The 71,121-nt window shown below is 43.8% G+C and overlaps 4 protein-coding genes and 1 long non-coding RNA gene across 6 annotated transcripts in view; 1 reads left to right on the top strand and 4 right to left on the bottom strand.

The window, feature by feature from the left end:
- tmod4 (tropomodulin 4 (muscle)) overlaps nt 1-7,762 on the bottom strand; it is a 14,457-nt gene extending 6,695 nt beyond the window's left edge. Inside the window, exons 1-3 of one of the 2 annotated variants that reach the window (XM_053432157.1) lie at nt 7,520-7,762; nt 717-877; nt 380-536 (exon numbers count right to left, since the gene is read on the bottom strand). In XM_053432157.1, coding sequence (XP_053288132.1) covers nt 380-536; nt 717-818 — 259 coding nt within the window. In that variant the 5' untranslated portion in view covers nt 819-877; nt 7,520-7,762. Of the gene's footprint in view, nt 1-379; nt 537-716; nt 878-1,875; nt 1,998-7,519 lie in introns of those variants that run through there. The other variant, XM_053432158.1, reaches the window with a different exon arrangement.
- Nucleotides 7,763-20,734: 12,972 nt separating this feature from the next.
- On the bottom strand, nt 20,735-26,589 carry LOC128449196 (uncharacterized). The gene is made up of 3 exons (XR_008339851.1): nt 24,860-26,589; nt 22,215-22,542; nt 20,735-21,973 (listed from the first exon to the last, which is right to left on the bottom strand). It is a non-coding gene; the product is annotated as an uncharacterized LOC128449196 (long non-coding RNA).
- A 19,779-nt stretch (nt 26,590-46,368) lies between these two features.
- On the bottom strand, nt 46,369-48,557 carry mcl1b (MCL1 apoptosis regulator, BCL2 family member b). Its single transcript, XM_053432253.1, has 3 exons — nt 47,949-48,557; nt 47,440-47,693; nt 46,369-47,298 (listed from the first exon to the last, which is right to left on the bottom strand). The coding sequence occupies exons 1-3, from the start codon at nt 48,409-48,411 to the stop codon at nt 47,185-47,187; spliced, it is 831 nt and encodes a 276-aa protein (XP_053288228.1). The 5' UTR covers nt 48,412-48,557; the 3' UTR covers nt 46,369-47,184.
- Nucleotides 48,558-50,075: 1,518 nt separating this feature from the next.
- ensab (endosulfine alpha b) lies at nt 50,076-58,925 on the bottom strand. The gene is made up of 3 exons (XM_053432423.1): nt 58,743-58,925; nt 54,910-55,032; nt 50,076-53,581 (listed from the first exon to the last, which is right to left on the bottom strand). The coding sequence occupies exons 1-3, from the start codon at nt 58,797-58,799 to the stop codon at nt 53,414-53,416; spliced, it is 348 nt and encodes a 115-aa protein (XP_053288398.1). The 5' UTR covers nt 58,800-58,925; the 3' UTR covers nt 50,076-53,413.
- A 90-nt stretch (nt 58,926-59,015) lies between these two features.
- On the top strand, nt 59,016-67,041 carry hormad1 (HORMA domain containing 1). The gene is made up of 15 exons (XM_053432424.1): nt 59,016-59,826; nt 60,678-60,822; nt 60,920-60,983; nt 61,429-61,465; nt 61,599-61,619; nt 61,848-61,874; nt 61,963-62,030; nt 62,454-62,617; nt 63,047-63,204; nt 63,397-63,465; nt 64,577-64,637; nt 65,093-65,145; nt 65,790-65,873; nt 66,434-66,484; nt 66,864-67,041. Exons 1-15 carry the CDS (start codon nt 59,794-59,796, stop codon nt 66,957-66,959), a joined length of 1,131 nt encoding a protein of 376 aa, XP_053288399.1. The 5' UTR covers nt 59,016-59,793; the 3' UTR covers nt 66,960-67,041.
- Nucleotides 67,042-71,121: the final 4,080 nt, after the last annotated feature.

Here is a 71,121-nt window from a genome sequence, read left to right as displayed (position 1 = left end):
AGATTATGTTAAATCAAGATCATAAATGATTCCCTTGGAAATCGGTGAAATCGTAAAAAAATGTTTTAAACTCTTACAATGTTAAAGAACATTTAATAATAGAACAGTTAAAAGTAAAATATCCAGATTCTACTGTTTAAGAAACTTCACTCAACAGCGACACTAAATGTTAAATTAAATTAAACTAAAAGGATAATTAGATCTTAGGTTGCTATTGTTTTTTAAACTGGAGATGAAAATGAGGCAGTTGAGTGAAGTCTGGCTCATTTACAGTCAATGTGCTGTTGATTAATGAGAAAGATCACTGTCAACTTATACATAATTATAATATTTGCATTAATAAGCAACTAAATGATGAATAAAATGAAATGGGTTCCACCTTTCTTCTCCCCCGTGAAGGGCACCAGGTCGTCTCGGCCCTCGTGCTCCAGCGCCTCCTTCTCCAGGTGCTGCATCAGAGCGTCACGGTCATACGTCCCCGTCGAGTTCTTCTTCGTCTGGTCACGCTGCCGGAAGCCAGCTGGCAGCATGGCATTCTGGGAGAACGGGGGGGTCAGAGGTTATGTTGATGTAGCGGTGAGGCTAAAGCACAGGGGCTGGATGGAGATAATGAGGGACTGGTTCCTGTAAGTCTCAGAGATGACCAGTTAAGTGCCAGTTAAACATGGACATAAGTAGCAATGGTTCATTTCTCTAAGAGAATCATCCCCCCCCACCTCGGGGTCCATCTCCTGCAGGTCATACTCCAGCTGATCCAGCTCCGCGGCGCTGAGGCCCTTGAGGAGGGCGTCCTCATCGATGTCCCTCGGGTCCGACATGGCTGCTGGGGCTCGGTCTCACACACACACTCCCTCACTCATACACACCGCTGCACCCCCTGAGAGAGAGAGGGAGAGAGAGAGAGAGAGAGAGAGAGAGAGAGAGAGAGAGAGAGAGAGAGAGAGAGAGAGGGAGGAGAGAGAGAGAGAGAGAGGAGGCAAAATGAGTTTCTGACAATCCATTGTAATTTACATCTGCACCGAAAAACTCTGTTTATTCTCCTTCAGCAAAAAGTTTTGTTCAAACAAAGTTGCCATAACCTTAACTGAAATATTTGTTACATTATTACATTAGTGTTACAAATAATGTATATTTTTATATGATACTTTTCAATCAAATTATAAAATGACACAACTTGCTTGTACTTTTATAAATTGTGTATATTGTACAATATTTTATACAGTTTTTTAAATCTCATTTTTATTCCCTCACATTTCTATACTTTTGTATTTATAATTTGTATATATCTCCGTGTGTATGTTGTTCTTAATTGTTCTAATGATTTTTATGTTTTTTCTTTATGTTGTTGTGTAAACAAATGCAGTTATGAATCTACAGAATTGAATCGTTTCACATTAAACTGTAAATTGCTTCGTTCTCTTTAACTAAACCAGTAAATAATAACTTTCCCGCTCTCAGCCTCACACTCTGTGAACCACGTCCTCGCTGGACAATGATCTTCATCGAGCTCATCGACTGCCCTCTGCAGAGCTTCCATAATGTGACCGCGATAATAATAGACACATTTCCAATAATACATGTGCGATACTCCGGAGGGTGGAGTCCCCCCCCCCCCCCCCCCCGAGCTGGAGCAGCGTCCAGGTCCCGTTCGTCTTCACCTCAAAACACACGAGAGGTGAACGTCCACCTCAACTGACGCCCAGCGACCGGACAGACGAGGTGGAAGAGGAAGAGGAAGAGCGAGGGGGGGAAGTGGAGAGAGTGAAAAGTAGAGCGAGAGAGCGAGAACAAGGTCTTTGTAACTCTAAACCCTGAGATCAGCACACTAAGAATAGCAGGATGGAGAGAGAGAGAGGAGGGGGGGGAAAGTGCAACCTCTTGTTTATCGTTGACGGACACTCGCTCGTACAGTAGTGGACCCGCCCGAAACATATAGAGTGTTTGTGCCCCCCCGATGGAGCGACGACCATAGAGCGGCTCATCCACAGAGCGGCTCGTCCACAGAGCGGCTCGTCCACAGGCCTCAAACTGGGAACCAGCACAGGGGTAACACACACAGCTCTGGGTCACAGAGTGAGTCATGCAGATATCAGGTTTGTGAAGTCCGGTGTTTTCTCGTTTTCGGTCCAAATCTCATCCCAACTTGGCCACAGAAGAAAAACCAGCTCCCAGTCCAGGTCCCAGAATGTGCTCTGGTTCAGCCTGTGTGTCAGATCGAGCGTCTGTGACGGTTACTCATGAGCAAAGAGCAAATATGAGTTGATACCAATAAACTGAAGATACTGGGCTGCACAGTTTAACTGGGTTTCTATACATTTAATCTGGAACCTAATCCCAGTTCCAAAGAATGTTGACGGGCTGTTAACTGTCCTTTGAAGATTACATGTTAAATCAGGGCAATAAAACAATATCAATAAGTTTCTCATGATAATTAACGGTTTAGACTGATATGAACATTTTATCTTGATATAACCTTTGACCTCATGTCCTCATGGTGTTTTTCTTGTCTTGCTGCAGCTGTCACACGAGACAAATTTAAAACGTGTCTGACAATAACACATCTATAAGTGATGACATCAGCGTCTCAGCAACTTGTGCACCAGAATATTCACTGACTCTCAGAGTTGTTGCTCCGACTTGAGGTTGTGTTGATGGGAATTTTCACCCAGTGTGTTCACCTGCACTTCCCAGTCTGTAACTCATTTTTCAGATTAATGCGACACCTCATGATTGAGACCTGTCTGACAGCAGGAGCACCGGACATGAATCTTACAGAATTTACTTTATGATATTCCAGTGATTCTGTCAATCTATCGGACAATCTGTCTATTCTATTCTATTCAATTCTATTCTATTCTGTGTAACCTAATTGCTTCCCTCCAGTGACAAACCCACAATGACCTTGTTACTTCAAGGTGACACCTGTTCAGTTTGGAGTCACTTTAACTTTCGCTCCTGCACGTTAATAAAATAAAACATAATTTCTACGTGTTTGAGCCTCAGAAACATTTTCACCTTTCATAGACACAAAGTTTTATCCTGGAACAAGTTGAAAATCTTGTTAATTTCTCTATGGTGCATTTATTTTGTGCAGAAATGTTGAGACAATTATTGGTATTTTGATAATGATAAATAACATTTACACTACTAGAATTCAACAAATACACAAAAAAGTACATAAAATAATAAAATGTGCAGAAAAGGAAAATGTTGCTCAAATCATTCAGCAAAATTTGATCGAGTAGATTTGAGCCAATGCATAAATCAAAGATATTAATTCAAAGCTGAGACTCTATCTCCACTACAGCCTCACACACACACACACACACACTTGAAGCTCTGCAGGACGTTAACACAAAGAGCCGGAAGCTGCAGACGTCTTCAGTCCGACAGTGAGAAGCACCTGTCCTGTGTGTGTCTGCTCCTCACTGAAGCTCTAATGTGTAAATCCACCGACACAAACACCGGATCACAGCCGAGTGCAAGACGAGGCCGGAGATTTAAAGATTGAAGGGGAAGGAGGCCATGGTTCAGAGGCTCAGGTGGAGGAGGAATCATATAAACTCACTTTCTAATCAGGGGGATGAAAGGTTTCACTCTAATTTATCAGCTTCAGACCAAAAACAACACAACAGCAAATACAACATGAAACAAGAGGATGGGAAAATACTGTTTACACCCAAAAGTTTGAGGACAAGTGAATCCTGTCAGAAGATTTGCAGTTGAAGCAACAACGAAGCCAAATATCAATTAATCTCACATTTCAGTCTGTTTTGTTATGTCATCAAATAACTAATTAAAACAGGACTACTTGAAATAAGCCACTAGGGGGCGATCTCTGTGATCTGGCTTCACTTTTTGCAGCCGGCATGTCGTCCATCTTTATTTTCAGTTATTGAATCAACAACAAAAAATTGTTTCTTACTCGTCTCCATCTCCTTTTGCAGCCGTTTCATATCATAAATCTCAGATATATTGTCTTTCAAATGTTAAACAAACAGACATAAATAACAGGATATGAGCCGGAATGGTTTAAATCTAATTAGTGACAGATTCTCTCTGTGTGCATGTGACCCCCCAGCTCAGGCTCCTGTCACCCGGCTGCCGCGAAGCCTTTGAGCCGCGCTTATTGTTCAGTTAAACACGAGGCTGATTCCTGACATTTGAGCTACGAGAGGCTCACACGACCACAAACCAGCCGCCTGAAGATCCTAACAGTTTTACACAAACACATCACACTGCCTTTCTCTGTGGGGGGGTCTCATGAAATCACATTTCCTCTTCTCTCACGTGGAATGTTTGTCATCAGGTCTGTCCCTGCAGCTGTTTTCATTTGTTTTGACGTTTTCATTTGGAACTTTCCATGTTCCGGAACGTCTCTGGAAACTCAGAGGGGCAGTTTGTAAATGTGCATCTGTCCCCAGCAGGAACCCAGCAGAGCGGGGGTGCAGCGGGGGTGCAGGAGGTCGTCACCTGCTCCCTCCACACTCCTCTACTCTCCGGTTTATGACCTCGAGCGTCTCCTGCACCTGCAGCTGCCGTCCGATCTGAGCCGGGTCATAAACGTGTGTCGTCTCTATAAGACTCAAACTTCAACTTTAACACAGGCATGAGTCCCCCCCCCCCCCCCCCCCCCCCCCCCCCCCCCCCCCCGCACGTGACCCTGCAGCTCTAATGTGTCAACGCCCATAAAAACAGCTCAGGGAGAGAATCCACGGAGCAAGTTGCACAAAAACCAGATTCAGAGACGTGTCACCTCCGTGTGACTTCAACTTAACAAGTCACGACTGAATTTCTCATCAGAGCCCGACAGTGATGAAGTGTTTTTAATTTCTCTTGAGACAAATGTTCTAATTACAACCTGAAGGCCGCAGGAAGGGAAATGACGTAGAGCTCAGTTCTGTCCTGAAATCCTTCCACCAACATTCAAACAAATCTGTTCAGCAGGTTTTGTGTCGTTTGGATAAATTACAGACAAACAAACGCACATGAAAACACAACATCCTAGACTGAGGTAATTACAACATGTGTCCAAAATGATGCCTTCTTGTGTTGTTGCTTCCCAAAGAGTTAGAGACAGATAAAGTTTCTACTGATCAACCTGGTGGTAATTTAAAAAATCTCCAGATCTGTGATTTTAACACCTGAAGTCTGGATTCACTGCTCTCTACAACATCACCTGCTCAGTGTGTGTGTTACACCAGAGCAGATCTAACACAACAGAACAACACAACAACACTGTGTTAGTTGTGTTTGCAGGACAGATTAACGAGCTGCTGCACTGATCCAAACCACAGGACAGTGGTGGACGCTGCTACTGGGATCACTGGTTGATGATCTGGAGAAACACTGAGAACCAAACACGATGACTTCACGTTCCACATGGTGGACAACACTGGGGAGTGTTTGATTAAACAGAATCTATAAAGTCACAGACTCAGAGTCAGTGAGCACATCCCTGTGGACGAGGCTGAACCACGGTGACCTCTGACCTCTGAGTCAATGGAGCTCGACTCAAAACAGGAAACACATGCTTCAATGTGTCCGTCACTCAGACTTCAACACATCAGCCAATCAACAAGAGGTTTGTGTGATCGATGAAATAATCAATGAGGTCAAAAGACTTAATTTGTAACATAAAGTGCTTCAGTGAATAAAAGTAATAAAAACAATGGATCCACCTCCACACACACACACACAGAGGAGGAGGAGGTGAAGAAACGCTGTCGTTCAATTATTCACTTGATCTTAATCAATATTTCTAGATAAAACAATTGTAAAACTTGTAAAGATGTGGTGACTATTAGCACTGACTTCTTCTATCTATCTATCTATCTAGGTATCTATCTATCGATCTATCTATCTGTCTATCTATCTATCTATCTATCCATCTATCCATCTATCCATCTATCTATCTATCTATCTATCTATCTATCTATCTATCTATCTATCTATCTATCTATCTATCTATCTATCTATCTATCTAACTATCTATCTATCTATCTCTCTCTTTCTCTCTATCTATCCATCACTCTCTCTCTATCTCTCTCTATCTATCTATCAATCTATCTATCATCTATCTATCTATCTATCTATCTATCTATCTATCTATCTATCTATCTATCTATCTATCTATCTATCTATTTATCTATCTATCTATCTTTCTATACAACATGGTAAATAAATACAGATGAAATAAAAAAATGTCAGAATAAAAAAGTAGGTTATTAAAATGAGAAAGTAAATTAATAATTAAATAATTGAATAAATACATAAAACAGAATAAAAGCGCATATCTGTAAATAAGAAGTGAAATTCATCCAAATCCACATCAGACATAGAAATAAAGATCATGAAAAGCAGCTGTTGACCCACACTGACATTCTGTCTATACAACAAATAAAAAGAAAACACAAACTGCAGCTTCTGGATTCAGTTTGTTAAATAACACGATTCACCGTGTTCCTCTCTGGAGGAGCAGCAGGACCTTTAACAGACCTGCAGGAGGTTTTGGATTTCACTGAGACAGACGTGAAACTCTCATAAACTCTCCTGTGTCTCTGAGTTTCGCTGCTTTTCTTCTGTAAAACTTTTTAAAAATGTTTCTTTCCACCAGAAGCCAGGTCGGGGGGGGGGGGGGGTTAGGGGGGGATTCTTATTTAAGTCCCCACCGTCAGCTCAGGAGATTTGTCACCAGCCGCGGGTCAGCGTCTCCACGTCTTACCGCCCGAGTGCAACATTCCAAAATCAGCCCTCAGCTTAATTTTAGCTTCACAAGTCAACCAGCAGCGACCCCCCCCCCCCACCCCCCCACCCCCCCCACCCGGCTCTGGTTGCTCCTTCCAGAAGCCTTTTCCAAAACCCTGGCTGCAGAATCAAACTTTGGAATCGAGCAACAAGTGGAAAAGTTTCTCCTCCAAGACCTCGGCGCCTTTTCCTGATGCTGCAACTGAGCTAAATTTACACTGAGGTCACATCCGAGCAGCGAGCTCCTCTGCTCCTCATCTCTCACCACGAGTAGTCTGAGTGACCCCGAAGGACATTGACCTCGTGAGGGACTCAAGCTGATGGGTCCTCGCTGCAGGGGCCTCCTCCACCCGGGGGCCCCCTGTCTCCAGACCGCACAGGCCCCCTGAGACCACATCCCCACGTCCCCTGTGACAAATCAAACCGCCCGGCGATGGACAGCTATTGGACGGCTTGACCCCGTCCACACTTCACAATGACAGCTTCAGCCGCGTCTCCATTTGCAGCTGTCGACAGTTTCAGCCGGAGATGAAGCAGAATGAAAATCCACCGCACACAAACATCTGACCTCAGGACGACAATTCACCTTTGTGCTGCTCCACACACACAACCAGGAGTGGACTGAAAGTAACGGTGACCCCCCCAACCCCCAACCCCCCCATCCTCCTCCTCCTCCTCCTCCTCTTCCTCCCCGGCCGACAAAGATTTAAGTTGGATTCACCCCCCCCACAAAGAGAAGCAGAGAGCCGGAGGGACACAGCCTCACACCTACCTTCACAGAAGTGCAGTGCTGCTGAAGCCCCTCGGCAAGGCACAGGCTGCAGTTAGAAACCTGCACCCCCCCCACCTACTCCTTTACTCTCTCTCTCTCTCTCTCTCTCTCTCTCTCTCTCTCTCTCTCCGGCCCCCCACCCTCACTCCTCTCTCTCTCTCCCGTGTCAGTGCTGCTCTGCTGAGACAGGCATACTGACGGCACTTTGAGAAGTCAGCATTTTATTATTTTGGCTGCAGAGAGAGGGAGCGAGGGAGGTGTAGAGAGAGAGAGAGAGAGGGGGGTGGGGGAGAGAGAGCGAGAGAGCGAGAGAGAGAGAGAAGTGGGGCATGAACTCATCTGTTCATCAGTCATTCAATTAAAGGGGGATAAAATCTGAAGGAAAGAGAAATGCTGACATCCAGTGGTTTGACTGGAAAATGATCCTGAAATCTAATATTTTTTTACTGTGTGTAAGTTTGTGTGTGTGTGTGTGTGTGTGTGTGTGTGTGTGTGTGTGTGTGTGTGTGTGTGTGTGTGTTTGTTTGTGTTTGTGTGCCAACAAAGCATTTTTTTACCAAACTTAGAGGGATTGGTTGAAGGTCGAACTTGTGTCGGTTCCATAAACGTTCCTGACACTTTTCATCAAGATCAATTACTTCTGTGAAAGTGTCAACATCTCACAGTCTTAAAGAAAGTTATGAAATGATATCAAGCAAAGATCAACAATACTTTGAGGTATCGTCATAAATGAGACAATAGTCACGACCTAAAGCCAAACAATGTCATCATGGCATCACTATGAACTCAGAAGATGATGTCATATAGTGTAGTGATGTATTTAATAACATCAGAAAGAGCTTATACACTCCTGATCAAAATCTTAAGACCAGTTAAAAAATTGCATGAATTTGCATTTTGCACTGTTGAATCTTAGGAAGGTTCTAAGTAGAGCTTCAAAATGCAAAAAGAAGAAATGGGAACAAGAGACCAAAAGTTGAGAGCAGGCAATTTATTGAAAACAACAATTTAGCTCAAACAGGCTGTTCATCAGCTGATCAAAAGTTTAAGACCACAGCCTTTAAAAGCCTAAATCTGTGCAAAAATTTGGATTCCATGTGATTTCCTGTCAAGTAATCACACTGTGAAGATCTCTTGATGGCAAAGGTTAAAAAGCTCACCGTCTTTGAAGGTGGTAGGATTGTTGAACTGCAGAAACAAGGCCTCTCACAACGTGCCATCGCTGCTGAGGCTGGACGCAGTAAGACAGTCATTTTGCATTTCTTAAAAGATCCTGAGGGTTATGGAACAAAAAAATCAAGTGGTAGACCCAAAAAAATCTCACCGGTGCTGAGCCGGAGGATCCGAATGGCTGTCCGTCAAGACACGGGACGATCCTCGTCCCACATTAAGACCATTACTGGTTCTGACTGCAGCCCAATAACCATCAGACGGCATTCGCGAAGGAAGGGCTTCAAAAACAAGAAACATCTTCAAAGGCCACGTCTCCTTCAACGCCCCATTGCCCGTTTAGACTTTGCAAGGGAGCACCAAACATGGGACATTCAAAGGTGGAAGAAAGTTTTATTCTCTGACGAGAAAAAATGTAACCTCGATGGTCCTGATGGCTTCCAACGTTACTGGCATGACAAGGAGATGCCCCCTGAGATGTTTTCTACGCGGCACAGTGGAGGGGGGCCATCATGATCTGGGTGCTTTGTCCTTCAATGGAACAATGGAGCTCCAGGTGGTGCAGGGCGTCAAACAGCAGCTGGCTATGTGGAGATGTTGCATCGGGCATCCCTCAGGACTGAGGGCCCTGGTCTGTGTGGTAACGACTGGGTTCTTCAGCAGGACAACGCTCCAATTCACAAGGCCCGTCTGACCAAGACTTTTTTCCAGGAGAATAACATCACTCTTTTGAACCATCCTGCGTGTTCCCCTGATCTTAATCCAATTGAGAACATTTGGGGATGGATGGCAAGGGAAGTTTACAAAAATGGACTTCAGTTCCAGACAGTGGAGGCCCTTCGTGAAGCCTCTTCACCACTTGGCACAACATTCACACTAGCCTTTTGGAAACACTTGCATCAAGTATGCCAAAACGAATTTTTGAAGTGATCAACAATAATGGTGGAGCTACTCATCACTGAGTCAGTTTTTGACACTTTAATTTCTGTTTTAGGACTTTTTTTTTTTTTTTTTAGCTGTGGTCTTAAACTTTTGATCAGCTGATGAACAGCCTACTTCAGTTAAATTTTTGTTTTCAATAAATTGCCTGCTCACAACTTTTGGTCTCTTGTTCCCATTTCTTCTTTTTGCATTTTGAAACTCTACTTAGAACCTTCCTAAGATTCAACAGTGCAAAATGCAAATTCATGCAATTTTTTAACTGGTCTTAAGATTTTGATCAGGAGTCTATTTATATATAAAGGAATCATTACTCATTGAATAATGAGAACTGATAAATAGCAGCATGATGATGTCACTACCTCAATATCCGGAAATCACATCATTACAACTTAAAGTCAGAATCACCTGATTTGAGTTTTTACAGATCACACAATGATTTTATTATATTTACCTTTATGTAAAATACATCTTGATGTAGTCAATCATCGATTGTCCCATTATCACAATTTATACATTATTAAAAGTTCAACTGTATATTTAAAGCTGACCTAATATACAGATTTCCTTTCTTTTCCCTTTCCGAGGTTTCACGTCTTTTAGTTTCTGTTCAGATTCTCGATCATCGCCCTGGAATCTTTCTTTTCATGTAAAATCCTGAAAGTCAACTTCTCTTTTCCTTTTCCATTCGACTTTTGAATTCAAAAGAATTGTTTTGTTTGATATGAGCATCGACCTGTTTCCACTTTCACAGCAACTCAACGTTAAACTTTTGTTCCTGACTCTACACTTGTCTGGTGTTTTTCCCTTTTCTTTAACTTTGGGAAGCTCTGCAGAAATAGTTGTAAAATGCTGTTGCAGCAGTTTCTCTTCTCATTTACGATAAATTCCTCCTGAAAAGGAAACTGACAAATATTAACAAACCTCAATCGTAATTCCCCTTTTTAAACCCTGACGTGCTTACCTGGAGTTTTCAGGGTTTATTCAGGAACGTGTTTCTTAATTCATTATAATTATTGGTTTTGTGTGAAGCCAGAAATACACACCTGCTCCACAAACCTGCAAAACCAGCTGAAATTAATATCAAATGACAAAGATCCTAGAAGGATAATGAACGCTACATTAGGCAGGTGTGTAGTTCTGTATGTAAAAATAATAATAATAATAATAATGATGATAACTTAATGATTCACAGGAGAATACAAAACATCCAAAGTGAAAATGAAATGAAAGGGACACGTAATATAAGATTTTGTTTTGTTTCGACAGAGATAAGATAAGAGAATATTATTGATTCAACTGTTATGATCCTTTAAAGAGGAAATTCACAAATGACTCAAGGGGGGAGAAAGAGAGATAACATTGAAACGAAGGAGATCAACGAAACTAAACCGTCAAAACCCCAAAAGTTAGAATGACTTTCTGACCTTTGCATTTGGAATCTGAAACCCAGTCTCACGTCTCCATTTCCCAGTCCTGCCCTCCAGCTTCCACTAGAGGGAGGCAGATGGTCACTTTACACACAGGCTCTCTGAAGCTCTCCTGAAATCATCAACTCTGAGCAGAGATGGACCAGAGCCCCCCCCCCCCCCCCCCCCCCAGTGTCCCTCAGGGTCACATGAGGACCAACACGAAGTGCAGGGAGCAGAGTGAGCTCATCGCTGGAGGAATACATCTAAAGACATTTGTTAAAAACTTGATTCCACTGATGATTAAATCACGTGACGCTGGAGTCTCTGCAACAGAATCCCTTCAGCTTGTTCTCAGCTTGTTCACAGCTTGTTCACATAACGGACACCTATTGAATAAAGGCCTTCAGTGCTTATGTGTTTCATGTTCTGCAGATCATTACAAAACACAAGATGCCATTCACCTGGGCAGCATGGCCGAACCCGTCTCACATTCCAGAGTGGAATGACGCCCGACCGCTTTCACGCCCTCGCTGTTCTTAGAGATGAACAGAACAACAAAAGGTGTGTCCTGCATTCAGTCATTTTCGTTTTGCTCATCACACTTAATCCAAGTGTGAAGAGAGAAGCAGCAGAGTTCTCACGCTGCTTGCTCCTTTCCTAATGTTTAACCAACACAGGCCTCCTGTGCTCCTCTGTCTGTTTTTAGCCACTCTGCACTTTCTGCTTCTTCTCAGGGACCTGATAGGATCTGCAGCACCTGCAGCTCCTGGGTGGGAACCGCCTGGTATTTTTGCCAAAGGGGAAACTCAACCAAAACATGAAGAGACAAAGACACAGGGCGGATATTATGACTAAAAGAATGCAGTTTGGTGGCACAGCTCCAAACATCTAAACCTGCACATGTGATTCACATCTGTGCAGTTTGAGTTTCACTCATTAGTTTATTAGAGGAACTGGATCAAATCTGAATTTCCCAAGGGATTAATAAAGTATCCATCTATCTATCTATATCTATCTATCTAATGCACCTTTGTGGTTGGAACTCTTATCTACTGAATTAATGGTGTTAATTTGATCTGTTGACAATGAGATCAGACTGTGTGTGTTGACCTGACCTTTCAAATGATCTATTTCTGGTGAAAGTTTACTAGAGCATCACCTGCATCAGATTCTAAATTTACAAACCACATCACATCGGGGGCATCACCTCAGATTCATCTCTGTGACTCTGAATCTGCACAAACTTTAAAACCTTGAATATAATCAAAAGAAAAGTCCTGTAGTGTGAGTCACTGTCTCGAGTCCGACAGGTTTCAAAAGAAAAACTTTATTAAACTTTTCTCTTTTAAGCTGAAGAATAAATCACATTTTGAAATAAGAGCCCAGAGACTGAATTCAAGTTCTATTACTGTAACAGGTGGCCTTGCTTCAATTTCTACCACCTGTCGTATTTTGTGCTTTATAGATAAATGTATTGTTATTATTACAGTTTTATATTTGTTTCCATGTATTTCAGCTTATTTTGAATGTGTTCAAACTTTGAACCTTGACAACCAGTGAAAACAAGAAGGTTAATGACGTCACTGTCTCTGATCCGACTGGTTTCAGAACAAGACATTTTGTGAGATCTACTGTGTTATTAAAATCCATATTGTTTTACAGCAGCGTTGTAATGATGAAAGAAATGTGATTTTCCCCCTGAAGGTGGAGGCTTCCTGCTCCTCTCACCTTCAGTGTGATTCTAAATTCAATAATGACGACATGTTATTTTTACTTTGGGGTTTAACAATCGATCCAAAATAGATCAGAGCGCAACATTTCCAAAGAAAAAAATCAGACAAATGGAATTTTAACTCACACACTCAAAATTCTTGATAAATGTGTGAGTGTGTGTGAGGGTGTGGGTGTGTGTGTGAATGTGTGGGTGATTCCATTTAATGACACACGCAGCAGGGGGGGGGAATCGAGACAGAGCTTCATGCGTAGAGACAGAAACAGTGAGTGAGATCGAAAAAGAGACAGAGCGAGACCGAGAGCGACAGATGGAAGATGAATCAGATGAGAGGCTCAGCACAGAAGTAACACAATCTGCATACAACCACAGAAACACCCCGGAGGCTGAGAGCGTCTGAGCAGAGTTTAACAAACTTCAGATTCAGAAACAACCGGCGAGAAGCCGATAAACACGAGGAGCCACTGAGATGTGTCAAAGTTTTCTGTTTAAGGCAAACAGGACAATGTGTGGAGGAGACAGAGCAGCACTTCCTGTTTGTAGTTTCTATCTTCTGTTACCAAAAATAAAAGTCACACACAGGAGCTGATTCCAGACCTGCACTGAACTCCGGAGACTCTCCTGACATTCTCCAGAGGGGCTGCATGTGAGGCTGCAGACTTTCTCTGGAGTCGCTCCTTCAAGCCCCCCCCCACCGAGTTAAAACTCCAGAGAATGTCCGAATGAGCAGATGTGTTAACCCAGCAGGAGATCGTGCAGAGGATGCACGAGGAGCGATGATGAAGATCTCATGATGAACAGTCAGAGGCAAACATCCATCCCGTGTTCTTCATGAGCCAAACACAAAGTCCAGATGAAGTCAGGACCTTCTCCTGAGTTCATGTCTGAAAACGTCTCAAGACTTCGAGGAACTGACCGAAAGTAATTAAAATATGAAAGTCAGAACGGTTATGATACTGTTCAGACGTCCTCTGTCTAATCTTTACGTTTGTATTTAGTCTCCCAACGTATTTTATTTCCTTTTCTCTATTTCTTTATATACATTTTGCTTCGATCTTCATTATTCTTTCAAATATTTTGTCTCTATTGTAAAATAAATCTGAACGTGCTAATATGTAAAATGAAATTGTTAAATGTCTCGTGTTTCATTAGCAGAAAATGAATAGTATATTATGTGTATTCTTTCTATTCTGTTACTTTATTTGTACTTTGTACTACTTTGACGACAGTGTTTCTATTTTTAATTGATTAAAGACTTTGACTTTGTGGTATTTCCATGTGCGTTGTTAAGTTGTGCGTCCCACTGAGCGGGGGGGGGGGGGGGACGAGGCGGGGCTCTCCCACGGAAACAGGAAGTCCACGGGGCTCCCCCCTCCTGTTCAAACAAACCTGTGTTCCTTCTCTCCTCTGCTTTTCAAAAAACGATATTAACTGATCACAGGTAATATATCCCCCCCCATCAAGGCCTCGTTTCCCTGACGCCTTCACACCAGAAACCGGAGTGGCACCTGCTTCCTCCTTTACTGAAATGGGGAAACACATGGTTGGAATTTCTTATAAACTCGTCATCGTGGTTTTTTTTCTTTGTTAACCCCTAGAGGTCGATGGAGGAAACGAGAAACCAGAAGACAAAAGGGTTTTGTTTCATTGAGAACACAGGCCGTTTTCCAACTGCGTCCTTTGTGTGCATGTGCGTGCGTATGTGTGTGTGTTTGTGTGTGTGTTTGTGTGTGTGTTTGTATGTGTGTGTGTCTGTGTGTGTGTGTCTGTGATCCCAGCAGGACCTCGGGCCTACATTAGCCTGTGTTGACAGCAAACACAGACCCGGTCGTTCGCTGGCTTCACTCTGCGTTCCTAATGTTCTGGCACCAAACACTGAGCGGATATCAAACAAACCACGGGAACATTCCACCGTTTGACCACAGCGCCCGGCCCCAGCCTGCTCCACGGAGCGTTGCGTGTCCTGCATCACAATCAGGCTTCACTGCTGCACAGTCATCTGTGTAAGGAGGTGAAGGTTGAAGTGTGAGAGTGAGGTGTTCACATGTTCGTCACGTTATAGACGAACACGTTTAAATGATTCCAGCATGTGTCAGCTGATAGTGTATCAGAAGGGGGTGTGGCCCCGGCAGGTCAGAGGTCTATTACAGGTTAGTGACTGGCCCCTTCAGTAAAATGCCAGTTAAATGAGTCTCCCAGTGGAAGACGTGTTCGGACCTTTAAATATTAAAGTGAAAACAGATGTGTTACATGTGTTGTTGACTTGTGTTCTTACCAGATCCAAAATGTGTCCAACAAACCCGGAGTCATCTCTAACCTTATCATTGAAGGTGATGTAAAGTTTCATCTTGATCTTTTTCACCGGAGACTTTGTGCGTCTCTGCTGTGACATTGTTAAACACGTTGCTAGCCAATTAGCCAATTAGCCAATTAGCTGTTTGATCCTCCCACTGATAAAAGGATCTGAATTATTTTATTGCACTTTGCGGCGTAACATGAATCAAACTTGAATGCATGAAGTCATCCAGAGATACGTGAAGTCAATTTTATCGGCATTAGTGTTGACGACAACAACCTTGATTGAGGACCCCTAGTGGCCAAAGATATGTATTGTATGTTTGAATTAAAGCTGCTCCATTCAAAATCTTTACATTGACAATGGATTAAATTATCTTGTGTGGTGTGAGATGGGACACTCGTCGGAAATCATCACGATCAAAAGCAATTTAGCATCTTCAAGCTAATTGTTTTGGTTTTACAGTCCGCAGTAGGGGTGTCACGATGCACCGGGAATGACACTAATCATGATATAAAGAACGTTAACTACAGTTAACTACGTTGATACGTCTCTTAAATAAGTCAGAAGTATTTGGACAAATACAATGATCGAGTATATTCGACTTATATATTAACCAGGAGACTCTACGGGGTTGAGATAGTATAGATAAGTTATATACAAACTCTTAAAGTGACAGTAGACAGAATATATCATGTTCCACATCGTTAGAGTTTTATACTGATTGAGTTTGGAACTGGTGATGAACACGTAAGCAATGTTAAATTGTAAAAGTAGAGCCGATCCCTTCATAACTCACTTCCTGTCCCTTTCTTGGTCATGTGGACATTGGTTCACTCCAATCTACAAAGCCATGGTTTATGCATTTTTTATTATACACAGAGCTGATAAGGTACGTTTATTGTTATATATATCCGCCCTGAACCATGAGATAGAGACGACTCCCTCCGACCGGAACACTGTTTAGTATGAGGGGAAAAAAACTGCAGGGATTTAAATTGATCTTCAAGGTCAGTTTTCATTATCCTAGTTATGAATTTACACCTTTCATATCTTTACAACGTTTTAAACTCCAGATCCACTTACTTTTGTTGACGTTATAAGGAGATTATTTGTTTTTCAATGTTAAATCAGTCAATAGGAAGTGTGCCCTCTTACTATTAATGCTGCAGTACTGAAATTGTCTGTAATTCACCTAGAGGGCGGTAGAGAGGTAGTTCTCGATGAAATAAAGCTAATGGCAGCTAAACGTCAAGAATCTTTATTTACACCTGCTTCTACACAACAAGTCTCAATATTATTTCACTTTCAACAGATTGTGTATTTATTATGAATAGGATTGGCAATGAAAAATACGAAAGGCCTCGTTGTTTTTCTTTCAGGGAGGATTTTGCGTGTATCATGCTAACGTTCTGCTAACGTGCTGATTGGTCGGATGAATGATTGCGATACGACACCTTCCTCAAAAAGTGAAGCTGTGACGGAAAACGTGTGAATTCCTATTTGTCCAACGCCTCTTTGTTGCTGGTGCAGTGCACTGGTACCGAGAGTTGTGGTGTGGGAGGAGATTGTGGTACTTTCCTTTTTAACAAGATACTTGGCAGCGTTAAAATGACACGAGCTCAGGCTGAAGGTCACTTTGATCCAGTGAAATGTCAGAGGACGAAACCATGAAAGGTCATAAAACCACAAAATGTCATAAAAGATCAGGATTCAAAAATAAAAACAAGTTGAACATTGTGTGAAAATCAAACTCTGCATTTTGCCTCCGGGCTGTTTTGAAGTGGAAAACAACGACTGGAGATCAACATGTCGAGTTTCCCGACATGTGTTGATGAGTAAAACATGTTTGTGTTTCTCCAGATCCAGTAAAGTGGGTTCACACATCAGTGGATTCAGGAAAACGGTCGTGAGCCGCAGCCGGTGAGAATCTGATGAGAAGAGTCGTTCAGACAAGTTGAGACCAGACTTCATCCTGTCACCTCGATGATGCTTCACTCTGTCACATCATGGGTTGTGTAACGCAGCTGAGGAGCCTGTTGTTTAAAGCTGAGTCAGCGATGAGTGATGTCACACAGTGAAATAACAAGGCAGAACTTTTATTTTGTTCATCAGCTGTTTTATCAAAGTACAGCTATTAACACAGCAGCTGGTTGGTTGGATCAAACACACGCAGAGGATGTTTAAACAAGCAAAGGAAATCCAAAGTCAACACTGAGCATTATTAAGAGAAGAAAGTACACAGGGACAGTGGTGCACGAACATCCTTTGTGGACCAGGGGCAAATGTTTGTTGTTGGGCCCCTATCCCCCCCCCCCCCCCCCCCCCCACTATACATAGAAGTTGTATTATTTTCCAACACATCCATCAATTACTCTGGAGCGGAAACAATTTATGGATTATAGTTATAGTACATGTATACATTTTGCTGTGAACAGTACACATAACATTTGAGGTTGTTGACTGTCAGTCAAACAATTGTTTAGATGTTTGTCTGGATCTTGCTTTTTCTTTCTAAAATGTTTCTATGTAATTTAAACCAAATTGCCATCATGAGCCATATTCCTGTTTTGGATTGAAGTGACGCGGCAGCAGGTGGTGTGTGTGTGGTGATGCCCGGTTGGCATCAGGTTATTAGAGTTCATGACATCATCAGGTGAGGTTGAGGTTATTGTTTCATTTTGTTTTTTTAAACCTTAAAAAACATAACTGAGCAAATAAATGTCACATAGGAACCATAAGTCATTAGTCAGGTAGCAGAGCAGCATTAGAGGCCTTGAGGTGTCTGACACCTTCAGGGAACATCAACGTGTACCTTTCACTGTTCACTCCCACATTAGACTCATTAATAAATAATTATTAAAGATGATGGTTATGAAACGTGTTGATCACGAAGATAATTCTCGGTTGCAGCCTCAGATCAGGGGCTTGAATGGAACTTGATGGCTTCCTCTATTTTGAATGATCCAGGACTTTGTTCCCTCAGAGGTCGGCACGGACACGACTGAACGCACAACAGACTCAACAACCAAAACCACATTATAGAGAAACACAACATAGAACAAATTCCACAACAAACTCACAAACCACAAGACTGGAGTCTGCTCCATGTGTCTGCCGTCGTGACGATGGGGGCCTGATAAAGTTGAATGGGTGAAAAGCTGAATGGAGCCAGACGTGGGGGGGGGTATGCGAGGCATTCACGGTCACACGGCAGATCGCGTTTCACTTGAACCCCTCGGCCGGCTTTTGTCTGAACGAGGGGAGCCCATTTCCCCTCGGCTTTGATGTCTCCTCCTCCCACGCTTCCACGCCTCCTCTCTGTGCGGCCTAGTCCCCCCCCCCACGCCAACCCCCTCGGCCTCCCACGCAGACACACACACACACACACACTGGGTCTTGCCTTCTCCTTACGGGAAACCTGAGACCAGGCCTCGTCTGGAGGTGAACACATGGCCATGAGCCAGAACACCTCATCAAATGACTGCATGTGGAAAACATTCAGGATAAAAACCAGTGAACGAGTCTGGAGACAAACCGACGAAGCCTTTTGGTTTATGTCCAAAACGAACGGGAGAATAAGTAAAATATATATTAAGTTGACTTTTTGCAGAACGTTACTCATGTTGACTGCTGGTAAAGTAAAGGATCTGTTGAGTGTGATCAGGAACGAGCACCAAGTTGCATTCTGGTCCTGGTTGATCTGAGTTCTGACTAAACTATCTTGAATCATCAAACTCCCAAACTCTCTTTGCCCAAATTTGGAGATGCTGACGTGAGGCCATTTTTGTCCCAAAAGTGAACACAAATAACCTTATGAGGAAAAAGTTCAAGGCAAAATATAAAAACTTAAAAAAGTCTAGTTTAGAATTTATACTCAAAGTACAGAAAAATATGATTCATAGTTTTTTTTACTTGCTCTCTACTCACACACGAGTGGTGTTGGTGTCAGTAGCCCTGCTGCTCCCTGACCTCCGCTCTCAGGTAACCACACTCATGATTAAAACATCAGGTTCCATCGTGTGTGATCTGAATTCTGTTGGAAGTCGGACATTTTAAATTGGAATGTCCGACATCTGAGTTTTCCGTAACGTAGCATTAGCATTGTCACCATGTTAGCCTGTTCTTGTTAGCATTTAGCTCAAAACACTACTAACATTATAACTGCTAAACAACATCATCAAGAGCGATGTTAGCATTTAGCTCAAAGCCCGGGTGCAGCTTTACATAGTAGCTAGCACGGTTGCAGCCTGTTAGCATTGTGTTGGAAATAGAATCTTTGTTTTTATTTATTGAAATTACTGTGTAAATAAAGTATAGATTGAAGTAAACACCACTAATGCTTACAGACTGAATCTTTTTACAAAAATAAATTCACATAAATCTTGATATGAACACACACACACACTCACACATTCACAGAGACACACAACAGTCTGTTCAGTTTGCCTCAGACTCTAAACAAGCCGTCAGTCCTCAGTTGCCGTCACGCTGCATTTTTGCAAACCATAATATTTACATTCAGCATGTGACCTAAATTTCCATATCGCCCTTCAATGTGTGTGTGTGTGTTGTGGGGGGGGGGGGGGGGTAATCCATCTTAACGATAGCTGGGCATCTCAATCTAATTTATACGGCAAAACAACATGTGGTATGTAAAGCATGCCTTTGATTGCATTGTTGTGGGGGCTTCTGCTGTCAGAGGTGGCGTGGGGGCCCCCCCCCACCCGACCCTGGGTCCGCCAGCCAGACTGCTGGGGTCAGAGGGGGGGGGGGGGGGACCTCTTCCCGCACACAGCCGCTTCGCTATCGAGGCCGGCGTCCTTCCTGCAGCCGAGCTGATGTCAGGGCCGAGGAATGTGGAAAACACAGCACACTGGGGGGCCTTGTTCTCCCACACTGAATAGTCCTTGGGCAGGAATCCAAACCACATGCCACACACACAGGGCCGGCGCTCGGGGGGGAGGGAGGACGGAGCGGACAGGGGCAGAAGACGGAGGGGGACACGGATGTGCTTTTAAAGATCTGTAATATGCAAGAGATCAGCGAATAACACCAGGAGAGAGGTCTGGACTCGCAGACACTGTAAAAGTTTATGAACTTGAACTGGACTTGAATGCTTTGCTCAGAGGGAAAAGCAAAAACAACCCCCCCCCCCCTCACCAGTACCTCAGCAATCATTGTGTTTTAGCTTGCATGCAGAAATGACAGTGAAACATAACAACCAGTCATATTGATGGAAGAGGCCGGCTCCAGAGCAGAAACTGCTCAGCCTCGTCCAATCAGGAAGAAGGAGGTAAAAACAACCAGGTGCAATTGAGAGCATAGAAATAGAAATAAGCCACATAGAGCAGATCTCAGGTGCAGCATTGCATATTATTATTTTGAATTCACTCTTCATTATTTCACTTTCTCTTTGACGCTGATCCTCTCGGTAGGTTTATGATTTGCTGCACTCACTGGCCAGCGTCTCTTACTGGTTTCCTTTGTGTCCACCTGCTCGTACCTGTTTGTCGAGGGCAGGACTCTGGAAATCCCTGAACCTGTTTGTGCTCATCAGTCTGGAGCCTCTAATGAAAACATAAAAAACATTTCCCTGCTTCTAACAGGACTTGACGTCTATGGAAATCACAGAGAGATAAAATAAGAATGACCTCTAGATTAAATTAGATTTGATTCAACTTTATTCTCATTGCACAGTACAAGTACATATACAACTAAATGTAGTTTAGAATCTAACCAGAAGTGCAAAAAAAGGCAGTAAAAGTGCAGAATATTGTGCATAGTGGAATATGTAAATAAATAGGAAGTACACTAACTCTAATAAACTATAGGTGGGATAGGTGTGATAATGCAGTAGAAAAAAAATAAGTCTAGGGCAAATGTACACATTTTCAAATGTTCTAATGTGCAAGTGTTCAGTTTCTCTTCAGGAGAACTCTGCATCCTCATAATAGTCATAGTAATCATAACCTTATTGATATTACCTGTCAAAACAGATGTTAAAAAATGCTTCACAGAGAAGACTGATTAAAACCAAAAAGTATTTAATACACATTCTAGAATCAAAGACGGCAGATAAAACAAAGAAAAGGATCAAAATGAATATTTGCTGAACCAAAAGACATGAAAAAGACAATCGGTAAAAGTATGTTTATGAGAGATGATTTAAAAAAAAGAAGTTTAATAATAATAAGTAGCTCATTAACATGAAACAAATTGTTCTTATGGGATTTCTGTTTCTTTAGTTCCCTCCATTTTACAAAATATTAATTACCTGACAACAGAAAGTGAAAATAAAAACTCTGAAAGTCCCGTAGTGGTGACGACATTCTCCTATTTGTAAATTAAATGACTTGTTTATAGTAAATCAAGCGAAAGGTACTTTTTCATAGTAAATTCCAGGGGAGATAAAACATGCTGATAAAGATAAAGAAGGAAAGAGAGAGAGAGCGTGGATTGAACTGAAAATTAAACAATAAAAGAGGCTGGCTAATAATTAAGCAAAAATTAACAACCAGTTCAACGGAAAAAAGTTCTTGGATCAAGTCCAAGTTGTGCAAAGATATCAAAATGTTCAGGAAACTCCAGGAGGCGGAAGTTACATAGAAAAATAATCAAATCCAACTTTACAGACGTGATTGAAAGAAGTTACACAGTCACTGGAGAGTCATAGTGACACCCAGCAACCGTCAAAATAAAAGCACAGCGTCTTTCGACTCAACCAGAGCCTTGTGGGTGTGTCATTGTTTCATCAGCGGATCAAACATCTTTTCATCTTGGACACAATGTCCTCAAGAACTGAATAGCAGTGAGTAACCAGTCCCTCGCCCAGTATGACCAGTCCAGTGACATCCGGAAGAATGAGTCGACAGATACTTCTCTACAGAGGCCGGGGAGGATTTCTGAGGATGACAAAAGGATGGGGGGGAGGGGGGGGGGGGGGTGCATTTTAAATGAAGCATAAACATCTTTCCGTTTTATATTGGATGGATTCAATCTCCATCATGAAAACATCTTTCTCCTGAGGAACGTCAGTTTTTAAATGTACTCAATGTACAAACCAGGAAAATTACAAAACAAAAAGGCCCTGATTCCATCTGCAGTGTAAGTGAAAACAAGCCTGCACACGTTCAGCTGACCTACATGTTGTTTGTCTGTTCTATATGAAGATGCTGCTGCTGCACGTAGCTGTGTTATGTCATCAGTCTGGACATAACACACCTCCTTCCACCTCCTTCCACCTCCTTCCACCTCCCTGTTATTGTGGAGCCCCGTCACGTTGGATGACGTCCAGCCCTTACGACGGGAACAGCATGTCCAGACACGTACCTTTTTTAAAGTTATTTCAGTCCAATGCAGGAATCTGCCGCAGAGCAACATTTCAAAACAAGATGTTCCCGACTCCTGATGCAGCACTTACCAGGAGTGTGAGGCGGCGTCAGAACAAGCTGCACCTCAGCACGTCGCCGCCCTGCAGACACACACAGAGCGATGAAGCGTGAACAACACAGGGCTCTGAAAAACTGCTGCTGTTGAGCTGTGGATGCAGAATTTTTATTCTGAAAATGTCCTGCAGACGTTTTTTCCTGCACATCGTCTCTGGAAAAACTGATTTTGTATGTTTTAATAAATCTCTCTCCTCTTTTTTTCCCCCATTCAACCAAACTGGTCGAGGCAGACGTCCGCCCACTCCTCCAGTAAACAACGGGTTTCCTCTCCACAGTTTTTGCTCATTGTGCAACAATAATGTTTGTCTCTCTATGTATTCATCCATCTGTCTGTCTGTCTATCTATCTATCTATCTGTCTGTCTGTCTGTCTATCTATCTGTCTATCTATCTATTCTATTTCAGCAATGCAGAGTAATGAATATGAGGAAATATTCATGCTCCCTTTAGGTTGATCCATCCATAAGTTTGTATAATGAATAGATACCTGATAAAAACCAGATCCATCCCCCATAGACTGCATCTAAAGATGGATGAAATTATAGCTTTCCAAAAGTGAAGCCAAAGCATCTTGATCACCCCCTGGTGGCTGGCTGCAGTACAGGTCATAAACCCCGCCTCCTCTACCTTTGCTCCAAATTATTTGCAAAGTGCAAGATGGCCGCCCCCATGTTCTGGATATGTTTGGCTTCATTTATGCAAAAAGAAAACATGGACCTGTCATCCATCGTCATTTATAGTCTATGATTGAGTACTGATTAGTAAATGTTAGCATTAAACTACGATTGTGATCCTGGTAAACATTGAATTAGCATGTTAGCATTTAGCTCAAAGTACCAGCGTACGTCACAAAGAGACGTTTTGATTCTTTTTTTAACCTCCTCTACTTTTACCAGTTCTTTTTTTAATCCCCTTGTCCTTTAAACAGCTGCAGTGATTCTCTGTTAGTTCCTCCATCGGCCTGGATGCAGCCTCTGCCTCCTATAGACAACCTCACCACACACAACATGTGTACATTGTGTGACACGCTTTCATTGAGATAACAAAGTAGGCCAGTGCTGTTTTAAAAGGCTTACTCCCTCCTCTGGTTCCACTTCCATGACGCAACCCTCTATAATACGCAGCTTATAGCCGGAGAGAGGTCTACTGTTAAAAATGCATGTAAACAGCACTTAGGGCTGCGTCAGGTCTGCGGGCTGTGATTGGTTGATGCAATATGAGAGTTCAGGGAGAAAGGAAAAACAGTTTGTCTTTATTTCCCTGAAATCCAACAGAAATCCCCTCAATAATCCAGCCGACTCCCCAGAGACATTCAACAACTGCAGCGAGAGAAAGAAAACACACCCGCCCACAGGCTGCACGTCCTATTGAAAGAGCTGAGGCAACACACACTCACACACACACACACACTCACACTCACACTCACACACAAAAACACACAAAAACAGAAAAAGAGGCTTTTGGGCGATTGCAGAATCCTGGCTTAAAGACGTAGGGAGGGATTTAAAGGAGGAGAGTGTTTTTAAGAAGTGTACGACACGGCGGATGGTGTTAAACTCTGGATAAAACCAGATTTACATTTGTACAGAAACATCGATGAGAACAAAGAGTTTCACACACGAGACGTCCACCTACACACATGAGAAATTGAAGGCACGGTTCGTGAAACCAGTCGTTCTGATGGGAAACTGATGTTTACCAGCTCAAATAACAACCAGAGAAGGAAAATGGAGATTTTTTCGTTTGAGGTTTGAAATCTGTTGTTGCCAAACTTGAGATTATTGAATGAATCGCAATATATCCAGATGATTTAAAAGAATAATACATTTGTGCAAAGTGAAATTTATGCACCGGATGTTTTACATTCAATAATAAAATTAAGTGCAGAACGATAATAGAACATTGAGCTTTTCACGGAATAAGTCAAGGATCTTTGATGAAGACTAAAAACAAAACAAACAAAAAGATCAAAACAAAAATCTGAATCTAATTCGAATGTGGTTTCAAAAGAGGTTTTGGCTTCTTTCACATGATGACACATTTGGGAGCAGTTTCAGACGAAGTTGCTGATCAAAGGTTAATTTGTCACTTTCTTTACATTGTGAGACAGGACTCTTATCAGAAGTGTTTACAAAACACACAATCCAGTAATTGAGGCTTGGTTCCATTTAAGAGTTTGTTTTTAATTCAGATAACATGATGATGAATCAAACTCCAGATTGATAAGAGGTTAGGTTTGTTTTCATCTGAAGTATTGGCACCTTCTGTGTTTGGTACAATCAGGCTGATACCTGGCATCGTGCGGATCCGGCCTGAAAACATCCGGGTTGGAGGTACCGACCTTTAGCTCTCGGCTGCTCCCTGGCTCTGGGTGTGCACTCACACGATTGTAAGTCAGAGCAGAGATCACCACGCCACTGTTCTCCTATCTACAGCCTTTGCACTCAGATTGCTCCTCTGCCAAATTGCCCTTGGTGTGGTTTTGTTTGAGATGGTCTTCCAGCACTGGCACGGACGGGTGTGTCCGAGCCCGGCTGCAGCACAGCTCAGGTGCAGCTCCCAGCAGATCCCAGTTCAACCAGTGCAGCAGACACACAGGTGAATACGTCTCGTTCCTCGTGCAGAAGAACTGAAGCAAACAAAACCCACACTGCTTCTGGTGGATGCCACGAAAGGTCTTTGTACATCAGGTCTGTGTTTTCTATCATCCAATAAATATCCTCACACAGAGTCTGATGTGTTTTGTTATAAGTTTGTTGCGGTAGGAGATAAAATAAAGTGGAGCAGTGAGGATGATTGTGTTGTCACCTCTTGAAAAAAGAAAACATTGGGCCAATCGGATCCTGAGAAACCATCAGAAACAAGGAGAATTTCATCATTTCCACAATAAGAAAACATAATGTGAGGCCAAAAGAACTCGTGATGCCTCGTGACACACACACACGGCTCAGGATATTCAGCACAGTGATTATTCACAAGCTGTAAACAGTGAAAAGGACATGAGGCTGACGTGTTGTTGTCTCTCTGATCTCCTGAATCACAAGCCCTGATTGGTCCACAGCCTCTGACATCACCAAATCTGATGCAGTGACCATCTTCAAACTCAAAATGACTGTGTGGCCTGTTCCTGGCATCAGGTGTTCAGCCGCTGTCAGCGAAACCCCTTCTCTAAATATAGGTTTGAGGAACAGATGACGGCCGATAATTCACACAAGTGGTCTTTAGCTCGTTGTGCAATGTGATGATGTGAGCACATGTTGTCAGCCGGCTGATCTGAGCTCAGATCCTGCCTCAGCTGTCGAGCTGTCGGTGACGCACTGTTCAAGACGAGAGCTTCTTCAAAACCCTGATTAATCACAGAGAGAGAGAACCTCGTGTCTCCAGGTGCTTATTCAGGAATTAAAACGATGTTTCAGGAAGACACTGAGGAGATGAAGAGCGGGTTCATTATAAGTGATTACAGAACAAAACCACATCTCTTAAATTAGCCCTGTTGTTTTACACTGAAAGTCACCGAGGACGTTTTCACACCTGAGGATCCGAACCCGGCTTCACGTGTTTGTTCCATAGTTTCATCTGATGTGGTTTTGATTTTAGGGACTAAAGAATTTTATCTACATGCGTACGTCCTGTAGTCGTCAGCTACGTGGGCGGAGTCTACATATAATAGACTAACTCTAAACCACAAGGCACTTCAGCAAAACATGAGATTGAACATCGTTTCCACTGAAGACTGAAGATTCCAGTGAGACGCTGCTCGATCAGCTGTTAACGATGGTTCTGTATCGATATGAGTCAAACAGGCCGTTAGACGCTTGAATTAAATGTGGCTCTCTGATGCTTTATGGAACAAACCAGTCAGGCACATGAACAGAGCCTCTCTTTGCTGCAGACTTCAGCTTTTATCACTCAGTGGAACTTTTGAATGTGCAAAAAAACAGCCGTGACACATTGAAGGAAAAGGGGAAACACCCAGACAAGCTAAATATGAGTATTTAAATGATTGTTATGATAAATCTCCTGCGTGAGGCGTCTTTAACCCTTCAGGGTGAGAGATGATCGTTTTCCAGTGATTCGGGAATCTGTGTAAATGTTAACTGCTGATACCCAGCTCGAGGTCGGGGGGGGGGGGGGATTTACTTATACGCAGGAAGTAAAGTCTTGTGGTAAGTTCAACGTTTTCCAATTGCAAGCCCTAGATTTCATCACAAGTCAAGTTAGTGGACGTGCCCCTGCAGACACACACGTTTGATGGACGTGCACCGTGGAGCTGACACAGCAACAGGCATTTAGCGACACTGAGCTAAATGCAGAGGCTTTTTTATATACTTTTATTATTATAAACTCTTTGTTTGCTGCTCCGTTCCGTCTCGTTTTATTCTTTTCGCTCACAGGAAGAGACACGCCTCCTCCGATAACACCGGCTGACCCGAGCACAGCTGGATCTCCAGGCCGCAGCTGCAGCCGCCTCGGTTTCATCCGTCAGTCAAATTTATCTGCAGAACCCAGGTCAGAGCAGATCAACACTTTTTTACATCACAGGAACATTTTAGGTACTTTCCTCCAGGTTGAAAAAAACCCATCTGATACGGGCCGCTACACAACCCGACGCTCCCCCCCCCCGACGCTTTGAGAGGCGCTGAGGTCGAAACCAATTCAACAGACTCACACAGGCTGTCGTGCTTTTCCCCTGTCACTTCTGAATCAACAGGTTTTCATCTAAATTCTGCATTTTTATAATACTACAGTAAAGGACACATTTTAATGTGGACCTTCTGAGTTTAACTGCACTTATTCTACACAATTCTTCTTTACAGGTGTTGTTCAGTCTCCCTGTGAGCAGCTGCTGACTCCTGTGAGCACACTGGTCATCATTCTTTAAGTTGAGGGAGCAGATCACAGTCGAACATTTAACACGAGAGCCACATGTGATCCTCAGGAGAAGGTGGAGCCCAAAATCGGAGCTAAAAGAATTAAGACAATCGGAGGTAGACACAAACAAATGTGTTTCTCTATAGCTCCTATAAATAAGCAGCATGTTTGTATTTACAGAACAGTCTGGTAGATAAGCCCAGTGGTTCCCAGTCCAAGTGGTTCCCAGCCCAGTGGTTCCCAGCCCAGTGGTTCCCAGTCCAAGGCCCCCGGGGGTCACAGGAGACATGGGAGGGACTGAGATGTGATTAATGGGAGAGTGAAGAAAAACAAACTGCTGCAGACGTTTGAATTCACTTTCCTGACGTTTCTTTCATATTTGCGTTCAGGGGGAACTCTTGGGAAGTTTCCCCTCCAGGCCTCATTGTGGGTAAACACGGGCGTCACATCAGTCAAAGCTCTGAACCTCAGTAGATCAGATCATTATTTTGGCGACGTCAGCAGCACCTGTGTTTACCGTCGGTTTCTATTCAAGATGGCGGCTGTGAGAAGCGTCTGTTTGAGCGCCGGACCAGGCTCGGTGCCAGAGGATTAATCTAAGATGAAACCTTTTAACGACAGAACGCTGTTTGCTGCACGTTGACGGTTTCCATCGTCTCCAAGAAGTTAATGACTTGTTGACAAAGGGAAAATGCTCCTTAAGCCTTTTTAAATGTTAACTCAACTGATCAAAATATAAACGATCAAAGTTCACAACAAAAGTTACGACACCAAGTCTGCATCACAGTTATTTACGAATTCATCTGAGTTTGTCTGTTTGTTTAAAGGATAACACAAAAACTACGAGACAGATTCTTTCATTAACTTTTGTTGGAGGGACGTGACCCAAAGTAGAAGCCTCAGAGTTTTGGGGCATGTGCTCTCTATTGAACCTTCTAGGTTCCAACACGTTTTCACTCCTCGGTGGAAAGTTGGGACCTCGGCTGAAACAGAACTAACTGAATTTTGAGACACATCCGGACAAAAGGGCAGATCCTGGAATTGCATTGCACAAGATTTTGTTTTTTTGGACAGTTTCTCTAACTTCCCAGAGGATAAGTTGTGAATCTTGATGGAAAAAACAAGATATGTTTAGTGGACGGATACTTGTGTGGTGAGGTTTGAAATTAAAGGACTGCTGGACCTTAGGGGAGGAATGTGCTGTACTCAGTGCTGTTCCAGTTAAATCATAACTTTTCCTACTTTGTAACTACAGCTGTCTGATAAACAAACTTAAATAAAAGCCACAGTGTACTCCACTGATTCCTAGTAGAACAAAATAAAACTAAAGTAAAGTACAAGTTCATCTCAAATAAAAGTAAAGTCCAGCACAGCCCTGCTGCATATTTGCATGTTGTACTCGAGTGTATTGGAGGAGAAGTTGATCGTGGATGTGAACACGCTCTGAACTGGTGGCTGCTGTGTGTTCTGTGCTCGGGCGGCGTGCTCTCTCTCTCTCTCTGTGAGCGGCTGTTTGCCTTCAGTCAGCTGACGCTGTTTATCTCAGCTCCGCTCACTCTGAGTTTGGTTTTCCAGTGAAATGTGTGGGAATCGTGTTGACTGCAGCTTAGCAGCAAACACACACACGCACACGCACACACACACACACGCAAACACGCACACACACAACTGTGTATCCAAAACAATAGGAAAACTGGAAGAACCAAAGTGATGTGGCGAGCAGGTTGGATCTTGACAGACGCTGACGGCAGTTGCGTTGCCAGCTGCCGGTCGGTTGCTCTCTATTGTGCGTTTCAGGGCAGAGCATCAACATGTACCTGCTATTCAAAGCAGGGACAATGGCCGGGGCCGGACGGCTTTAATGAATCGCAGCTGAAGTGAAAGCAGCTCTCACTATTCCTGTTTCAACCATCCTGGCTTCAAATAGCCTCTGAACAAACACACAATCCCCCCCGTTTCATTACAGTGGTGCACACCCTGATGCAACTAGATGAGTAGATCAGAACTAAATGTTCCCAGACCTCCTGCCCCCCCCCCCCCCCCCCCCTGGCTCTCCAAACCGACGCCTGCCTTTATCCCACTCTTCATTCCTCTCATTCCTCAGCCACATACACTGCTCCTCCTCCTCCTCCTCCTCCTCCTCTCCTCACTGAAGAGCTGCACAAATAAGGGAAACTGCAAAGAAAAAGGCAAAGAAGTAAATAACTGGTGGTGTTTTTTATAAGCGAGCTGAGATGAAAGGCCCAGGCTGTCGGCTGACATGCGTTTACAGGTATACGACTTTGCCAAAGACAAGCCTGCTCTTGTGAGCTGCCTTTCAACTGCATCACAGAACATATTGACTCAAGCAGGAAGCAAACACAGTCAGCTGACAGACGATCCGGGAAGGAGAGGCACGGCCGCTTTACAGGACGTCCTGTTAAAAAAAACACACATCCAGGTTCTGAGAGTTCTTCCAGAAATAAAACTGGAATAGAGAAGAAAAGAAGAACCAGTATGTCGTCAGCGTGACTGTGGTCAGAGGTTGGTGCTGCTGCTGGAAAAGCAGATGACCATGACGAGGAAGAGGAAAGGTCAGACAACAGGAAGCCGACAACAGGAAGTTCAATCCATGATATAAATGCAACACAGCAACATGGAGGAGGAATGTAACTCATCCTGAAATCATCAGGATTAGGTTTTTGCTCTTATCAGCGAACATTAAGTCCAAAAAGAGAAGAAGAAACAAACCACATCTGAGAAACAATGAATCGGATATTAATCACTCATGGTCATTTCCTCTTACGACATTCTCCACATCTGACGAATGAGATTCTCTGAGGTCACGTTATCCGGTAACTTGACCACGAGTCACGATTGAGGAAATTCAGTGGGTGTTATTGGGACACAGTTCACACGGACACCAGCAGACTGATCCTGAACCTGCTGAATCACAAGTTAAACGTTACTCAGAACTCCCAATTTATTCATCTACAGACTTAGAATAATAAAACTTAAAGAAACAGGCAAACAGAACCAGCCAGAGGGTTTAAACCTTTGCTGTCGCTGCTCAGGTGATGGATCCTTCACACGTCATTATAAATATGTGTATGATTGTTTTTTCATGAACAAACTTAACCTTGAACCTGAATGAGAGGGTGAATAGATATTGAATTTTAAGTCCTCGAGTCTGAAGCTTGGCCAATTAAAGGGCTCCAGGTGTGGCTGTTGATTAGAGAGACTCTGACCAATGAGAGAGGAGGAGCAGGTGAAATGTGGCTCAACAAACAGGCTGGACAGGGTCAAGCATCGTGATTGAGTTCAGATCCTGAACTGGAACATTGTGGTGCAAGGCCACGGCGTCACGACCAACTGGGAGTCAGCTGTCAATCATGAGGTTTGATGGACGATGTGGTCAGACGAGAGAATCCCAACATCCGACAGCACGAGATTGTGTTCTCTAATTCACAGTTTTCCCTCTCCCTCTATTTAAATCAGTATTCTAGTTTTTCATCCAGTTGTCATTGTTGTTCTCCTTCTGTTCGACATGAGGAAACGAAATAAAAAACTTTTCTAAACTCACTTCTCTCAAGTCTGAAGTGTTTCTTGCGAAAGAGGATTCCTTTTGTCTGGAATGTCCCTTTAAACAGTGTTGATCTGTGTGACACGGAACTGGTGCACTGTTCCTTAAGAGCGTGGGCGAAAGAATGTGCAACACATCAGATCCGTGTATTTCCCCCCATCCACACAATCCTGTCCTTTAATTAAGTCAGACGTGCATGTGTGTGCGTGTGTGTGGTTGTGCGTGTGTGTGTGTGTTATTCAGCATGTGTGCGTGCGTGGGAGGCAGAAGTTTGGCCAGAATCTGATTCAAAACACAGAAGGTGTGAGATTGGTGCAGGTGGAGCAGGGAGATTTTCCTTGTGGGGGCTGATGAAGCAGTGTAAAAAACACACTTCTCTGAAATGACTCGAGGCCACGAGGAGGAAATGACTGAGACTGAAGAAACACACCAAACACATTCAGTCTGGTAAACAAATCCTCTCAGATGGCTTCTATTTAAATGATCGCAGCCGGAGGCAAAATACCTGGTGCTTGAGACCACGGTTTGGATGAAGCCTCTGATATGTGATGGGGGGGGGGGGGGGGGGGGGGGGGGGGGATTCCTGTGTCGAGGCATGTGCAGGAAAAACCACCACTTTCCATAATGTTGGTACCAGATCCCCTGACGTCCTTGGCAGATTGAGGCCACGTCTCCTCAGGTTTTATGGGTTTGGATCTGGTCCATGGAGATTTATCTTCCTCCTTCTCCTCTTTGTAATATCCGGTGTCTGTAAGAGAGCTGCAGGAACCAACCACAGCAGATCAGGCCGAGGAGAAAACACAGGATTCTTCTCTCTTTGCGTGAGCTGCCGACCTCCTTCGGGCTCCAGTGAAGGGCTCGCTGCATTCCTTCACGCCAGGCGCTTGTTTTTCAGAACTCGCGGAGGCAAGGACGTCAGTGAAGCCTGAAAAGGCCTCGGATCACTGAGCTAATGCACTCGTGTACTTCAGTCGCCCCCCCCCCCCCCCCCCCCCCCCCTGCATGTGACCACCTGAGCTCGTCAGGTGGAATCTGGGGCACAGAGAGCGGAGGCTGGTTTGAAACCTGCCGGGCCGACACATTCTAGAGGAGGAAAAGATCTGTAGGGACTCGACAACCAGGAAGAAGCTCTGAGTTCTGCATCCCCTTCAGGTCAATCAGCACAAATCAAGGAAAAGCAAAAGTGATAATCAATTAATTCATGACGAGCGGTTAAGGACAATTTATACTTTGAATCCCCGGCGCAGGTTAGAGCCTTAATGCTTTAGCCATGATCTGGAAAAATCTGGCAACTCCTCAAAGATGCGATACCTCGTCACCACATCCAGGAAAGAGAGAGAAGCTCCATGTGTCACGTGACTTTCCCAATCTTTGCTCAGCGAGTTTCACCAACATCACTAAAAACCCAAACTCAGGTGTAATGAGTTCTCCGCCTCCAGCTTTAAAGGGAAAGATCAAAGAACGTAATGTACGTTTAAAATGCAAAAGGCCCAAAAATATTTGAATCTCTGCAGTTCAACAAACACCTGATCTGCCTGAACACACTGCCTCAGTCCACTGGGGCCCTGTGTATATATATATATGTAATATGTATGTGGAGGAAGTGGGAAACGAGAATAACAGGTCGATGTTTGGGAAGATGGGAGTTCTGTGTTTAAACTTCATATCGAGGCTCTGGGGGGGGGTGTGACAGCACTGAGCTGTGCTTCTCCTTGACCTTGTGTGGGCGACCTTGGCCACGTGTCGTCACCAGCCTGGGAACAAACTCGTATCTCATTAAGAATCAGTGCATGTTGCACCATGATGTCACGTGGGACAGTTTTCCCAGGAGCTCGTCCTCCCCGCCGTCCCACGCCTCTCAGGTTTCATCAACAGAATCCAATCCAGTTTCAGCCGACACCTTTTTCCTCGAGTCCTATCGGTCAACCTGGATAGTTTCTTTTGGAGGCTCGGGGGGGTTTTGTTGACCTGCTCCTCTTCGTCTTTCAGAAAAGTGGAAAAGAAACGTGAGCAGATAAAGTCTCCAGTATCAGCTTCCTGTGATGAGCTGGTGACCTTCGCACAAACTGATGATACAGATCGAATGCTGCAGTGCATCAGCTCGTGTTGCTCATATTTCACAGTAGAAATCTGTGTGAAAGTGGAGCTGCTGTTTGGAAACTGGATGAAAAACCTGATAACCGGCAGAGAAATGAGCTCCGTGTGACCGGGAGTCTGTGTTTACAGAATGAGCTCATCAACACAATCACAGCCCAGAGACGTGATCGGGTGGAAGGCTCTCAGATCGCAGCCACCAGGGAAATTAGTTTGTTTTGTCATTTGGCAGAATCACAGGAAAACTACGGATTTCCACAAACAGTTGGTTGGAGGATGCAGTACCAGAAGAGTCCACTTGGGCTGCTTCGAGAAGTTTGAAATCTCCTGGGATGTGTTTACGTTGTAGTTTTATCGACGTAGCCTAAATTTTTTTTGGGCCAAAAAGTATCATAAACAGGACTATGAGCTGGAAGCAGATGCATTTGAGTGGTAATCTGCTCCGGTTGCTCAAACTGAAGCAACACGCAGCACATTGGAGATCAAACGCGGAGCAGCGGTGTGTTCTCACACAGGCCAGATAACCTATCTGAGATTTATCAGAGGAATCAGACTGAGAGGCAGCAGCTGAGGACACAGGTCAAACTCGACAGAAACACAACAACAGGAAATAAAATAAATGAAAGCAGGGATTCTGAACCTGAATTTAAATTGAACATGACTCGGGGAAACAAATCTAACAACACAACAAACTAAACAAACACACATTCATCGTTTAAACAGTCACACAGTTTGGTGTGAAGCTGCTAAACATTTTCAGATGTATGATTTAACCGTGTGTGTGAGAGGAGGCATGACATCACTCGATGATGAAGTGTGATCTTGTCTTCCTGTTTCCCTGAATTGGTGTTGGGCGGGGGGGGGGGGGGGGGGGGGGGGGGGCACACTCACCACAGCAGTGTGATGGTCCGAACCACTTTTCTTAAGCAAGCAATCTGATGTCAGATGGCAGTGATGATGATGCTTCTCACTTACTCTAACACTCCCTTACATTAAACTCCACAGATAGTTTCAAACTATTTTCTGGGCTTATTGACATATAACAGAAAAATGAAAATACTGATATGAGATTATTTGTGTACTCTTATGAACCGTGCTGCGAGTTGGATCCAAATGTTTCGCTCACGGCCCGGAGGCCGGAAGTTCCCCAGCCTCGAAGCTGTTATGGTCTGTGGCTGAATTATTATGATTTATGATGTGGGGGGGGGGGGTGGGTTCCTGTCAGTAACTCGTGACCGGCATCAGAAGAGATGCTCATCTGTCTGTACTGCTCACATGGGAAAACATTTCTTCTCTTTATAAAGTGTTTACCAAAGAATCCGGTACCACAGATCAGTGGTTTCACTGAACTCCCCCGACGCTGGACTCAGGAACTCTTTGGCCACGAGGTGAGTGCGTTAGCCGTCGTGCTAAATCAACTCAGTGAGCAGAGCAGAAGGAAACCCTCTGGTCAGCAGCACAAGAAACAAGTGTCTCAAGATGTGAACACGGAAAAGTGTTGTTCATAACAAACATGTGTGTACACAGACACGCACATGAGATCCCTATTGAGTCGAGCAAATAGAGAAACGCAAACAGCAGCTCGTGCACAAACACTGGGATCGGATGACACTGTTCAGGCTCAGTGCAACATGCTTGTGCACACGCTACACGCTACATGACACGTGTTCGCACCTGCAGCTCGAGGTCAGGTGCTTATTGAGATTCTGTTAATGAAAACCCTGACACTATACTTCTTCTCACTTCAACAGGATTTCATGCAGACGCTCTGCAGACAAGCTGCTCCGGAACTAAATGACTCCAATACTTTCCAAGATTGGCTTTTCCATCAAAATAATATATATTTATAGAGCTAATAAAACCAGCGTTTAATAACCTAGACATGCAACTAATCTAAGAAACCAATCAATCATGTAAATAACAAACTGACCCTGAGCCAAGATAATTGCTTTACATGAGAATCCTAACATCCATGCTGTCATTCTCATGGAGTTTGATCCCATGTATATGATTTATCGCCCTGATAAGCTTCATTTAGAAAAAAAATTCCCACATCAGATATGAAGCACTTCACGGTTTGATGCTGTATATCCGGCCTTAGCTCAAAAATGCAAAAATGTCCAATTTGTACGTGTTCATAGTTAATTCAGTTCAAAGAGGATGAACGATCATTAACCACAGAGTAAACAGACTTCCAGTAAGTCGCCTGTTCTGTCCCACTGACGGCTTCACCTGGAATAAGCTTGAGGAAATTAACAGCAAGCATGAATCATTTACTCCTTCTCTTCAGTTCAAACATCAGCAAACCAATAAAATAAATAAATAAAATACTAATTTACTTCACAATAAATCCCTGACAGCTGTTGTACACACGTCCGACCACACACACTGGTGATACTGGTTTGTTTCACAGCTGAAGGTCTGAGCCCAGCTCCGTGTGGGGACTGTTGTTTTCACTTTTCTTCAGAGAATCAACACGAGTCAAAAACAAACGTCCGTGTGCGTGGAAGTCATCCGGTGTCAATGTCCTCTGAGTTGAATTGTGTTTACATTGACATCAGCAGACACTAGACAAATAAAGAATATAATAAAGAATTATTGTCGGGCCTGACACGAGGACACGAGGACACTGCCGACCTGTCGCTGACCTGATAAACCTCTTTCCTGCTTGTTGAAGAACTTTGATTGAATTGTGCCTCGTTGGGATTTAGACTCTGAAACTCGGGATTAAGTCGTCGGCACAGAGCTCAAAACAAATCACAAATATTTACGATGATGCTGAGAGGATTATCTTTTCAGACGGGAACACATTCAGCTACCTTTTCTTTGTCCCGGGCGAGAGGGCGGAGGGGCCACACTTCACCACGAGGCTCCGTCCCTCCGTCTCTCTGGTGAAGTGCCGGTGAAGGCCTGGAGCTGGCAGCGCTCTTTGTGTCTTATCTGCCGAGCTCTTATTTAGTCTGTGCTGTAATCCTCCCCGTCGTCGCCCGTGGGGAAGGATGAAAGACTCCAGCCCTGACCCAAATTCACAGAAAGACCTTGAGAGACAAAACAATAGCAGAGCTTATAGAAAAGCCCTTAATTAGTGTTTTTCATAGGATTGTGGGTTCGCTCGGTGGCAGGCGCACAACAGAGGAACCACTGAAACCCGTCATTTCATTTGTTTGGTCAAACGTTTTATCAGAGCCGGGAACAAAGCCTGCGATTCTGACACCAGGTCCTTTTCATTGTCTGCAGATTAAAGTGACACTGTGGGAACAGTTTGTCCCGAGGATCAGGTTCATGAGGTCAGAACCACAGACTGTAAGTAAAGATAAACAACAGGGACGATACATATACATAATTCATATTCATTTGAATGACTTCATACCAGTTTCAGAAAAGCAACCAATCTGCAAACTTGGCTTTGATCCTCAGAGATTTTTTTTTTAAGACACATTTTCGAGAGATGATTCAAAATATTGGCGACTGCTTCCAGATTCTTATAATCACAGAGATCAGGTATCAGGTAAAAGATCTGAACTGGGTCAGGATCAGAGTCCCAGTTGTGATCCAGGTCCCATCAGTCTCGGCTGTCGTGGGAATTATGGTTTCGCGAGGCACCAGTTTGGTTTTATTGCGGTTGATTGGATTTATAAACTGACCAAACACAACCAGAGTTCACACTCCAGTGATAAGACACCAGCATGAACAGACTGTGGGAAAACACGGGGGGGGGGGGGGGGGGGGGGGGTTCGACCTGAGCATACGTCAGTGCCTGCAGACACATTGTTATTGTTATAGTCGTGCACGTCTCCACCCATTATCCAGAGATGAGGTCAAAATAACCTGAATACTGACACTGGTGATGTCAACGTGATTAGAACCAAGTCAACTCTTCCACTCGGGCTCAGATCGAGCAAAACAAAGTCTCAGCTGACGCGTCCTTGTTGATGAAGTAGTTTAACAGACACTTCAGTGGAGTCACAGCAGTAGAAACTCTCCTCTGGGCTGAAGGGGCCGTCACACGCTGTCTGTGCAAAACAAGAATCCTGTCAACATCTTCACGTGACTGAGCTGAGGTCAGGTTAACAAGGTCAAGTCCACAGCTACACACAGCGCCGACCCCCCCCCCCCCCCATGGAGTTTGAGGTCTGACGAAGCTGGACGACCCAAACGGATCCGAGACAAACTCAGAACGGGATTAAGAACCAAGACGAGACCAGAACCAGGATCCAGAAGTCTCCTGGCGTCACAAACACTCAGGAGCCGGTTTCAGACGTGACCTCCGGGGAAAATCCAGAGAATCGGTTTTGTTACCTCCCAGCACCAACCACACCACCAGGGTAATGACGGCAATTACTGATTGAAATGGTAAAACTAACCATCGGGAACTTTATCTGCTGTGGTGATGTGGTTACATTCAAACCTGAAGCCCCCTCCCCCCCCCCCCCCCGGCAAAGTCTTGGAGGCCATGGCAAAAAAAATTATACAAACAAAACAATAACCGTGAGACTGGATCAACAGTTCATGTTAATCTGAACCTCTTTATCAGCACTCAATGATCGGACTGGCTTCTTCAAATCAATGAGGGGGCCGAGTGTGTGTTTGCGGCTGATGTGCGTGTGTGTGTGTGTGTGTGTGTGTGTGAACACAGACTTTATCTCAGTAACTTCCGAGAACAAACTCAGTCATCTTGTCCTACTTATTCAGAAGTGAGTCATCATGTTGTCCTCCCTGAAGCGGGGGGGGGGGGCGGGGGGGGTTTCCGCCTGCCCACCTAAAAGTTGTGCGTTTGCATGACTTGTAGATTCTGATCCCAGGTTGTGCGACCTGCACGGCCACGTTTCTTTATCAGATTTCATTTTCTTTTTGCTGACCAAGTGCTGATCCCAGCTTCAGATGAGGGGGGGGGAGGTGGTGGGGGGGGGGGGGGGGAGGAGGGGGGGGGGGGGGGCTCTATAATTATCCCTCTCACACTATCGTCATGTCTTCAAGTCGTCTTCCAACTGAAACGAGGGATTTCAACAAACTCACCCATTCAGCGGGCGCTGCCACAGGGAGCATGTGACCCAGAGATGCATGACCGCTGGGGGGCCGTGGCGAAATGATAAATCGTTTGTATGAATGACGCACGGCCGCACGCCGAGCCCCCCCCCCCACATCAATGGACGACTCTCAGCAGAACGAGCACAGAGACGCTCATTCAGCCGAGTTCAACGACCGAGCTCCGCCGGGTCGGAGGCCGCAGACATCAACACAAACGCCGTCGGCAAACAAGAGGGAGGTGGGGTCAGGGGGGAGGGGGGGAGGGGGGGGGGGGGGACAAGCTGTAACTGACACTGACCACCTGACCCTCCGCCCACCTGGTGGCTTGTCCAGACATAACAACATCACACCTTGAGAGCACCGGGGTCAAACAAGCCCGGGCCTGTCGCAGTTTGACCTCGAGACACCAAACAGTCAATGGAAAGACGCTTTGCCTCCAAGTGATGGATCCTCTGCAAACACCGGGTCAGGAGGCTCCACCGCGACCAGTCTCCCAGTTCAAACAAGTCCAGTGGGAATGGGTGACCTACTTCTGGGATGCTGGTCACCCAGTTTCGTGGTGTCACCGTTGTTAGGGAACCGAGTCGCCGACCAAAAGCACACGACTGGAAAATTTATTTTGTCCTACGTTGGTGTTTGTGTTTCCAGGATCATTTCTGAGCCTGGATGAGTTTGTTCATTTTGTTTATTTGAGTAAAAGTTATGAGTTAGTGCAAGAAATCAGGTTAAAGCAGGAAATCTATAGACCTGCGACTCAGACCTGTGGATTCAGCTGCTCAGGGTCCAGGTCTTATCCAAGTACTGTCAATGTCAGGAAAGACATCATCCACTTTGATGGGTTTGAATCTTTCAACCTCTTTATTCTCCTTTCATCAACATCAGAGAACAGAGATATAGATAAACAACAGTTTGCAGAAAACGTCTTTGAACATCTGATATCAAACATGTAAATGCGACACGGTGGTAAAGTGGCAGACCAGCCTCGGTGGATCGGTATGTGACCTCAGCGTGTCCTTCTAGTTTAGACTTGTTTAAGTTTCACTTTTGACTCTTTTGGACGGTAGACGTACGGTTACGGTTAGGGACCGGTTTGGACTGGTTATTTTTGGACGGTTGCACAGCTGCAGGCGATGATGTTTCCTTTAATGTCATCATACTGCTGTTACAGTTATAGATATATATAGATAGATATATTTATGTGTCAGTCTTTTTTCGTGCACAAGCCAAGATGTAAACACCTCCAGCATCTGAGGAGTAAAACTCTTTCTTAGGCTCTTAATTGGAAGAAATCCGGTTTCTTTCTGCAGGAATAAAACTTTGTTCCCTTTGATTCTGTTTTTCACCAACAAAGACTTTCATGGCAGAGAAGAGACGTGGCTCCACCGCCTGTCAGCTGGTCTCTGGTTCAATACAACATCAGCAAAGACAGGACTTATCCAGGAGGAGAAAAGGAAGAATAAAGACAACAGACATGTTAAGTCTTGATTGCACAGAGGAGTAGCTGAGCATGACCGAGGCGGTGCAGCAGGGCCTTGTATAAACTGCCTGGGATGTTTATTCTTAGGCTGAATGTCCTGCGACTTCCTTCCCCTCTGTAATAAGCTGGGAATGTTCCTGGGAACACCACGCCCCCTCTCCCTGAACACAACACAACACTGGCCTTGTTACTGAACGGCTCTTTCCTCTGCACTCTAAACAAACCAGGGCCGGCCTCCAGCGACCTGCCGCCCAGCTCACAGTGTGCCGAGGCCGAGGCAGCACCGACACGTAGCCTCACAGAAAACACCAGGGAGAAGATTCATAAAGACACTGTTACATAACACCAGAGGAGGAAGGATACTCTATTTAATCAGCTGTCACATCACACAGATTCCTTCACCTGCTCAGTGACAGATCTGCAGGTCAGACATGTTTTATAGGCTTTAAATGATTCGTCAGTTGATCCCTAATCAGTAAGAACTTGATCAGCAACAGCGATTGATCAGCTATTGGTGGTTTTAAGTTATTTGAGTGAGTGAGTGAGCATTTCTTTTGCTGTTTCAAAATCTTGCAGAGTGCATATCTTTGGAATGTGGATCGGTGGTTCGATGCCAGGAGGAAGTCACCTCTCACAGTTTTCCAGATGATTTAGAGTTCGAGCAGTTAATCAAAAAAAACACAAACATGAAGATCAATCAAGATGAAAACAGAGATTAGCTGCAACGTTCCCATGGAGCTCTTAAAGCTGCTGAAGGTAACAACAGACAGGGAATAAACATCAACAACTTAATAAACTGGAGTCTCGACTGACAATCAGGAGGTCTCACTCTGTTTTTACATCAAATAACTTCTTAAAACCAACCCGATGAGGAACAAGGACTCTTGAACAAACATCAGTGTGATAAGAACTATGAGAAGGGACATGAGAACTTCTTTGACAAACATTTGTTGACCATGAACTTCCTGCTGGGGCACTTCCCAGCAGATGATCAGTAAAGATCACCTTACAGTAAATCTTATTCCTCCTTCCTTAAACTCAATCAAGCTGAACCAAGTCACTCTCAAAGATATCAATCCACTTATTATGTGTGTGATTATGTTTCTATTTAGATCACTAGGCAGTTGGCCTTATCACTAAGGCCCGGGACCCCCACTTGACTCAGACTTTTATTCCGCCCCCCCACCTCAAGGATGTGTTAAATTAACACATTATATTATATTATACTGCATTACATTGCATATTGCAATTTGACACTGTTCAGTTTTGCATTTCACTTTTTACTTCACTTTTTATATCTTTTATATATTTTTATTTAGATATGCTTACGTCTAAATAAATGTTACTTTGTATAAATATTAGAAAAAGTGAGTAAATAAGAAGTAAATAGTGAGTAAATATATACTTTTCTTATGTTTCTATGTTCATTGTATGCACCAATTACCAGAGCGAATTCCTGAAAGGTGTAAACTTACTTGTCAATAAATACTTTCTGATCTGATTATTCTCAGAAGTTGAAAAAAGACCAAACTCGCACTAATAAAGAAAGTGAAAACAAATTCCTGCCTCCACCCCCCCCCCACCCCCTCCCCCTCCCAACTGAATCTGCTCCCAATTTGAAAGAGTTCTTCCTCGGACCATTATGCATCTTTCCACCAAGTTTCTTTCAAATCTGTTGAGTAGTTTTTTGCGTAGTCGTGTTGACAATCAGACAAACGACAACACGACCTCAAACAACATCAGTCTCTGCAGCTCACAGTGACATGATGGTCAACAAACACGTCTATTAATACAGTTCTCTGGTCATCGGTCAAAGAATAAAGTTTCAAAGAGCGGGATGACTGGAGCATGACACATCACCCAGTGGATCCAGTTTAATCTGTGACAGAAGCGTCCTCCGCCCACAGAGAGCTTCATGTTCTGATGAATGACTCTGACCTCTGATCCCTGACTATTTTTAAAGCTTCTATTCGGAGCCATTTTCTTCTGCTCTGAGTCTCGTAACACAAAAGAATATTGTTCAACACACACAATAGCTTTGTGTAATGTTTGCTACGCAGAGTATGAACGGTACCTGGAAACAAACAAACACATTCCATGACGAGCAGAAAGTATTCGCCCTCAAGTTTCACGAATGAGTAACAACGAGTTTGAGTCCAGTCAACACGTCAACATTTGTTAAAACATTTGTTAAAGCCTATCCCATAATAATTGATTATTAGTTTGTTATTAATTTACAAAATGGCTTGAACCTTTCCGGGAAATATTTCTCACAATTTGGCCAAAGCTCAGTGAAATCTCTGAAAAGGATAAAAAACGGCAGCAAGGATATAATTTCCTCTACAAAGTTTACACTAACAAATCTTCCTCTTTAGTTTAACTTCTCTAATGAGATGTTTGGTCCCGTGTGTCCTCGATCAGAGACCATATGAAACCAAAGGTAGAAAACTAAACCCAGTCGTGCGGTTGTTGAACTCATGAAAGCAAAACTCATGCAAATACAAAACTAATAATAACCAGCGTAGGGAAAGATGCTTTTCTATGTGATGAGAACAGGATGTAACATCCTGATTGACAGATGAGACGGACACGTGATTGGTCGAACCTCCATTCTTCATCCTCAAGATCTCGACTCATCAAACTTGATGGCCGCCGGCGCAGCAGATATATTTTGGCTTCATTATTGTACAAGGGGAGGAAGAGTGGACATGGCATAAATCTTATTAAAGACAATTTCATATTTACATACATGAATATGAACTCACAACGTGTATAAAGCATAGGGCCTGGTGCTGCAACCAGATATTAGGTCATATCAGCCGATAGTCACAAGACATATGCAAAATGCATAAGAACTTGTTATATTAATATTGATTAAAGCTCTATTGCAATAATTACTGGAATCGTTTCATGGCCCAGCCCTAGAAAAACACCAGCATCCAACAAGCATGATTATATAACACAGTAAGCAAATAGGTTTGCATATCGTCTTCCTAGGTACACAGCAGCCTAATGCACACAGATCATGGCTCTGACCTCGTGTTGTGCAGACGCTGCTGATTCAGGGTCTGAGCTCATCAAGGCAGAAGCTGCTCTGCTGCCTTTAAAAGGAAATGAGCCGGACCAGAGAGAGAATGAGTCGACTTCACAGTCAAAACGAGATTACACAGCGGAAAGTAAATTATATCTGAATGTAGGAATGAGGTGACTGGGGCAGAATCCAGCAGAAGGTCTGCACGTGCATGAGTCTGCATCCAGTGGCCTCTTGCACACGGGGGGGGGGGGGGGTCATTTGAAGTTTGCAGGATTACTTATGAATCAGAATGAAAATAAGAACTGAGTACTTTGCAGCACCTCATGAAACCTTAAGAATAAAACTAAAGTGATACTGAAAGTAACCTGATGGATCACACTGAGCAACAAGTGTCTGAGAAGTCACGACCACACGGCGAGTTCTCGGAACCACACATGGAAACAACATACTTCAGTGTGAACTGTGTTAACACAGCACTGCCTTGGAACCCATTTAGATGTGTTTGCTCAAAAGCACTTCTGGCCGATAGAGGAAGGAGCTGAGCAGACACCCTGAGGGAAGTCTGCACCGACACATAAACAACTTGTGTATGTATTCAGCAGAGCTCGGTCTGCAGGCTCAGGTTTAATTAAAGGACTCTCTGTGCAGCTCGCTCTCTAATTCTTCAGCAGCAGCTCCATCAAACCCTTGTGATGTTAAAGTCTTTTTGTGTGTACCACTGAAGAGAAGAGCAACAACCAGCTCTGCTTCTGTAACACAACGCAGTGTCACTTCAAACACTGACGCCTCGGCCTATCTCTGCATCTCAGGGTCCAAATTCTGAGTATTGACGACTTCCAGCGAGCAACTCGCAGCAGAACTCCTGTTAAAGATAAACTTGTGCGTCAGCTGACTTCCCAGAAACTGTTGCTTTTTTTTTTTTTTTTTTAAAACCAGGGGGCGGGCTGTTGCTACGAGGAAGTGCAGAGGCCCGGGACCAATGATGTGTCTGTCTTCAAAAGGCCGTTCCTCGCAGCTCAAGTTACCAAAGGGCAAATAAAACTGCAGCAGGTCTGTGAACGAAGGAAGCTTCTGTGTGGCCAAAGCTTGAGCAACACATTCATGATGAAACAGAGTTTATCAAGAACTGAAAGTGATCTAAACTTATTCTGTAAAGTTCTCTCCTGCATTTCTCTTGTACTGAAAAGGCCCAGATCCTCAAAAGTCAGAAGAAAACCACTTATTTCCATTTTAAGTCGACATTGAAGTAAAGTTTATGTATTTTTAAAGCACAGAAACTATATATATACACATATATATATATATATAAGTATTCAAATGTAAGTCGAGTCCTGAGCAATACTTTTGAATACTTCCTGAATATAATCAATAGTCTGAGAACTGAGTGGGTGTGCAGACAGGTTTCATACCACACCTTGAACTTAGGAATGCATTCAGCAGCAGAGGAGTTCAGAGCTCTGGTTCCCTCCTACACGGCCGAGAATCCACTTTTACAGACAAGCTCAGAACCACAAGAGATGATTTACACTTTTAACACAAAACAGCTGCAGCGAGAGAACGTGGCGGACGTGTAGTTCTCGAATAGAAGATTCAAGATTCAAGAAGTGTTTGGGGTGGAGCAACATCGAGGGTTCAACCCCCCCGGAGTGCTCAGGGAAACTTCAACACATCTGACTGGAGGCTCAGGTCCACTGTGTTCAAACATCCATCCCATCCTCCCAGGACCCAGACACCACTTCTCCTCAGAGGACCTTGGGGGGGGCTGGACCCCCCTGACCATAGTTAAACTGTTTAATATAATAAACACCACAGTATTTACCTCTTCTGGTTTGGACCATTGTAACTCGCTCTGCTTATCTGACTCAGCAAAATTGACATTAAAATTACAGTTGATCCAAAATGAAGGAGCCAGACTCAGACAGTAAAACCACCACAGCAAGAGCTGAGTCACTGGAAAACGTCTGTTCTGACCGACAGTTTGTTTTTGTTTGTTTGCACTGGACAGATTAAATGGCGACATGGTGGAAGGATGTGGTTCGAGCCCGAGAGGAACCTGATCACGAGGCAGGTCCAGGGAATATTTGAGTTTTTCCTCTCAGTGAATAATTAATGGTCTTGATCTTAATCTTGATGAAATAAAAGAGACATCTGACATATTTAGAGAAACGATATTGACTGTGTTGGATTTGGTGCAGCTGGGGGACTGTCTGGCCTTGTTGAGGTTTGAGCTCTACCAAGTGATGGTGATTAGTTATAAATACGCCGTTAGTCACCTACTAACATCTAATTTTAAACAATGGTATTAATGTGATCCCTGTTGCATTTCTTGACCTCAGTTCTATTTTATTGGGCTCATTTAATAAACATTGTTTTTAATTAACCTGTTATCGTTCGTCTTATGAAGCTCTTTATAAGTTTGTTTTGTGCTATATAAATTTAGTTGATCATATAACTGATTATTTAAACAGCAGGTCAGGGATTTGCCTGATGGTGCTGTCCCTCACACTAACGTACAGCCCTGTTATCAAGTTCCCTTTTTCTGTTTTATTGAATTTTGTTATTTGAACTTTGACGCAGCTGCAGTTTGTGTGCGAAGCTAAAAAAGGTAGTTATCAAATCCTCCTGCTGCCATTTGCATAACCCCCCCCCCCCGCCTGGTCACTGATAAACTCAGGTGGACACACGGCTGCATGCAGGTGGAATTCGAGTGAAAGCATTAAAACTCCAGGTAGAAGGATAAAGATGCACCAATAAACTGGGAACCAGCATCAAGGTTGTTCAAAGACTTGGTTCACTTTGCATATTCAGCCCCAAGACACAGCAGCTCTGTTTTCTGCACCCCCCACCTCCCTCAATCCTCTCGTGTATGGTGAAAACTGTTCTATGAAGTTGCCTCATCCTCGAGTCCCCACTGTGTCGCAGCCTGTTTTTCCCCCATTGAGCTGTGTCGGGGTAACCAGGGCGGTGGCTGACACCACCAGGCGCAGGAGGACCTGAGGAGGCCTGCTGTGGCTCATCACCATGGAGACTCTTCTCCATTTCCTCCCAAGACCTTGATGAGGCTGGTGTTTGGCCTGTAACCCGAGACAACGGGAGGATCTGAACAAACAAGGGCGCAGCCGCAAGTCACCAGCGAGGATTCCCCCGGCCTCGGGCTGGTGTGGGCCACAGCAGTGGATTTCATAGTGGGAGCTGAGCCTCCCCAGAGTGGGCTGTGAACATGTAAATATGAGTTATTGAATGGTGATCATGTAGAAAAGTTTGGACTGGAACCCTCATGTTCTAGTAGATTTTCACTGAAAACATACCAGAGGCTTGTGGGTATAAGAAAATGGTGGAAATGCCCCATGAACACAAACTGTAAATATTTAGAAATCAAATATGTCATGTTTGATTAAGTCACCAGTTTCCAGGCAGCTAAATAACTGTTGAGACACAGGAAGAAGACATTGTTATGAAATTTTGGAGGATGTTGTGAACCGCTTTTCACCCGTTTCACAACCTTGCTGTTGCAGCCGTGCACACAACTGCATAAAAACACGCCAGCACTCACAAACTGCGGATGCAGCTGAGAGCTCAGTGCAAGGGGGGGGGGGGGGGGGGTCACCACAGCGTCTAATTTCTAGGAAACACCAGCGAGCGCTCCATTTTGAGCTGTGGTGTGAAAAGCATCAGGTTGAAGAGTGCGGAGGTGTCAAGTTTAGCGTGGGGCGATTTATTTCAGAACAGAACGAGAACAAACCAAGAGTTCTACACCTGAAGAAGAAAAGTCAAAACAAAAAGTGAATTATATTTGCCTTTTATTTTTGAATAGCTTATAACTGAATCTGTACTATTACTCATTGTCCTCTCTCAAGTCAGCTCTGGTGCAGAGGAACAGCCCAATCTGCTTCCTTCAGCCTCAGTCCTTGTGCGGTTCTGCCCACAGACTGGATCTTCCCAGGCTGCGGCCGCCACAAGTCCGGCTCGGGGTCGCTCTCCTCTCGTCAGTTTCCCGACCAGGAAACCGAGCTACACTCATGCAAATTCACCCCCTCCTCCCTTCACATGGCCGAGGCCTCCATACAATCCAGGGGTTATGAATGGGCTCTATGGAAATGGGCTTCATTGCTGCATGTCATGGAAAACGCAGCCTCTCCCTTCCTGCTCTGGGCCCTGCCTGCTACACACTCACTGCCAGGGAAAGGTTTCATAATTGGGAAGATGTAAACAATGAGAAAAATCAAAATCAAAAGGATTAAAAAAAAAAACGACTTCCCATTACCATTCAAATGTTTTGCATAGAATCAATGTACACGCTTTAGAAAAATAATTTGTTTCGTAAATTAAATATATGTAATTGTTTGATGGTATTCTGAGAGGGTGAAATTATTCAAAGCCGACAGTGAAGTGAGCTTGTTGTGTGGGTGGGGGTGAAGGGAGTCCAAGGAGGGAACAGAAGATAAAAGTAACCACAGGTCTGTGATCGTCTCTATCACTCAGGCTCCAGTCGAGCCAATATTTCCATCTTCTTAAGTCCGACCCCGAGGGGTTCAAATGTTCAAAAGAGAAGGCGCTTCCAGCATTTGTCGGACACAAAAAGTCCACGAGTGTCCAAATTCACCTGATCAACAGGGCCAGTGCACCAATACCAGCGAAGCCAGCCAGGCCCAGCAGCGTGTTCCTCACCACGGCCTCTGGGTTGGATACTCTGAAGAACTGCACAAACCCGTCCTGGAGAGGAGAATTTAGAGCACACATAAGTTCGGTGTCTACAATGGACACACACAAGCCTTTGTTGTTGCACAACGAGGTCAGTTATGCAACCACACTTGTCTGCTGCACCCTGTCACTCAGCCATTACTCACAACTCACCCAGGAGTTGTTTTTCACCAGCCAGTCCCTCTGGTGGGTCAGCAGGTACGTGGAGATCTCCTGAGCCACCAGCTCCACGCTGTCCGCCGGGCCCCTCGTCTTCTCCAGGTGCTGGCACACCACCGCCCCGAAGGCCACCAGGCTGGCGATCCGGCCCCAGTTGGTGGTGCCGTCGTTGAACAGGCTGGTGGCCACGTCCCCCACGAAGCCCACATCGCCCGCCCGGTCGTCCAGCGACAGCTTGTTGAGCATACCTGGAATAAAGAGCAGGCTTCCGGTCAGAACACAGCCCCGGTCGAACGGTTCAACTGACACAACCATCACCAGTAACTCAATGTAAAGCTTTAACTGGGTTCTATGGGAGCTGAGTTTAACATACAAGCACTTTAACGATAACATACAAGCACTTTAACAAGTTAAACATACAAGCACTTTAACATAGCAGCTCGTGCAACATGGAGTCTGCAGCGAGGGGGAGCAGCCCCAGCAGCACCGGAGGAAGAACCCACCATTATACGCGTATCGGTGTTTCTCCAGGAGATCGTCCACGACCCTCTTCATGGTCCCCAGCGCTTTGCTGTCGCTCCAGCTCGACTCCTTGTGAGCGACCAGGTCCCCGAGCGCGCGGCGGATGAGCTGCCGGGTGTCGGCCTCCAGCCCCTCGGCCCCCGCCGGGCAGCTGTCCACGTCGCCCGGGGACTCCGGGCTGGAGGGCAGCGAGTCTTCCACCGAGTCGCCGTTTTCCCGGCGGTTCTTCGCCATGTACCCTTCGCTGCTGGCGGTGACCTGCAGGGTCTTCGGCCGCCTCGGGCCCTCCAGCGCGCTCCCGTTTTGCGACACTATCTGCGAGGAGGAATTTACCCAGGAGCCGCATTTCATCGGTCCGTCCCCGACTCCATTTTGAGACTGGAACAAGCGGTTCGTGTCCCCAGTGGCGAATTTAAAGGTGTCCGGCTTCTTGGATGGTAACATGTTCGATTCTCCTGGTTCGTCTGGGGATTCTTCTTGAATGATTACGTGTTTAAAAATGATTTTAATTTGGAGCTAGCTGCGGGAAACAAAGAGCTAGCCGAGACCTAATATTCATCCATTGTCTCTGAGGAGTCAGAGGAGCGGAAGTGTCGCCGCTATATATACAGTCCGCGCCTAGCGTGGGTGGGTCCGTGCGTCACTTCATGTTACGTCACTTCACTTCCGCAAGGCAAACGTCTCGTTGATTAAATCGGTTTTCATTTCGGAAAGTAAAGAAATACAAACAATAAAACACAAAAAAGAGAGAGAAGCTGAACTTATGTGTCAAAACATTTATTGTGCGGAATTAGGTGAGATTTGTATTTTTCCATGACATCACAGTTTCTTAGTATTCATAAGGAAAAATACAAACTTTCTCAATGACATAGTAATAATACATAATGAAGTGATTTACTCTCCTATTTTTTTCATCTCGTAGGACTCCCCCCATTTTAAACCATTACCGGTAAATAAAAGTGAAGTTATATTATGGCGTCACAAATAAATGTATTTAATCTACATACATTATTCATCTCATAACAAGTCGGTTATAAATGACTCACTTCCTGTTCTCGGGAAAACAAAGCAATACTTATATTTATACCTCTACTATATATCATATCATATTATATCATACTCTTTGTATATTTTTTGTATATAATATTTATACATGTGTACATGTTATTATTATTATATTTACTATTATTATATATACGGTTGCTGCCATTATTACTATATACTGCTATTATACTGGTAGAATTACTATCATATATAAATATATATATATTATATACTATATATACTGTACTATTTGTATATACTGTCTAACAATAACATTACCATCATATCATCAGTACTATTACCATCATCTTGCCACTGCACCTTATCTACCTATTTATCTTGTGTTCCTGTTTTTTTTACTCTTTCTACCTCAATATTTTTTATCTTATTCTATTGTATTGTATTGTATTCAATTATACCTGCTGCTATGACGACTTAATTTCCCTTCGGGGATGAATAAAGTAATCTATCTATCTATCTATCTATCTATGTGGATATTTCTCGATTTTTCGAGTGGTTATTGTAATACTGACGATAGCCAGCAGGTGGCGCTATCATTGTCTCTACATGCATATCAAGCCAACGAAGTATTTGCTTAATGAATCCTTTGAAGTGTTCATCTGAGTAAAGCCTGAGCAGAGTTAAATAATAAGTCACAAACAAGTGATATTCTTTCAGTTTAACCGTTTGATACACAACATGAATCATTCAGTATTTCAGGTGATCCCCATTTAACTTGTTTGTGATAATCACAAATCCTTTTTTGCATATTTCCTTTGTTACTTTTTTGAATACCAATATTTTTTTGTCTCATTACCCTTCTAATTCACAAAATGGGTATAAAAAAAAAATCACTTCCTGTTTTATTTCTTCTGTTGTCAAGTGTTTGTAAAATACCAAGAACTTCTTCCTCAACAACGGGCCACATGACATGAATGACTCTGCTTCCCCCTGGTGGTCAGTAGGATATGTGCTCTTATACGGGCTTGCCTCTCACGAGTCTCATTAAAAACACATCAGAGGTATAAGGAGCATCAATTAATCAATACAAATCAACAGGGAAATGTTGTTAATGTAAAATTTTATTTCAAATACTGACAAATCTTTTCACCAACTCCCACACAACTGAAACATTCCAACTTCTCCTGAACTTTTCTGAATTCTTAAAATCATTCCCGTGTTCTCCAGTCATCCTCTTTTGACTAAATCATTGTAAACCCTTATTTATTTTTGTCTTGGAAGCGAGGGTGCCAGTGATTTCCCTGCAGTTGTCTGGGGCCACAATTAAAACGAATTATGCAATACCGGAACACAAGAGAAAACTCAAAAAGTAGAAACATTTACTTGCAAAACAACAAGAAAACGGATTAAAGGTAAAAGCAGCACAGAAGTACTTCAGAGCACACAGCCGGTCATTTCTTTATACATTCTGGCACATGTTTATCGTAGCTGAACGAGAGACACCCTGCGTGGTGGGTTTGAAACGTACCCTGCTATCTCCTCTCGTTGAACTGTTCTGTGCAAAGCCGAGCATCAAGTAGCATTCAAGAACTCCTGTCCACTGTTGTGTCTTAGAACATGTCGTCTTTCACACATCTGTTTTAACAACCTTTACTTGTTCCAGCAGGAAACTGTAGGATTTCAAACACAAGATGGAGCTGAACGGTCTGTTCAGATTTTAAGACCTGGCCAGACCGAAAGAATATGATTAAATTCAACAAAGCAATCATAAATGTAGTGGTCGGATATGCACTAAATTTGACTGTAGTTTGAAAGAGACTAAAGTTTGTCTCGGTAGTAAGATTCCAACAGAGAGATACCCGTTGGAAAGAGGAGAGTCTGACTGGTAGAGTCGAGAGGACAGGTGTTCTTTACAGGGGCATCCTCTCTAAGATTTGTCTTTGACTGAATCAGCAGCATTTACACATATTTTCATATGATACAGATTCACATAGCCTCTGCAGACAGAGCAGAAGTGTTAAACTGAAAAGTAGAGGAACCATTGAATCAGAAATAGCTCAGGCTCTGACAGAGTGGAAAGCAGCTGGGGAAACAAAAAACACACAGAATCCCGTCCTGTTGAGGTCTATTTACAAACGGCTGGAACAGAGGAAGGCAGTGCATTCACACAACAGTGTAACACACACGTACGCAGAGGTCACTTCTTTCATCCACTGCAAGTTTGACACGTTTAAAAAATCTCAATGAAGAACATAACAAGGCGGAGGATGTGATGGTGCGTGCACCCGATCACTTAGTCTACATGGAGGAGTGCGTGCGTTTGTGAAGGTTCCCTGAAGCAGTTATTATTACAAGGAGGCTGATTCTCAGCGAGCGTCCTGGTTTCGATTCATTTCAAGTCTGCAGACTTTGGCGATGGCTCCGGTGACCTGTTTCAGAGCTTGAACCACATTAACAGGTGGGCCTGGCTCAGACGTCGCCCCCTCACCAAGCGTTATACAATCTCACCGCTTCGCCAAGTGTTGGAGTGAGCACATCCCACAAGCATGCGACGTTCCACTTTAAGCTTGCTGGGCGGACACCTGTGGTTCTCAGGTTGCCGTTCACCACATCTGACACAAACCAGTCTGTGCAGTGGGAGATTGGAAAGAAAAAAGAAACATGGTTCTCGATGGTGCTGGGAGTCGGAGTAGCTCCAGTTCAGGATTTAGTGAAGTAAACTATACGTCATCGTTTAAGTTAGTGTTTCAGAATGTGATTTGCCAAATAGGGAAAGAGTCAAGGACACAACTAAATCTGACTGTGATAAATAATCTGAAAGAGTTTAAACAATGAGAAACCAGCGTCCATTAAGCAGCTAGGAGAAGTCTGTTTGATCAGTCCCAAACGTGTGAGAGCAACTTACTACCTAGACACGGCAGAGTGGGAATCGCCTACGAAGGTTAGGACTGTGGTTACTTTAGTATTTTTAATGTGATGGGATATGGTCTTCAGACTTGACACTGAGATACTAACTTGTAGAGATGTTTGGAGACGACGGGAGAGTAAGAGGTCTGGACGGGGGACACGAGACACATTACATGGGTTGGATATCTGCAGCATCTGAGCCGGGTGATAGCTGCAGTGTGAAATCGGGCTCAGTTGGGAAAGCGATGAATTTCCCCAGCCAGAAAATCCCAGGTTGTAATCCCAAGTGAGTGGATTTAGCACTACCGTTCCTCTCAGGCATGCTAGCTGGTACGCTCCTCAAAGCGCTGAGCTTATCGCAAGCTACGTGCGTGTTGGAGTATTATTTACAGAAGCATATACTCTACGTAGGGCGCTTCAATCCCCCCACAAATCTTTTAGGCTCATGGTAAACACATCTTGATGCAGCCAGACTAAGACAGAAGTCAGAGAATGGCGGGGGTCCCCAGCCTTTGGAAATTATACAAGGATAAACTCGGCTGAGCTGTTACCCTGGGCCGCGAACAAGTGTGTGCACATGGATTGTCAGGACAGCAAAAAGGAAGGAAGTGCGACTGCGGACATTTCAGGGCCTCGTGTGTTTGTCTTGAATCTTCTTTTCAATAAGCAGATGCCCCACTCCAGTTTAAAAACATGTTAAATTTCTTTTTTGTTACATGTTACAATCATGCAGCATATTTAGAGAGAGCAAAGGGAGTTGAGAATTAAAGCAATAGGAGCAGAGAGCGAAACAAAAAGGCGGCGTTTCGAATCCCTTATTGGCCGAGCTGCAGCAGGCGACCTCTGGCCTGGCTCCACGCAAGCTGAGCGAAGGATGAGCCGTCAGGAAGCCGCCATTCAATTGCCACCATTTCCCAACACGGTGTCAGTGAAAGCTCAGCAGCTCGTTTAATCCAGGCGGCTGCCCTAACAGATTTGGTATGCAAGCAATTATCCCCCCCCCCCCGAAGCCGCCACCCAGACAGAAAGGGAACTCAAAGAACACGCTGCGATTAAGGTTCCTAGCTCCCTCACACGCATCATTATGGTGTCATTCAGGATGCAAAAAAAAAGAACAAAAACATACTATACAGAATACAAAGTGCATTGACTGACCCCGTCCGACCCCTGCCCGACGACACACACCTACTGTGATGCATCTTGGGACACCGAAAACCAAGACAAGGGAGGCGGTAGAGCAGAGTGCGCAGAGGGGGGGGGGGGGGCAGAGCTGTGCGCGGTGGGAAGGCAGAGACGGCTGTGACCTTGTGGGCCGCAGTGACCTCCGCCACCCCCTCCCACCAAGCCCCACCCACTTACAAGCAAATGGAGTTTTAACTTATACAACTCTGCCCGATATGTTAAAGCCAGTGGTGCCTGGGGATGAAAAGGTAAGGGGGGAGGAGGAGGGGAGGATGGGGACATGGTGAGGAGGAGGAGGGACCTTTGCCGCGAGCCCCAGGGGGAGGGGGGGGTGCTTCTGGCATGAAGAAGGCTAGCCGGCTAGCTTGCTGGTCACCAAGGACGACTTCCTCTGGGGCAGATCCTGCGGCGTCGGAATGTGGTCGCCGGTCGCCAGGTTCTTGTCGGGCCCCGCCACAGGAAGCTGCTTCTTCTTCATGGCCTTGGCCATGTTGTAGTCGCCCGAGTCAAAGTACTTTTGCTGTGTGAGAGCACAGACAAGAGGGAAGGTGAGCTTTTCATCAAAACAACATGCACATGCCCACGTGTGCACTGAAGGTTACTGGTCAGCGTCTGACTGATCCTGTGGAGGGTTAGGGTTCCCAGCCCGAGAGAGGAGGACAAACTGCTGGAGCCTGGAGCTGAATTCGGCCGTGTGCAAACACTTGCTCCTGTAAACCTCCCCAGCTGCGTGAAAGCAGCACACAAGCATATTTCTTTGTAAACATACATTTACATAATGTTTATTAGATAAAGTTGTCATATCAGCAAACATTAGCGGTTGTACCAACATTTCTGTGAAAGGCTCTAATTGCCGCAGCCAGTGTGAACCGGCAGGATTATTATAGCTTGAGTCTTGTGTTCAAATACATCCTGACAAAACATGAACACTAAATCACAAACCTTTTAATTAAATGATGAAGCTGACGATTGCATTGCACTGATTCAATCACCAAAAAACAAAAAGTCCACTCTCAGATTCTCTAACTATCCTCGATATCATCATTCTCCGATGATTTTCATTCTGGGAGTTATCTTATGATGAAGAACTGCAATTTACTCGGGGGGGGCTCTCTGCTCTGCCTTCCTCGACTACTCCGACTTCTAGTCTGTGATTTCCCAGAATGACCCTCAGCGGTCTCCAGAGGTGGAGGTTCTCTGCAACATATACAGGGTGTAGGTGGAGAGAGCAACAGTTTTTCCAGTGGAGGAGAAGTGAGCGAGGAGAGAGACTGATGCTTCTGTGTGCTTTGGCCTGCTGTACAAATTACAAATAAAAACAATCCATCATACCACTGTTATATTTCACATGCTATGGATGTGGCTGCATTGGCATTCTGCTCGACTGAGAAATTATTTCTCTCTCTGCTTCAATGCATTCAGCCCTGTAGGACTGTGGAGTGAACAACATGACGGTGCCTCAGGATAGAAACCTGTGGTTGTGAGGGACACGTACTGTTTGTAAAAATTTTAACCGAAACTGGAAACGTCTCATTATGAAGCCAGTTATCTGCAGGATAGAGAAACAGACTGAAGAATTCACAGGACACAGGAAAAGGAATGAAAGGAATGTGGCACTCGGCTGTTTTCAGTTTTACAAGTGGATTCTTCAGTGACTGTAAAGTGCTCGAGGTTCACTACAGGACAAACATGACCCGAGTCAGACTCTCTGTTTACTGGTGTGGGTATAAGCAGGAGGACGGTTCAGGGGTTTTGATGACTGAATCAAATCTTTGACAGATTTTTAATGATGCACAACTGTATCTCCAAAGGGTTCCTTCCCATCTCCCACCAAACGAGGCTGCTTACCCCTTTCTGTAATCTCTTCATGAGGAAGTCTGAGCCGCCGGGCTTCTGTCCCAGAACAGGGTACTTGGCCTGCAGCTTGGCCTCCTCCGCCTTCACTGGGTTTACATTCTTCTCCTGGGCGTCCTGCGGAGACGAGAACAAACGGACATAAACAGCCTTGTTTTGCACACAAAACAGGGACCTTGTAAAATCTTGAGAAACATTCACAGCTCAACTGGAACAGCTGGTTTGAGACAGGTACTCGTTTTTCAGTTCTACAAAAAAACACCACAGCAGTGGAGCCCAGGGCCACTTCGATATTAAGAATAGTAAAACTGCCCTTGAAGAGCTGTTGTTGGAACCGAAGAGACCTCATGATAGCATGAGTCACGGCTTGAAGGTTCTTCTGTTACAGTCTCTAATAACGCCATCATGTCTGAGAGGAGACAACTCAAGAAGAAGACAGAGCTCTGTATTTGACGTTGAATCATTATTTTAAATTGCTTTAGTATTCCACATTAGAGAACTTCCCTCAGAGCAATCAGAGGGTAGTTGATTTCTAGATTTAAAGTTCTTACACGCTGACATTTTCAGTCAATTCGAACATGAACCTCAGCTGTTTTCAGACATAAAAACAGGAACATGTTCAAACCCATCTTTCCAGACATTTTCCACAGTTTGCTTGTCACATAAAGGACGCAGCACGAGATGGTCCGGGTCAGACTTGTTCACAACAACAGAAAATGTGAGGAACATTCAGGTGACGTTGGAGCCTGAGAGGAGCAGCAGGAGGCCGGACACGACGTAGAAAGTCTGCATTTGAAAGCTCAGTGTTATTGTTTACTCAGCCTCTTCTACGTGTGTATGGCTCCTTTTTTCCATCCTGAGATATTTGTCCAGTTTCCAATCTGTCTCCAGCTCTAAATACAAATAGTAACATTTTATCTAATGATTCCTTGTCCTCAGTTAATGTGAATTAATTGGTGATGTTATTTTGTGTTTTATTGAATCATTCTTGGAATAATAACTTGACACTAGGAGCGACTATATTGTTGCTACTGACAAGCTGGTCACCAGCCCGTTGTTTAATACCTTGTCAGGTAAATAACAGGTGTAAAGGTCATGTGGGACTATAATTGTGCACAAGCTCCAAAGGCCATTTATACTGTCCCTGCACGAACACCTGGAGCAAACAGCAGAGACCTACTTCCACTATGCAGACAAGATGGGACACGGACACTGTAGAACCTGCTGGGCGGGCGGGCGGGTTTAATGTGACTCAGGACACAGAGGCCGAGGAACAGTTTCCATCAGGAGGAGAGCGGAGGTGTGGAACAGAGTGTCCGGGTTCACTCGGATCCAAGACCTGGAATTTATGAGCCACTATATTCGGCCCAGACTCAGCAAACTACAAATCCAACAGCTTTCAGTGCAACTGTACAACTGTTATTGAAAAGTCACCTTTGGGAGGTTTAAAGTTTAACAGTTCAGCAACACTATTTGACAGTATAAACTAACACCTGCTTGTTACAGTGCCTCTCGAAGCTGCTTCACATTTAACAGTATATCACTAAAAGCTTTGGAATCATGTTGTTTTCCAAAGTTGACGTGTTCCTCAGCCTCCTCTACACGTATGAATCCTCTTTTTCATCATGATATATGTGCATTCTTTTCTATGTTATATTATTTTTGCATCTGTCACGTGCCACATAACCTCAGTAGTCTCACAAACAGCCCCTCTGGATAGTTTCAGGAGGTTATTCAGGGTTTAACAGCAGCCATATCGAACATCTGACGTGTGTGAATCTGCATTAAATAAAAAAATTCCCATGACACATTTAGAATGTTAACTAACATTGCAATACTGAAGAAAAATCTATATTAATTTATGTGGGTTTAATTGGTGCTATGTTTTCGGGTCAGAGAGTTTCAGGGGGTGTGTTGATGTATTTACCACAGAATTAGTTGTTGAGTGAGTACCGAAGTATGCTCGACATGTTGTGTGTCAAAACACTTCACATAATTAACATTCACCGCATATTTAGAACTATACGTATATTGTACGCATCCAAGATAATAAATGCTTCAAAACCATCAGGTTGGTCAACACACGTTTGAAATTCAAACACCCAATTAAGGGCTGGTGTGCATGGCTGCCATGTTTTTATATCACGAGTTAGATATCTGAGTTATCAAAACAAACCAATTAGTAGGTTTTTCAGTTTGAATTTCAAACACCCAACGGTTCAGTGGCCAGTTAAAGGCTAGTTTGCTAGAGCCTCGTATTCGTTGTGCATTATTTTCCATTTAGATTGTGTAATTATAATTATGCAATTATAAAAACAAACTGTAATTTCCCCTATTTTTCCCCCAATGCATTTTAATCACATTGCTTATGCACAGTGTGAAGATTGTATATTTTTGTGCAAATCACAGAGATCTTGATCCAAATGTATTATGACCAAAAAAGTATTTGACTTATTTTGACCACAGGCGTGTAAAGTTTATACAGGTGTTACTATGTTGTTGCTATTTGCACGTGTGTGGTGGTGATCGTGTGGAGATGATGAAGCACTGCGCTTCATGTCCCGGTCATGTGACCATAAGGAATATCAGGACGTTAGCAGTGGAAAGATTTTTGAGTTTGTTTTTCCAGACATGAAAAAGTTGATATAAATAAATCAGACGCACACCGGCGTCAGCACGTAACACAACATGTGTGTTGAACCAGATTTTGTTACTATAAGCACATGTGTGGTTGTGGTCGTGTAAAGCTGAGGTGCAGGTAGACTGCAGCTGTCAGTTTCATGTGACCATCAGGAAAGTGTGTCGAGGTTGTTGGTCCAGTGCAGGTGTTTGTGTGTGGTTATGGTTTGTTGACAAAACAGCAACATTAAGAAAGCAAACATTACAACACATAAATCATAAGAAATTATGTCAGAAATTAACCAGCAAAAATATTAAAGATGGAACATATCTGTTTAACTTCAATAACTTGAAGAAGTAAATTTGTGGATATGTGGTTTTGCGAGCAACAGGATCAAATCAATAACGTAATATTTATGTCTTAATGAAACCAGTCGACAAAAAGAGTTGAAATATCCTTTTGATAACTCGTTAGAAAGAGTTTAAACGATGAATCAGTTTGAACATCACTTCCTAGCTCTTATTTACTATTAGATATTTAGACTGACGTCACTTTGTTATGGTTATGATGATATTATTATACATTTTTATGGTTATCATGGTATTAATCATTAGTTATTATGGTACTTTTATGGTTGTCATGTTATTTATTATTGGTTATTGAGTTATTTTCCGGACCATGTGCCCTTCATGGCACGTTTTTGAGGGGGTGGTGGTGTAGTAAAGCTAAACAATAAACTTTTATACGAGATAATCGTTAAATATTTTGGGAAATAATTGTGCACATAAATGTCCTGTTTATAACTCGGGATAGAAAGTTTGACAGTCACTTCCTGGATCTTATTTACAATCAGATATTTTTTGGAGTGACGTCACTTGGTTATGGTTATTATGGTGTTTTTTGGGGGACTATGGACCCCCCCCCCCCCCCCCCCGAGGACAGACCAATGAGGCCCGAGCTGCTGTGGACTCTCCAGCCAATGACACACGCCAGGAGACAAAAACAAAGTGACACAGCGTCAGCGTGTTGCGGTGACAGCTGCGGTGAAACGCTTGTCCTGCTGCCCCGCATAAAGCACCGCCTCGCCCCGCATGTTTACCCCCCCCCCCCCCCCTCCTCCTCTGATGCACGCTGCTAACACCTCGCTCGTGCTAGCTGACGTTAGCCACTTCATGCTAGCAGGTTAGCATTGAGGGAGACAACCCACCTGTTTTTCGTCCTCGTGGTCCACCTGAGTGTCCGAGTCCGGGTTCTCCGAAGACATGGCGCGTGGGCGACGGGTGGGCAAGCGTCCCGGGTACCGGAGCGACTCGACGTGCAGAGCCGGTGGCTGAGAGCGCTGCTCGGGGTGATCCTCCTCTCCACAGACCGCGACTGCTCCCCAGCAAAAATGGCGTAGCGAGGTGTGACGTCACCACAGCGGAGAGGGAGGGGGAGGAGGTCGGTGAGGGAGAGGCGGCCACTTGCTTGTGACTGACGTATACAGTAACCAATCATAAGGCGGTGAGGGGATATATTGAGCCAATGGGAATCGAGTTGTCTGTGAGTGACAGATCCGGTGTCCAGTGATTTTACAAAAGGAGACGGGGGGGTTGGGGGTACTATGCGACGATACAAATTCACCTGTAATGAAAACTGTCGCCGAGCCAGTAGCCAATCACAGAGCAGTCCGCTTCGAGAGGCTGACTGTGGTTGGCAGAGGCGGGACTTAAGACAAATATGGCGGTGATACACCTTGTTGTTTGAAGCTAAACGCCAATAAATCAAACCAAGAATAAATACGTACAAAATTTAACTAACATTGTTTAACAACAGCGATCGATCGAAATCCACTAGAGCAGCGGCAGCCATATTTGTTGTTATCTTTTGTCCCTGCGCCAAACTTAACCCACCAGCAAGTAGCCAATCACAGTCAGCCTCTCGGGAGCGAACTGATCTGTGATTGGATGTTTGCCGGTGACCCGTGAATCTAACATTAAGCGGGAACAGATCTCTTCAGAGAACTGATGGGACCTAGTTGCTAATTTGTTAAAATAAAGTCACGTCTTGTCAAAGTAAGTTCCAGCTCCGTCATCACCACGTTAGCTCGGGCTAAGTGAAGCAGGAGGCCCAGTAAGGGCTAATGTAGCTTGTGCTAGTTTACAGCAGTGCAGAGACTAATGTGAAGGTGCTAGCTAAATTAAGCTAGCTTCCAGAGGCCATTTTAAACCTCCTCAAACTTCTCTCCAGCTCCTCCATCCTGTTTCCTCCTCTGAGTGATGGCGTGTGTGCAGCAACTGAGAACCTCCCAGGTAACAGGGACTTAGAGGACATTAAGGGGGTTGTGATGCTGCTAACTCAAGCTAACTAGCTAATTAGCTGGTTAGCCTGAAGGATCCAGAGTTTGTGTATTTGTTTTGTCAAGTCTCCTCCATATTTGTAATATAGTGATTGGAGAGGTCGTTAATGTGACTTTATTACTCAACAAAATTTATTTGAGAGCTCCCCCCTAGATTATAAATTCAAAATATATGATCCTCATATTCATCATAGGCTACAGTTGAGATCACTTGGTGTGTCGACCATGTTTCTCTGGTCAGATCTTGGGGTGAGATATGTTTCTTAACGCCTATACTGATTCATATTACTTTGTTTTATTCTAAATTTTAGCAAAATACAAAATTAAACACTAAAACAGATCTGAGGTCGATAATTAATATGTAGTACCTCCTAAATAGGAGGTAGTAGGCAGATTAATATAATACTTTTGTTGTATTGCTTTTGATAATAATTATATTGGCACTATATTGTACATTATTATATATATATATAATATATATATATATTATATTAATATAACACTATTTGGTACATACCAAAAAACTCCCCCAACTTGATGAAGAGGATCATCCTCACTTATACTCATCTTTGAGAATAAAATAAGAACCATATAACTAAAAACTATAATGATTAATGATCTTCTCATAGTCTTTATCCTAGTCTCCAGAGAGACAGTGTTGCATATTGTGTAAGAACTGACATATTTACCCTGTAATTAATGTTTTATATGATATGAAATATGTCCAGCTGACTTGTCTGGAGTGTTTGTGTTAAGTGTGATGAGCTGCACTCAGATTCTGATTAATTAGATTCACCCATGCAGGAGACTCAGCTGTTGCCTAATCAGGTTATCACCGAGCAGCAGTCCTTGGTTGTTATAAAGAAGCTTCTGGCTATTGCGGTGTCTGGCATCACATACCTGCGGGGCCTTTTCCCCGAGAAGGCCTACGGGAACAAATATGTTGATGGTGAGATTACTCATGAAAAATGTATTCGCCTGAACATCATTTCCGATAAATATTAGCAAACAAGATTTCATACCTGCTATTTTGTTGCCTTCCACAGATCAGAAAGTGATGATCCTTAGAGAAGTGCGCAGCTGTCCTGGGGCCTCTCAGATCGTCCAGTGGTAAATAACAACACCTTGACACCTGCTGGTCAGAGCTGCAGTTCAGGCTCACTACACTAATGTCCTCCACCTTTTTGAAGCAATTACTGTTCAAACTAACTTGTTGTCAGTCATAACATAGATTATTCTGGTTGATATTGACAGAAACATATCACAATAGTTATTCCTAAATAGTCTCATGTCAAGACGCTGTATCTTTGTGTATTAATAATGTTATAAGATTCTGTGGTTCACTACTGGGATGATTTAACGTGTCATCATGATCTCGGCCCTTAAGATCATGATGACACGTTAAATGATGCTGTGTAATAATGTTACAGTTGGAAGTTAGTCAGACTCTTGGCTCCATGTTATGATGATACAGGGCTTAGTGACTCAGTAATCTCATGTAATAAGGTGACAGTTAATTGTACGCGTGTGTGTGTGTGTGTCTGTATTCATCCAGGATGCAGGGATGTTTTGAGGCCATCCAGCAGAGATATGTAAGTCATATTCATCCTTTTCCACCAGACAGAAGATTTGTTGTTTCCACCGGGTTGAGACGATGTAAGATAACATGACCATCGGAGAAATTGTTGATTCAAATTGTGTCTTTGTTCTTTTTTCCTCCCACAGCTCCGGACAGTTATCATGTCTGTGAGTATTTTAGCTAATCTTATGTTTTTGTTCCTTTTCATGCTCTATTGAGAAACACAGGAGTGTGCTTGGGGGAAATGATGGTAGCAAAGGGAAAAGTGGTTCATGAGGATCTTTAACTGTCACATTATTCAGAGTACTTACAGTGTTTATTCTTTATTGGAGGCCTTAAAGAAATCTAGATATATTCATGGTGCTGATGTTTTCTTTGTTTGCTCTTTTTGTTAGATCTACACTGACCCAGAGAACCCCCAGGTAATGTGCTGGGATCTGCCATAACTTAAACTACTGTACAGGTGCTTGTATGATAACTGTACATCTCTCCTCTCGTCTTGTCTGGCAGAAAGTGACAGAGTTTTACCAGTTTAAGATCCAGTACACAGCAAAAGGAGCGCAGATGGACTTTGAAAGGTGGGAGTTTGTCAATCTTGACAGTCGAGATAATGGGATGTTGAATAAACCTCGTATCAGTGTGGGGAACAAACAAAAGGAAAATACGATAAGTATGAATCATCTGTAAATTGGCTTAACATTCACATACCAGGACGTTGATCTGGTTTCTGTCTCGAAACGACTCAGTGAATATGAATGTGTCCAGAACCTTCTTCAACCAAAACTTAATAGCTACAATCAATATGCTATTATTATTCCTGCATATTGGAAAAAGACAGAAACATTTAATACCACAGACGTGAAGCCAAAGATGCCAGATCGCCCCCTGGTGGCTGTCATGGACCAAACTAAGAAAATATATAACGTCTGAAAACCTGGGAAAAGCAACTGAAAGGACGACTTTGTTTCTCACCTGCTTCATTTTTATTCCAGCAACAGCAGCAACAACGATAACAACAACAACAACAAAGTGTCGACCATGACATGTGGTGACACTAAGAAGGCCAGCGTCCTGCTGGTGAGGAAGCTCTACACGCTGATGCAGAACCTGGGTCCTCTGCCGGATAACGTCTGCCTCAACATGAAGCTGTCTTACTACGAGGATGGTAACAAACAAACTCACCATAATTAGACTTAGACACATTCAATACTTCATCAATTCGATTTAGATTAGATGTAATGTCATGAACCCTGGAACTCTTATCTGATTTGATCATATACATACGTTTGTGTCACATTTTAAACATTTTGCTGCAATTAAAGATTCCCCTGTCTTTTGTAAAGCAGTAGGGGAAAACCAATAAATGAAAAAAAAAATATTTTTGTGCAACATCTAAGACAAATGTGATATCCATCTGTAAGCAATTTTAAACAAATATGTAAAAGAGACATTTATATGCTAAACTGAAAATAGTTCATATTTAGATTGTAGAAACAGGTCATTGAGCATGTTCTGTGTGTTTGTAACAAATATTTTGAAGTCATGATATTTGCTTATGACTGGTGGTTTGTGTTTCTGTGTGATGGTTTTGTAGTGACCCCTCAGGACTACCAGCCCCCGGGCTTCAAGGAGGCTGACGGTGACACCATGGAGTTCGAGAGGGAGCCGGTCAAACTGAATATGGGCGAGGTGTCCACCCCCTTCCACACTTTGAAGATGGACATGGCCACAGAGAGACAGAGACTGGAGCCGGTGAGGGAAATGAAGACAGAGGGATAGAAAGCCGAACCCAATGCCCACGTTGGAGTCTTTCTTTAATATTGACCGTCTTTAATGGAACGCTTTTGATGCCTTTGTTCCCTAATCAACATCCTAATCAATAAGCCAGCACTTCAACAAGCTGATTTCTAATGGACAGCTTTGCTTCCTGCTAAACGTCTGCAGGTGGAGGAGAGTGTTAATGTGACGGAGAAGTGGGTTCTGAAGATGGAGGGGGAGGGCGTCCTTTCACAGGTCAGCACACAAGCAACTCAGACATAAAGCTTGTTTACACTCAGCAGGGCAAAGTCATTTCACTCACGCTTTTGACTTAAGTTTTAGTGTCGCACTATAAATCTCTTTACGATCAAATTCATGTTCACTATTACTCTACGTTATTTCTGCTTATACGACACTCGCTCTACATCAGGGGAAGCAAACCTTTTTCTCATCGAGGGCCATTTAGATTTTCACATCATCCTTCGCAGGCCGTACCAAATTATTGAGCAGGTTTATCACACTAACTTCTTTGTTGCTACAGCTGGAACTGCTGATAGGCCTCTGATGTCAGATGCTAGTGATGATGATGGCACAAAAGTGGCAGTGCTTGGTATTTCTTATAGAATCCCACCAATTTATTTGTTAGCCAATAAAAATAGGACGATACGAGTTTCACAGAGTTTTGGTGTATAGAACTTTCCATAAAAACTATGTAACTTTGATGTAATAACTGAATCGTATTCATCATGTTGATGTAATAAACGGATTCAGGTTCAATTTTAGATTTTAATTTTATTTGTAGGAAAGTTGCTGATCATATTGTAAAATATCAATCCTCAATTATAATTTGTTGAACAATTTTTACAGAAGAAACAAAGATCTTTCACAGATTCTCCTGCTGAATGACTCATTGATTGATTGAATGAGGGTTTAGCTTCTTATCTTTTAACAGCTTGTCAACTGTCATTTTCTTGTTATTGCAGAAAAAAAACGACTGTCATCAGAACGATTTGTTATTTCTAAGTTGCTTTCGTTATATTTTTAAATTCCCTCACAGGCCGTTCATGTCCCAGAGGATCTTTAAAATCCTAGTTATACTTTTAAGTGACACATGTTATTTTGTAATAACGTTTTTTCAGACCCCTCATTGACGCGTTCTTCAGGATTATAAGACATCTGTCATGTATGAATTTGCGCCGTTTTGAGGTCAACACACACATTTCAGAAAAACACTCAAATGTTGCAGTGAAGCTAAAGGTCAGACGTGATAGTCGGTCTGTTTTTATCAGAATCTGTTTTGCTGTTGTGTTCAGTGTGTTGACCAAGTTCTGTCATGGTGTTCAGATAACATGTTTTAAATCTTTAGAGCCATGTGATCGAAGACGTGGAGAGACCTGACAACGACAACACAGACTTGGATAACATTGGTGAGCCCCCCCCCCCCCCCCCCCCCCCATCCATTTCACTTTATCTGACATATAACAACCTTTACACAATTCAGCTTGTTCTTTGTTGTTGTCTCCTTTATGTATGAAGTGACTGCAGAGGTTAAGGAGAATTAAACATGTTACATGTACAATGTGGAATTAGCATGGCACTTTAGTTCTGGAAGCAATGATTTGCAATGATCTTGAAATTAATTGTATAAACCAGAGACGTTGCCATAAACAATCCTCTGGTAAAAACTGCTCATGTGTCTGATAAGTCCGGTTTGAATTTGTTATTTGATGTAATAGCAACAGGGTGAACATCATCTGTTAAACCTGAAGATGTCAATACAATATCCTTTATCCGGCATGTTTATTATGATTATTATGAGAGCCCTCGAAACTACATCATTAAACTGTATAAAATTATATTGTTTTTATTTTTTATTTTTAAGAAATCCAACTGAGCTGTCATGAGAAGATGGAGAGTTGTGAGGAGATCATAGAGGTAAGTGTGACACTTGCATCAACTCACTGTGAGCAGGTTCAAATTCACTGATCCTGATCCAGTCAATAATGTTCAAGTGGAAATTATTGGTGAGGAATCAAACAAAAAGGGTAAAATAAGATATTTTCCCAATCAACAGCAAGTAAATATGAAGTGGTTAAAAAAAAAGGGAATAATGCTTTTTGTAAGTGGAAGATGATTTTCATCTGGATTTGATTCTTCTCGTGTTGAAGAATATGTTAAACACAGAATTTATTGCATTGAGAAACTAATAATAAATAATGATAATGTATTTTATTTACAGGCGCCTCCCACAGCGCTCAAGGTCACCTTACAAGGCAGAGATAAAAACAAAACAAAAAAATAACAATGCATCAAAAAGATCAATAAAGTGAACAGAGAATAAAACATCATGTAGGTTGGCCAAATAGAAAACAATCACACTGAATAGGCCAGTTTAAAATATTTTAGAACTGTTAAAGCAAAAGCCTTTCATGAGGTTATTTTATTTTAGAAATACTAAATATATATCTAAAGGTTGACCAGCAATCCCAGCGCGCAGAGTGAGTGTCGTCTCTGTGCAAACATAAAGCAAATGGCCACTTATGTGGGGTCGGTGTTACGGGCCATGTGTCCCCTTTCAGATGGACACTCTGGTGAAGAGGACCTCTGACATGGAGGTGGGTGTGAAGAGGACCAGGAGTGGACGGATCATCAAGTCGGCCACGGTCAGTCGACCACTTACAGCTTAACAGCCTCCAATTGTCTCCGAGCACGGTCACAGCTAGAAACACCCGCTCACAGGAAAACCCCTCAGAGCCCTGGTGCTGGAATCCCCTCTCAGTCCCTTATGAGTTATATAGTCACCAGTAAACAGGACGTCTCTGTTTGTCAACCCTTTGAGTTTATAGTCTGCATCCACAGTTATTATTTTATTCATGTTATGAGTCGGACATATTAACCTGGCTTTAGGAGCCTGTTCAGGTTATTCCAAGTCATTTCTGATCTATACTCATTAACATCATAGTCACTGGGATTGAAGTTAGAGCAGATTGGAAAATAAAATCATGTTTTATATCACAAATAAGAATCTTGTGTTTGCTGTAGAAAACTGACACGTTGAAGACTTTCAATTTAAATTATGTCGAAAGTGAAAATGAAATGATGTCGAAAGTGAAAATGAAATGATGTTGAAAGTGAAAATGAAATGATGTTGAAAGTAACAAGACACTGTGTTTGTGTTTGTGTCTGTGTTTGTTTGATTGTGTGTGTGTGTATCTGTGTATAGAAGACAAACTTAATCGTAAACAACGAGCCGACAGCCATGAAGAACAAAATGGTGAGAAACTCATCCTCACAGCCTCCTGCCTTATCCTGATTTAATAAATAATTTAGTATAAATAAAAAAGCTCTAAATGAAGCCTGTAAAAAGATATGTTATGCATTATTCAATAAGAACAAAAGAACTGTGTGTGCCTGCAACTCCACATCCTCCCATTAATTATGCAGCCATCGAATTCATGTCCAATAAGTCTGGAAAGTGTTTTAATAATTTGATGGTCCAAAAACATCAGTTAAGATATTAACCGTGGTTGTAAAAAATGTACACACGTTACACACAACTCCATTTGAAGTGGAAAGTGTGTGTGAACCTTGTTTCACAGATGAGTCAGCGCCGATCACTTTGTCATTGTGTGTTTCTCCCTTTTTGTTTTCAGGTTTCTCAGTTTGAGATTCCCGACAGCCAGGAAACCCCGTCCTCCGCCACGCCTACGAGCAAACGCAAATTCAGTGAGCCCAAGGAACGCTACTGACCCGCGGCCCACTGCTCACTCAGCAGCACGGCTGTATTGATCTACACTGATGTTTTTAAAAATTTGATTACAGGTTATGCGGTTGTTGTTGTTTTTTTTTAAAGGAAATTCCTTGTTTTTGAAATGAGTTGTATTTTAAGGCTGTTATGTAACATCAGTAACAGGTTCATTTGAATGAAACACAGATATTTAATGTGTCAATAGAATTTATTATAATTTAGCCATGAAATATGTATAATCATTTATAAAACCGTTTGTTCTGTTTTTCTGTTATGATGCTCCTGCTTGTTTTCAAAGCAGGAGTGGGAACATTTAATAAAAAGACCAAACTGCATTCATTTCAAGTGTCATCTGTGTTTTAACTGAGTCGTTAGTTCATGTGACATAATTAAAAAGCCAGATTAATTTATAAATGTGATTTTAAAAGAGCTTGAAGGATCGACACCAGCCAAACGTGAAGGTTTGTCCTCTGGGATATAAAAAAAACTCCACCTGCCTCTGGAGAAACAAACCTCGATCTTTGAACAGACCCCGAAATGCCACCATTTGCATGCGGTTCCTTAAATGAAGCCGTTAAGTGAAAGTGGATTATATCGGTACAACGGTGACCTTTGGGCCCAGATAAGGGCCCATCAGCAGCCTGCCGCCCAGCAAGCTGTGTGCTTTTAATCTCCTATTGTTTTTCCCAGAGAGAGGGACATTTGCTGATAGACTGCCTTAACCCACTGCAGATCGATACTGCAGGAAGCCTTTGTGATGCATATCCGAGCATCCCCCCCCCCTCCCTCCCTACTCCCCGTGTCTGCAGCAGGCCAGAAGGGGGGTGGGGGGGGGGGGGGGCAGAGACTCCATCAAATCAGCCCCTGCACTTCCTAACATGGGCATTGTCTTGACCACCACTTTCATTTCACCGTCTCTGTGTTTTTATGGATATTTCTGGTGATGGAGAAGCGTAAAGCCGAGTGGAGCTGGGGACTCCACGCTGGACGAGGCTCCACCCACCGGAGCGTCCACGCCGTTTATGAGCTGTGAAATTAATCAGGGTTACCTCAGCCCCACTCCGCTGGCATTCTTCAACTCTTTTTATTATTTTGACAGCGTCGGGTTCTCTGGGTATTGATAAGTGATAAAATGCGATGGCAGTAAAGGCACCTTTACAGGTCCAGTCATGTAGTGTGGATAACAGATATCGCTGCTATAGACATTACAACAACACTACATCACAGGAATGAAGCGATACGTGGAAAATGAATCCAGGGGCCATGGAGAATAAAGAGAATCGTGCATTGGAAATAACAGATACAGAAATTTATTTGAACAAAGACTTGAATATTGAAGATGAAAGAAATAACACGAGAACGAATGATAGAGACGGAAATCTAAATTGCAATTTCCCCCCCACCCCCCCCCCCCCACACCCTCGATCCTTCACATCCGATCCCGGGACTCTTCATCATTTCTGTACACACACATCTCCCAGAAATGAATTCTGAAATTAAATTCAGGGACACACGTCCGGCGGCCAGTGTTAACAGATCAATCAGCTGGTCAAACAGCAGGGGGGGCTCGCCGGACGCCTCCGAAGACCAATCACAAATCTGGGTCTCGCTCTGTCTGAGTCGATAGCCGAGGTCCAGGGCCGGCAGTGTGCGGTCAAGGCAGGACCGGCTGACAGACTGATGGACAGACAGCCGCAGTCCATCCCAGGGCTCCGTATAGATTAAAGCCAGCTTCTGTGAGCCTAGAGTCGCTGTGCGGTGATTGTGCCTGCAGGGCCTGTGGGCCTCAAGGGGGGGGCTGGGCTTTGCAGCGGGAGGGGAGGAGGGAGGGATGGAGTGGACACCCAGCCCGGGGACCGTGACCCCGGTGACCTTGCCAGAAGGGCAGCAAATGTTTCCGAGCTGATTAGCGCGCCCCCCCCCCCCCCCCCCAGCAGAGCATCCCGCTCGATGCTTTGGAGGAAGTCCAGAAAATATGTCATTCATTTATTTTAATGGGAAAAAAACTAAACATTCTCGTACTGTTCCATATTAATTAAAATAGCAACACACTGAATGTCACCAGAGGTCAACACTAACTAAATATCTACTTCCTGTGTGCTGAGACTTTACTGCTCAACCTAACCCTGGATTCCACAGAGGATTATTCTACTTCCTGTTCAACCTCATTATTTTACAACTAGTTTCTTTGCCGATGACTTTACTAAATATATCAGTTTATAAGTTGTTGTCTTGCTATAAATTAGCCCAAATATATAGATTTTTCTAAAATGATACTAAGATATAAATGCATCAGTGACATTTTACCACCAAATGTAATATATATTATTATATTACTGACAGATGCATCTGTTTACTTTTGATATTGAAGTACTTTCTGCCACAAAGCAAGTATTTCTATACTTCCTTTTAATAATGAGCAAACAACTGAAGTTCAGTACGTAAGACTTAAAAATACTCAAGGTTATACTGGCTAGAAATTTAAAGAGAACAAAAAAAGTAGAATAAAATAGAGGAAAACCTTTTCTATCAAACAGATTAAAGAGGAAACTGAAAATATGATTGCATGGCTTTAAATCTTTATATCAGGTTTAGACATGGACCTACATTTGCAGTGGAGCGTGTTAACATTGAAGCATTGTCTATTCGACCCCAGTACCTTAATGCCTCTCCCACCATTCTACAGTGCGTTGACACTGGGAGAACATTTATCATCTGAGCTCACAAGCAGGAGTCAAATCTCCACAACAACCACAAGGGGGCGATAAGTGGCCACGCAACGAGCCTCCAGCGCGAGGCCCCTGCTGATCAACTTCCTGGCCTCCTCGTGTCAGGACAGAACAGCTTCTCCCTCCTCATGCATAACTGAATCAGCTCGTACAGTTGGCCCCTCCGCACTGTACACAATTCAAAAGGGATGCCATCCCTCCGAGCGGCCGACACGAGGCGGCCCAACGTGTCTGTTGAGAGACACACCGCGGCCGAGTCACCGGTATTGATCCGGAGAAGGAATGATAAAAGGAGGGGAGCCCGAGAGCAGGTGGTGGTGGGCCGGCAGATTCAGGGGTTTAGTCGGTCACCGGGTGTTTATGGTCATCGCTGCCGAGTGGCGAGGGGACCAGTGCCTACTGGAAACAGATGCTCAAAGCAATGGGATGTGCCCCCATTGTGATCAGAGTGGACAGCTGAATTGTTTACCACCAAAGGGCCCTTTTCTTCAGCGGCAGGCCGTCGCACAATGGGGCCCCCACTGCAGGGTGTGTGTGTGTGTGTGTGTGTGGGGAGGGGGTGCATGTGCATGGAGGGATAGGGGTTTTATAGGGTGAGCCTCTGTCCGTTCACCCTTCTTTCTTTTTCTGTGCTCAGATGGACCCCCCCCCCCATCTCCTCCACAAAGCCTCCCTTAGAGCTACCGCAGGGCAGGGGTTTAAATGTCACGCTTGGCCATCAGAGCGCCCAGCCCCCGGCTCGTGTCTCCAGGGGGACGCACGCCGCGGAGCAGGGAGTGGGACAGGGGACAGCCGAGGGGAGGGACACACTTGCCCTTGCCCCATTGTCCATTACGATAGGCATGAGCTGCTAACTGACTCCAAATCAAGTGTATCCTCTCGCCACGCGCCCCGGCCTTGTCCTGCTCGTGCTCACACACAAAGGCCTCTCTGTGTTTCTGTTTTTTCGGCCGTCCGGAGGTGAAAGGAGGCTTTGGTCATGGCATGTTTGACAGAGCAGCTTAAAGGAAGGAGCCTGGATTCAGCTGGCCAGCGGGCGGAGTGATAAACACGGTTTGTCATCCCGAGACGATCGGGATCCGCGTCGCACTCCGCTGATCTCCTACACGACCGGAATCAATGCTAACTTTTCGCGTTCAGTCACATGTGAGGGGCTTCAAGATGTTCAAGTAAAACGGGGGGGGGGGGGAGAAAGCAGGGAGGGCGAGGGGGTGAGGTGTCAAACTGAAATACAAGTACAGGACGAAATATACGAGCTGCCGGCCCAACTTTATCCCAGCTCAAGGTCCTGGCCCATACTTTACCCACCAGCAAGATTGAGTGCTTTATGTATCTATTTGTTCTAAATAGTGGCACACGTGACCTTGAGGCGAGATGTGTGTGCTCGCCGCCCGGCCCGGGAATCATCCCTCCTGTCAGGCACGGCAGGGAGTG

Source organism: Pleuronectes platessa, chromosome 10, assembly GCF_947347685.1.
Source record: "Pleuronectes platessa chromosome 10, fPlePla1.1, whole genome shotgun sequence".
Classification (NCBI taxonomy): domain Eukaryota; kingdom Metazoa; phylum Chordata; class Actinopteri; order Pleuronectiformes; family Pleuronectidae; genus Pleuronectes; species Pleuronectes platessa.
This window is presented reverse-complemented; position numbering and strand designations above follow the sequence as displayed.

What these genes read in the sequence shown, in the direction of transcription:
- ensab (XM_053432423.1), bottom strand. Translation starts at nt 58,799, where the DNA reads ATGTCTTCGGAGAACCCGGACTCGGACACTCAGGTGGACCACGAGGAC. An exon ending in ACCACGAGGACGAAAAACAG is followed by an intron (nt 55,033 to 58,742) that starts GTGGGTTGTCTC and finishes TCGTCTCCGCAG; the next exon opens with GACGCCCAGGAGAAGAATGT. An exon ending in TGAAGAGATTACAGAAAGGG is followed by an intron (nt 53,582 to 54,909) that starts GTAAGCAGCCTC and finishes GCTCTCACACAG; the next exon opens with CAAAAGTACTTTGACTCGGG.
- mcl1b (XM_053432253.1), bottom strand. Translation starts at nt 48,411, where the DNA reads ATGTTACCATCCAAGAAGCCGGACACCTTTAAATTCGCCACTGGGGAC. An exon ending in ACACCGATACGCGTATAATG is followed by an intron (nt 47,694 to 47,948) that starts GTGGGTTCTTCC and finishes TCTTTATTCCAG; the next exon opens with GTATGCTCAACAAGCTGTCG. An exon ending in TGGTGAAAAACAACTCCTGG is followed by an intron (nt 47,299 to 47,439) that starts GTGAGTTGTGAG and finishes TCTCCTCTCCAG; the next exon opens with GACGGGTTTGTGCAGTTCTT.
- hormad1 (XM_053432424.1), top strand. Translation starts at nt 59,794, where the DNA reads ATGGCGTGTGTGCAGCAACTGAGAACCTCCCAG. An exon ending in AGCAACTGAGAACCTCCCAG is followed by an intron (nt 59,827 to 60,677) that starts GTAACAGGGACT and finishes TCACCCATGCAG; the next exon opens with GAGACTCAGCTGTTGCCTAA. An exon ending in CACAGACTTGGATAACATTG is followed by an intron (nt 64,638 to 65,092) that starts GTGAGCCCCCCC and finishes TTTATTTTTAAG; the next exon opens with AAATCCAACTGAGCTGTCAT.